We start from the raw sequence: 72,089 nt of genomic DNA on the forward strand, positions 1-72,089 counted from the left end.
ATTATGTCAAAGGTACATACTACACATTAAGACATCACCGTTGAGTTAATGTTTATCATTGTTCTTGAGGTAGGGTTTAGCAGCTTTTGCAACTGTAAAATCACTCTTTCTCCCTCCCTTTTCATATTACACTCTTTGGAAAAAAAGTCATGATGCAAGATCTATACTTAAATGGGGGAAATATGCTTCACTTCCCTTAAGGTAGAGTATTTACATGAATTATCTGGGATTTTTCTACACAGGTAATTTGTCTCTTATATCCACTTATTTATTTATCCAATCACTTATTTACCTTTGGATGGACTCATGGATATTTATTTTATACTTTGGGTTATCAATTTTTAACATTTTAAATTTTATAACAATTTTAATGAGTAACCATGAGGTGAATCTTTTCATAAAACCCTGACTACTTTCTTACTAACAAGACATTTGGGGTCTAGAGGTTACACATTTGTTAAGGCTTTTGATATGTTTTTCCATACTGCCTATCATAAATGGTATAAAAATTTCCACTTTCCATGTAAAATGTTGCCTCTTGATCATTCATGAAGGGCATGAAAAACATCTTCTCCCTCTATATCCACCAAAGAGATATCTCATAACTTTTCACACTTTAGGGACCCTGTTTATGAAATCAGTCCTCTGTCATCTAAGGCATTGTAGATTTCATTTTTATCGTCAGCATTGTACATCTTGCCTTTATTCTCAGCAAATCTACCTGAACTATTTCAAGAATGGCATTTAAGTGTCATCCTTTGCACTGCACTTGATAAAAATGAGGCCCTCCAGGTTGAATTCACCTCTTGCTCTATTTATTTGCTTTCCCACTAAAGATAGGTGAGTTGGATAGGGAAGGTGATGGCCTGGCCACTTTATCAACTGTACATATAGTGGTGGCCAGTGAGGGTACTGGTTGTATTACCTCTAATCATCACAATATTCTGAATGAATGTGATTGCTCCTATTTTGCAGGGAAGGAAACCAGTTCCAAAAGTTTAGGTGGCCCAGACATGCATATTTAGCTCAGTATTAATGCTGTATTAATGCTTTATACTTAGCACCATGTTTAATCTTTCCACAACCCTGCAGAGTGTTATCCTCAATTTACAGACATCAAAACAGGAGTTTAAAAATGCTGAGAAACTTGCCTGAGGTTAGCAAAGCTAAAAAGTAGTAAGTCTGGTTTTCCAGTTTGCATCATTTTTCCTCACGTCCATGCTGCTTCACATGGTGTTGATAATCGTCACAGATAAATATGGATTTGCATGTAAAATTTATGACTTTTATATTTGGCTGCCCCCTTGTGAAATCTTGTTGGGAGGAAAAGATACAGCAGGAAGCATAGAAGAGTATCACAAAATTAATAAGTGGGTAATCCAGAGTTTGATATAGGAATAAATTCTATATTCTATGTCAAATGCCTCTCACACTACTTTAGTTCTAAATACTTTCTTCCTAATCTTATTAAGCATAGGATTTGTCATATCATAAATGCAAATTCAGAAATGCTGGTCCAGCCTACATTATCTTTGAGGCTAGAACTCTACCCTTTGCCTAGACTTACGCCAGAATATTTAGTAAACTCTCTAGTTACATCACATATCAGTTTAAAAGCCCTTGTCCCTTTACTATAGGAGGGAGTTTTATTTTTTTCTAATGAAAAATGGAATATATTCAGAAGGACACATTTTTTGTTGTGCTAACCTCCTTTTCCATGTGCCTTTGGTCAAAATATGTGATTTCATTGAGACTTAGTTTTTCTATTAAAAGTGACATGACTTTAAAGATAGTAGCGTAAACCCCATTATGACTCTAGCCAGTATAATTAAAACAGAGAAAACACAGAGAAAACAAAAATACAGAAACAAAAAATAGAAGAAATTAAAAGAAAATTTTCTAAACCCATGACACACATTGAGTCACACCTGCAAATTCCTGTAATGATGCCCTCAACATGAGGAAGCTTGCAGAGAAATAGCAAATATTTCTCAGGCCTCTAGTTGAATATGGATGTTCATAAAGGTAAGGATCTCAGGAAATTTTTGTCTGATCATCACGTGACTAGAACAAGAATGTCCAGAACTGGGAAAAACAAAATACATACAGAACAGAATACGCCCGAGACAATACATCGCAGGGGGGAAAAGGGAGCTGTGGTTGAAACAACGGTACTCACATTTTCCAAGACCTCCCCTGGCTGCTTGAAGCTGTTATATAAATCAGGGGGGATTGATGCGGTGTATGAGCAAAGTCCAGTCAGGAAAAGACTACTCTGTATTCCAGAGCTTAAGTTCATGTCGAAGAAGCAATGTCGCCCTTGAATCTAGGTTTCAATCAAGCTGCTTCCACTGACTTTATATCTAGACTGGCCAGCCCACCCACAGTAATCAATTCACACTGATCCAAATTCGCTTTCCTGTCCCCTTCCTCAGACACCCTTAGAATATATTCTGATACAGTTCCCTCAGGTTTATAAATACATGAACTGGCAAAATGTTGCTGTCTCTTTTTGTGTGTGAGAACTCTTCTCAAACTTTTTATTTATGCTTCTTGGGATCCTCTTGGATTTGAGTCTAACCTTGGTTTTAAAGCAATGTGAGGTGTGGATTTGGATTTTAAGGAGATTCAACTTCCCTGTGCAAGACAATTGCCTCTGACAAGTTTATTATTAAGATCGTTAGTCAAGGGGAAGAAAATCTACTCAGATGGAGAGAGTAGAATTGCTCATACTTTGTGTGTGTTTCTTTTTGTTTTCTTTTTACCCCCCTGGGATGTGGCAATTTATAATCTCAATCTTAATTCTTAAATTTCCACTTACTCCTAATAATAAAAGACCCAGGGAGGTTATGAATTCCATTTACATTGTAATTCAGCCACTTGTTGGAGAAGACTTTGGGTTTGATTTCCTGAAATATTTGCCCTATGGCAATACAGCAGAGTTGTCATAGAAAATGTCTATTGCCCAGCTATGCCTAGAGATAAAATGGTAAAGTCCCAATCCTACCACTCTTGCTCTCTAATATCCCCAGTGTGTTCCGAAGCACCCTGCCCACCCCACGAATCTGTGGACTTCATTTCTACCAAGATTTTCTCTTGCTAAAACCACACTGTATTGACAAATCTGACATTCTACACACATTCAACTCCAAACAACTTCAAGTGATATGTTGAGAAATACGTACTTTATTGATGATTACTTCTGAGCTATATATATATATATATACACACACACACACATACATACATACATATATATATTGGCTGTGCCTGAGGCATGAGGAAGTTCCCTGGCCAGGAAACAAACAAGACTCATGCCACAGCATTGACAATGACAAATCCTTAACCCACTAGGCCACCAGGGAACTCCTGAGTGCTTTTTTTTTTTTCTTTTTAGGGCTGCACCTGTGGCATATGGAGGTTCCCAGGCTAGGTGTCAAATCAGAGCTACAGCTGTCAGCCTACAACACATCCACAGCAAGGCAGGATCCGAACTGCGTCTGCAACCTACACCACAGCTCACGGCAACGCCGGATCGTTAACCCACTGAGCAAGGGCAGGGACCGAACCCGCAACCTCATGGTTCCTAGTCGGATTCGTTTCCACTGTGCCACGATGGGAACTCCAAGAGTGAATTTTTTTAAGTTGGCGCAATCGATTGATAAAGGCCAATAGTTTACTTTCACTGACCCAGTCACAAGCTCTCCCTCTGTCCCCACCCTTGTCTGCTAAGGAGAGGCCCTGGCACACTTCTCACTTCTGCACTTCACCTCCTCATAGCTGTCTTTTACTAGGCTGCCAGACCAGCTGCCTTAGAATGTCAGGAGAGCGACGGTTCCAGTCTTTTCCTGTCCAATTGCAGGATTCTTTAATGGATTCATTAATGCTTGTTTCATCACATCATACTGTATCACGAGAGGAGGGAGTTCTTTCACTTACAACAGAATTTAAGACTCGTGACTAATAATCACAGAGCTGTCGCTCATCTTAACTTCACCCCATCCCAATAAATGGCATCTGTGTTCCATAGCAATTAAGTGATACCACTTATTCACATGACTGCATCTTTATTTGTGTGCCATCACTCTGGAAAAAATAGTCTCTGTAAAGAAAGGGACCTGATCTGTCTTATTACTATATCTTACTTTTTTAATATTTTTATTTTTTCCATTATATTTGATTTACAATGTTCTGTCAATTTCTGCTGTATAGCAAAATGACCCAGTCACATTCTTTTTCTCGCATTATACTCCATCATGTTCCATCACAAGTGACTAGATATAGTTCCCTGTGCTATAGAGCAGGATCTCATTGCTTATCCACTCCAAATTCAATAGTTTGTAACAGAACCACAAGTCTGTTCTCCAAGTCCATGAGTTTCTATTACTATTTTTTAACATTTATAGAATAGATGGGTAATTCTGCATTATTTATTTAATACAACAAAGGCAAGTTTTTTTATATTTCTTAAACTATTTCCTTGCCATTGGGTAAAATATTTCATTTCTTTATATTGGAACCCTCTTCTGTGTAATGGTAATGTCAATACATGAAACTTAAGGGACAAAACTGATAAGAAAGCGCTGTATCAACACAAGGAAATGTATACATTTTTCTTTGCATCTTCACTTATAATTGGTTTGTTCAGTATAAGCCTTTGGGTCATTTTAGAGTCATTCAAATCTTGTCCAATTTTCTACTGACCCAGTTATATACCAATATTTGTTCATGGCCAGTTATTTCTAGGCTGCCATCTGCTCTACTTTGAACTCTTTAAAAGTTTTAGGCATGCAAATCTCACCATCTGAGAGAGCCAAGAACACACCTATCTATATTTAGGAATTATTAAGTATTTGGCAGACTTATTTTAATATGATCTAGACAGATAGAAAGACAGAGGTATATATTTACGTCATCTTATGTTTTAACATGGTACACATCATGTTCTATTTTAACAGTGCTGGGTGTCCAACAGTAGTGCTTTGCTCACTGTCATTTTATGTTTTTTGCTGGAAGAGCCTCTTTTTCTAGATACACTATTTGTTTAACTTTCTTACAACTGATTACTTTGTATATATGTAAAGTTATATAACATATCTGTTTTTTTAATTTTTATCAATTTAATTTTATTGAAGTATAGTTGCTTTACACTGTTGTGTTAGTTTCAGGTGTACAGAAAATTGAATCAGCCTTACATATAAATGCATCCATTCTTTTTTTCCATATAGGTTATTAAAAAGTGCTGGGTAGATTTTCCTGTGCTCTGCAGTAGGTTCTCATTCATCATCTATTTTATACAGGAGTGTGTATGTGTTATTCTCACCTCCCAAATGAGATGATGTGTCTCTTCAACTCTTTAAAAGGGCTTTTGTAGTTCTGGAACCTCATTCACTGTGTTGTAGATGAGATTGCAAACAAACACAAAGAGCATCGCTCGTCACCTGTTTCTACAATGATTAAGTCCATAGCCATTGCAGTCACTGAAGAATAGTGCACCTTGAGAGAAACTCAGGTTAAAACAAACAAACAACTGTGTGAGGCACTCTGTGCTTTGGAAAAAGAGGGCCCATAGATTTGTACATCTTAGGAAGAACTTTATGGACCCAGATTCTTGCATCCTCCCCTCTACAGAAAAGCACTGCAATAGTGAACCTGAGATGTGACTAGCAGTCATTGTTTCCCAAGAATGTACGGCTGACTGCAGGTACTCTCCAGCGAAAAATCACATAAAAAATGACCTCCCCCCGGGCTCTTCAGAGTAGTTCTCTCAGAGGTATTGAGAGAGACGATGGACCTCTGTAAAACCCTGAACAGAACACTCACGTTTTGTGGTTGTTGTATGTTTTTCTCTAAGTCAATAAGATCCATCAACGCACTGTCTGACGTGGAGTTTTGGGAGCCCCTCCTCATTACCTTCCTGTTACCACTTCCAGGGCGCCACTCACATAATCGCCCCTACATATTTAAGTTGCATATTTAGAAATTTTCCCCAAATCCCACCATCTACAAAGATGCATTTCAATACAATATAATCTTTATAGCTTTCTTTCATCCTGGGTGGGGAGATGTGATTTTCTGGTCTTAGCTTTGGCCTAAAATGCTGAGGGCTTTTTGCTTAATTATAAGTCTTTCTGCAGCTTGGTTTCTCTATGGGAGAAGAGATTTGAGTTATCTGACTCCTGAACTTATCAAATTTGTTTGTATAATTCAGCTCAGTATCCTAGAGACTCCTTCAGGGTGTCAGATTCAACACGACAATTTAATAATAATTAAAATAAGAACAAGTAACGATGTGTCTGTCAGCCAGGCAGGGTAAGTGTAAACTCTCCCTTAAATGGATAAGAAAACTGATGCTAATGCGTAAGTGAGTTTTCAAAGATGCCATTGTTTGCAGAAGCACATCCAGAATACAGATGGTCTGACCCTAAGACCCTTGTTCTGACAATTATATTCTAAGCAGTTTTTCTCTCCTAACTTTCAAATGGAATGCTTTGGACACACAGAGAGCTGTAATACTGATCTCACCTCCTGCTCAAATCAATACGCAGATATTTAACTTTGAAAATTCCTTTAAAAAGAGAGCATACTCTGAATGTCCAAAAAGCAAAACAAACAAATAAATAAAAACATTAAAAAAAACTAAATAAAGAAATTCAACCTAGGGAGTTCCTGTCATGGCTCAGTGATTAACGAACCCGACTAGGAACCATGAGGTTGAGGGTTTGATTCCCGGCCTTGCTCGGTGGATTAAGGATCTGGTGTTGCCATGAACTGTGGTGTAGGTCGCAGACATGGCTCAGATCTGGCATTGCTGTGGCTCTGGTGTAGGCCGGAAGCAACAGCTCCAATTCAACCCCTGGTCTGGGAAATTTCATACGCCGCAGGTGCAGCCCTCAAAAGACAAAATACAAACAAACAAACAAACAAAAACCCAAAAAATTCAACATAACTTACAAAGGTGTGAGTGGAAGTGATACTGTATTGCCAGTAAGAACACAATCAGAGGGCAAAATAATTTGACTCTCTTAAGTGTATAAAATCAAATAATCTATACAATCACAGGAAAAGCATGGCTCAGTTATCGATGTCAAGTAATTCAGTTAATTTTGATGTTAAACACCTGGAGATTAATAAAACTGCCCATATTCCAAGTCTTAGAAACTGATGAAGTTTATTTTATGTGTGAATGTTAACATTTGAAAAAATTAAAGCCAAAGTCAGATGTTGACTAAAGCAAATTATTTTCTATTAAAAAGCATCCCTAAAATCTTATAGTTGTATTTTGCAGACATTTTAAAAAGAATATACTTTGTATTTCCAATTGCAAACCACTCACTTGTAAACAAGCAAGTTTTGGGAAAAAAGGATTTGGTAATACTACATAAAGTTTACATAAAATTTAATATTCTTTGCATATAATCTAATATTTGGTCCTCAGAGCAAATGTACTAGGTAGCTAAGGAGAGTGAGATAGTACTTATCTCCAAAAAAGGAAAGTTTGTATGTCATTCTTTACTGTGACTTTGCATTTAGCTGTGTACATTCCTAGAGCTCTCACTGGCCCACATAGTTCCTAATTACAATTTCAGATCCAAAGTACAGATAATCCATTGTCTGGCCTTCTTTTGGTTTCCTAGACATGTATTATATCTGTAATTTATCATCTATTATCATTTTATGCAGATTCAGTCAGGAATTAACATATCATGCTGTAATTACTCTATCAATATTTTTGTATTTATTGATACCACCCTTGTTCCAGAAAGTTAAAGTTAGCTTATGCAAATGTAACAAAACTTTGAACATTTATAAAATTGAAGTGGCAAATAAAAATGAAAGGGAGAGTGATGAAAAAGAAGCCACACAAATCCAAAAATAAAAACATACCATAATGACCTAATATATTGGCTAAAATTGGGTCACAAATTAGGTACAAGCAATCAATGAGAGGCTATGTTTCACCAAATTCAAAAACACAGAAAAATAATTGCTCAGGAAAAATAAAGATTCTTTGTAGTAAGTGTAGGCAAAAATTCCTCTCAGCTCCCCGGCATCCTCTTTTGGTTTTCATCTCTCTCAGAGCCTATGCAGACTAGACCACTGCACTACGAGGGCTAGGGTGAGTGAGGCCATATTCACCTCCAGAAAGGGAAGATTTGCATCAAAAATATTTTCCACATGGGGTGAGGTAACGACGACCCTATAAAAAGCCCCCAGCTAAACTTTGGCAAGATTGATGGGCTCCCCAGGTGCTCCCCTCTCTGCACCTTTGGTCCTATCTTCTCGTGTTCTGTGTGAGTGTTCCTGGACTGTCGCCTTGATGTGAATTTTCCCTCTTTGCTTAGTCTCATCAGATTGATGCCTTGGCAGGTCTGTCTGCTAGACTTCAGATCTGGTTTCATTCATGTTTCCTCTAGCATGACTCTCATCTTCCTATCTGCTAATGTGTTGCGAGGCACTGTGTTTAAATTTTACTAAATGTACTAAAGGCATCTAGGGCGATAATCATATATTTAGTCTCAATAAGTAGGGCATATTTAGTTAATTTTTTCTATTATATATTACATAATTGAAAAAGACTGTGTTATATTTCATTTTGGATTTTAATCTGTATTTATGCAAACCTGTTCTGTAATTCCTCATGTATTCTTTTAGTCTGTTTTTGTTTCAAGTTTACATCTTACCCATAAAAATTAATTGAGTAAATTACTCTCTTTTTCTAAAACATATGGCAGAAGAGAGGGAATATCTGTTTCTCAAATAATTATTAAACCTCACCTTCAAAAGAGCATTTTAAACAAAATATATTAAAATTAATGCTCAAGGTAGTGTGTTCACAATAAACAAACAAACAAACAGATAAGTAGGTAAGAAGAGTTAGCTCTTTTTTACGGGAGAAAAGAGGTAAATAGACAATCACTGTCAGAACACTACACTGACAATTGTTTCAAGTATGATCATTCATTAGACTCTATAATTCTTGGGTAAAATATTGAAAAGAAACAAGATAGTATCACAGTCTAAAATTATCTCAGACGTGTTAATTATAAGACAAAAATATTAATTCTATAATGGAAAACAATAAATATACACAGCCTTAAATAAATGATCATGGTTAGTATGTGATAAGATACATTATGCACTGAGAAAGGCTTAAGACTTCGTTGGCATTTTAGTCCAAAACACAAATCCAATCCAATCATGAGAAACATCGACACATGAGAATTGTTTAGTAATCTACAAAAGATTTGACCAGAAATCTTTAAAAGTATCAAATCATGAAAAGCAAGGAGAAACTGAGGTCCTCTGACAGGTTAGAAAACAGCAATGAACACAAGTGATAAAGCTAGCCTACTTGGAATAAAATATGTAGTTTGGTAATGAGTGTTTCACAAATGCTAATGTCTTGATTTTGAAGAGTACACCATGGTTATACAAAATGTTAACCTTAGAGAATGTCAGATGAAGAACATACAGAAATTCTGCATTATTTTTCCAAATTTCTGTAAGTTTAAAAGTTTTTTAAAATGGAAATTTTCAGAGAAAAGCAGTTTTATCCTGTGGTCTGTGATGAGGAAGAACTTTGATTACCAGTAAAAGTTATTTTTAAAAATTTCTTCCTCTGTTAGTAGGATTTTGTTTTAAGGTAATTTCAATCTTATAAAAGAAGTGTAAGAATAGCACAAAACCCTCCCACATTTCCTTGGACAGAGAGTAACAACTGTTGGCAAGGATGTAGGGAAGTTGGAACCCTCACTTATTTTGTGTCAGAATCTAAAGTGGTGCAACTGCTTCGGAAAACAATCCATAGGCCCTAAAAAATGTTAAAACATAGGGTTACCATATTATTCAGCACTTCCACTCCTAGGTAAACATCCAAGAAAACAAAAATATGTCTACACAAAAATGTGGACACAATTGATCACAGTAGCTTTATTAATAATAGGTAATAGAAAACATAGCCAATAGCCAAGAGCCAATTGAAAAATATCCAAATGTCAACTGACTGATAAAAAAGTAAGGTATATTCATATAAAGGAACAGTATTGTAAAATTTAAAAAGTACTGACTCAGGCTAAGGCATGAATGAAACTTAAAAACATTGTGCTGAATGGAAGAAACCAGTTAAAAAGATGGCTATTGCGTGTTTTTTCTCCTTATAGGAAATGTTCAGCATAGGCAATAGACAATTGATTCACACTTATCTAGTTCGGGACGGGTAAAGGGGTAATGATGAGTAACTGCTAATGGGTTTGGGATATTCTGGGGTGATAAAAATGCCTAAACTATTGTGTTTGTGGTTGTACAATTCTGTAAATACTAAAAAATTTAACTGTACATTTTAAATGGTTGAATTTTAGGGTGTGTGGATGATATTTTAATTAGTGTTGTCTATGATTAATAGATGAAAGATAAATATGATAGATAGGAAGTTATCGCTATAGAAAGAGTATGTATATAGACAGAAAGGATATAGGAATCTTCCCATTAGGATTGGTATTTGTCCCTTCACAGACATTCTCTTGACATCAACTTTTTACCTATTTTGGGTAAAACGTTTGGCAACTTAACTCAGTGATTCTTCTCCAGCAAACATTGCGAAATCACGGAACATTTCTAATTCTCATTTATGGGGTATGAGAAGATCAGGGAAGAGTCTTGCCTTGAAAATATACATATTTTGGGGTACCTGAGGATTCAATTAAAGGATGTGTTTTAACACAAAAGTTTCAAAGAAAAACATAGTATAGGTAGATAGGGCAAGGCCAAAGACGAGAGAAAAAAATCCATTAAATTGGAGGCATTTTTTTTAAAATCCATATTTAGATGACAAATCAAGAGACGTCAATATCTCAAGAAGCCTACATTGAAGCTGTGGTGCTAGATTTGACACATATGGTGTTTAAAATTCAGTACTGAATTACACAAGAATAACTGTTCAAAGAAATGAAGCAATTGAGAGTGCTAAGGGCTCCAGGATGCAGCTAACCAGAGCACCGAGTCCTTTATTTTAGAGTCAGTATGCTTGGGTTCAACTGCTTGATTTTATGTCAGGGGATTCCTTAAAAATAGTCCATTTATTATCTGCGTGAATCTCTCTTTTATGAAATCAATCAGTAAAAATAAATTATCTCTAACATTTCAGGATATTGATGGTGGAAATAGAGACTTCAGATACAGTCTAAGGAGAATCATTTAGTTGTATGCACTTAACTGTTAATTTCTACTCTTCTGTTGCTGAAAATATTATCTCTGGTACCCTGCACAGATATGAAACTCCTCCAGGATTAGGAAAACATGCACACAAAAAAATCCTACCTGCTATTGTTTCATCTCACTTTAATGCAATTTGATGTCATAAAATGCAATTTAGAAAATGTTGGTTGAGTACCTGAATTTCCACTGTACTAGGCCATGAGGATAACACAACTTAATCTTAAGAGATTTCATATTATATTTATAAAAAGGGCCTCATACACATTACTTGTGATACACATTAGTAAGTTCATGTTAGAAGGGTATCCACAATGCAGGGCACACAGAGGATGGAGTGATATACTGCATTTAGGGAGGTTAGTGATGATATCCTGGAATGGTTTGCTCATGAGATGGTACTTGAAAGGTAAATGGGAGATTTTTAGATACAAGCTGAAGAAGATAGAGAATCCAGGGTATCTGGGTAGAGGGGAAGTGGGTATTGATGTCCAAAAGCATAAATCATCATGGAATACCAATGGAATGCCTAGTGAATAGTTTCATATGAGATGGTTGTATCTGAAGCCGTTTTGTGTTTGTTTTGTTGTTTCTCATCTCCTGCTCTCCCTGCATACACATCACCAGCACTGCCCTGGTACCAGAGGTAAGACACTGACAGAGATGGAGAGAGAAGGAAGAAGTTTGTGCCATGGTCTTCTTTTTCATTATGTTCAACAAATAGACCTATTCAAAAGCCCGGTTGTTAGTGTTTTGGTGTTGAGCACACAATTCAGTGGAACTACATCGCTAAGTTTCACGGATATTTGATGATATCTTTCATCCAGTTCTAAATGATCAAACCAAAGAATAAAATCTTTTCACATAGATGATAACAATGCTATTAAAAACAACAATAATGACTTGCATTTCAAAAGCTCTTGCTATGTGCCAAGCTTTAAGTCCCACAGACTCAAGCCCCACAAAAGCTACCTACTAGAGCTATTTCCATTTCACAGGCTGAAACATTTATGTAATGAATGCCAAGTTGATCTGAACCACAACAGAGCTAAGACTGCAGCCCAAGCACACTGTTCATATCTAGAATCCGAGTTCTGACTCTTCGTTTTGCACCACTCCAGAATGTCAGAGGTTGAAGGACTGGCCAGGATATCAAGCTGATGGGTAGACAGGGGACCACTCACAAAGAGACTTTATATGTCACCATGAACCTGTTCTCCTTTCCTTGGTCTAGAGAACCACTGAACTGTTTATGTAGGGAAAATGCATGATAAAGTCTGCATTTGTTAAGAATCACAGTGTCAGGGTGTTGTCTCGTCTTACTTCCTTACATTTTATTTTTCATTTTCAAACAAAAATAAAGCAGAAAAAAATAATGATTCTGGCAGAAATGTGGAAAATGGAGTGAAGCAGGAAGATGACTAGGTTCAGCGTTGGACCAAGAGTTCAGACAAGAAATCAATGGAAAAAAAATTTCTTAGTCAAGTGGGAAATAATTTACAGAGTATAAACGACAAGAGTAAATCAGGAAGTGGTGGCAAATAGAAAGGCTGTATAATGGTTTAGCAATTTGCTGAAGGTCACACGGTGTTGAGTCTGTAAGCCAGCTCTCCAAAGGGGAGTGTGGAAAACCATTTATAGCCTTTGTCGATTGCCATAGTGTAAATACACCCACCATGGCTAATTTCAAGACAGCTGCCTGACATGGTTAAATGTGGAACTGGGAAGAGGTGCACATAATGGGCACTCAGGAGTGAGCCAGTGGGATTGAGTGCAAGTGCAGCAGGAGCCAGCTGCAGGGAAAGTCAAAGTGAAGGATGCCATGCTCTTCAGCATCGCAACACATGGCTTCATGAGGATCTAGAGTTCAAGGGCATTGTTGTCACATTTAGCATAACTACGAACAAACTCAAATACTCATCCTTTTAACCTTCAACTTCCTCATCTTCAAATGAGGACTAATACCTAATTCAGAGAGTTGTTTTAAAGATTAAATTATATAACAGCAATAGCATGTCTCTGTGCTTGGTACACTGAGTCCTCAGTGAAGACATTGATATTATTATTACTCTTCATGAAGCATGGGAGGAGAAAAACCCTGCAAGTAACAATTTCAGTACCTCCCACAGTGGTGAACCTAGGAAATTAAGAGCGTAGTATCTAAAGGTGAAGTGTTTGGTGAATTTGCATTAGACCCCTTGCTAGTTTTTTTGACTGACAGCTATGTGTTTACCTCTCTGCTTCCAATTCCTCATTTACAAAACCGAGTAATAACAGTACCCACTGCATCAACTACTACTGCTAACAATAGATACTACACTTGATCTTAGCCAAAAGGCTGAGACGTGATTATTAGCAGACACAAATTATTATACATGGAATAGACAGGCAACAAGGACCCACTGTATAGTACAGGTAACTATATTACCTGTACTGTATCCTATGATAAGCAATATCATGTGATAAACCGTAATAGAAATATCCTGTGATAGCCTATGATAAACCATACTAGAAAAGAATATGAAAAAGAATATATAATATGAATACTGAATCACTTTGCTGTAGAGTGGAAATTAACACATTGTAAATCAACTATACTTTAATAAAATAAAAAAAACACATAACAGCTGCTTTCCCAGGTGAGAAGTGGAGCTGAAGAATGAAACATGCTAAAGACAGGAAAAAAAAATTCACATTTTTTAACAATATAAAAATGGAAATGTGAACAAAAGAGCAAATATAATAGATGTGAAATTCCCAAACCAAAATACATTTTAAGAAGTAATTCCTTAACTCCTAGACCTCAAAGACACTTTAAGGACATAAAAAGAATCAGAGGGTGGGGGAAAAAAAAGGACTTTGAATCATGGAAAACTGTCTTTGAGGAGGCTGTGGTCAGACTGTGCATCCCTTCCCCCGTCCACAAGGATGCAGTGGGTGCTGCGTCAGCTCCATAATCCTTGGGTCCAATAATGAAAATGCAGGAGTCTTATTCAAACAGCAAGAAAAAAAAAAAAGATTTTCTTTCTTTCTTCTTCAATCTTCTTAATTCGCCACAGAGATTTTTTTTAACAAGAATTAACATATTTAATATTGACTAGTAATAATGTTTGTGTAATCATTAACTAGTAGGTGATGCTTACTAATTACATTTTCAAATTTAATTGAATTGATGGCAATACTGACAATTTTATTAAGCTTACTGTGTTTATCTCGCGCTGATATTCCTGAAAAGGCCAATATTATTCAATACCATAGAGATTTTTATCTGCTATTTAATGTTACAGTCTTATGGGTATAGAGATATCGCTGTGGGAGGACAGGTGAACACCCAGGACCCAAACTCTGTCCTGAAGCACTGCACATGGGCACTAATGCTTGACTTTGAGCCCTTCAGTGCCCCTGGTCAGGCCCCTGCTGGAGTCAGAGAACCCAAGTTAGGGAGGCAGGGAGGTGGAAACATGGGACCTTATGTGAACCTGGGCTCCATCCTCCCAGTACCTATTGTCCCATAATATCTCTCTCACAAAATACAAATTTAGGCGTTCCCACGTGGCCTAACTGGTTAAGAGTGCAGCATTATCACCACTGTGGCTCAGGCCACTACTGTGGCATGGGTTCCATTCCTGGCCTGGGAACCTCGCATGCTGTCAAAAAAAAAAAAAAAAAGAAAGAAAGACAAAATTATCAAGCATTTCAAAATAGCACTGTCCTATTGCGTACTGACCCTTATGTGTGGAGCTTCCTCCAAGCATGGTGCCCTGGGCAGCTGAACTGGTCACACAACCACAAAGCAGACCTGGAGAGGTGTGTGTATGTGTGTGTGGAAGAGGTCAATCTCCTGCACATTGAGCCCAGTGGAGAGTGTGTGTGTGTGTGTACACGTGTGTGTGCGTGTGTGCGCGCGCGCGCGTGCACTGAGAGATCTATCCCATCCAGTCTCATAAGGAGGCTTTCTTGGGATGACTCGATTTAAATATGTCCCCTGTCTTTGAGAGAAACAAAATAAGCACTAACCCATGACCAAGAATTTGTGAGCAGACTGTGGAGGGCTTCACTGGAAAGGACTAGAGCTTGAGGAGCACAAGATGCACGCAGGCATCTCAGGCACTATCAGCAGGGCACTATCGGTGTAAGAGAAAACTGATGCATGGTCATTCCACCTCAGGAAGGCAGATTGTAAGGAAATTCAACTTCTGCATTCAGACTTCAAAGAGGAATGCCCTGTAGGATAAAAAGGGTTTTCAAGCAGAAATCTGAGGTACAGATGAATGGGATACTTTACGGAAAATGTTCTGGTGATGTCACTTCGAAATTACATAGAAGCAGCTACAAGAGAAAGAGTCAGCTTCTAACATCTTGTAGTACCAGTGAACCCAATCCAGCCCACACAGGTTATAGGTGGTGTGCATTGCGGCACTGACACTGGAGTCAGATTTTCTGGGATCAAATCCTTAAAAACAAGAAAAAGCTGTGGGTCTTCTGCAAGTTGTTTAACCTTTACTTCTTAGTGCCTCAGCCTTCCCTTTAAAAACATGTGTAGAATAAACATTCTAGTGACTGGAACAAGGTGAATGATCAATAATATTATTATCACAATATCCGTTCAAGTCAGAACTTTTCTAACCCCAACTTTCTACCTAATCTATTTCTGAAAGCTTCAAAAACATTCTTACAAGGAATGATCTCTAAGTATTATCATGAAGATACTAATTCTATTAAAAAGCTTGTTATATCCATTAATCCTTCTCTTGTTCTTTTTCTCAATCTGGAGAATGACATCCCAATGCACTGTGTGTGTGTGTGTGTGTGTGTGTGTGTGTGTGAGAGAGAGAGAGAGAGAGAGAGAGAGAGAGAGAGAGAGAGAGAGAGAGAGAGACCAGAATTAGCGGAGTATAATTTACATATAGGAAAATCACCTCTTTTATGTACACAGTTATATGATTTTCTGCCAAATGTATACTTTTGAGTAACCATTATCAAAAGTAGATGAGGTCATTTTGAAAAGGTCATTTTTATCGTCTTCAAAGTGCCTGCCTGCTCCCCTGTGGTAACTCCAAAGTGTCAACGTACTCAGTGTTGGTATTGATCAAATTTCTGGCCCTCCCCTTTCACCTCTTCCAAAAAATCCTGCAAATGAATCATACGGGTAGTGACTTTTTTTTGCACCTGGCTTCTTTCATGCATTTTTGAGTGTGCTACGTTGTCGTAGGTATGTATGCATGGTTTATTCCTCTGTAACACTGAACACTATCCCTTTGGATAGATGGTCTCTGACCAAGCTTCCTGACACTATGGCCAGAGGACTCACTATTATCTAACATTGTGAGGAGAGTCCACAGCACCGACCCATATTTCAACCCAAAGGCAGAGTAAGATGACTCCTGATTAAAGCAGAGGAACCAAAAAATTAAAGACCCTTGTTTTGTTCTGAGCTGTACAGTCATCCAAATGTTTACATGGCATTTTTTTATATTCTATGGCTTCCCAGATTCTTCCTCAAGCTGTATCTCATGGAAGCGATAAACTCTGCAGGGAAAGATAGACATTAGCAACTGAATTTATGCAAATTAAGACTCTGAAACTTCAGGAGGTAAAGCCATTCTGGAAAATACGCAGTTAATAATTAAAAAAACAATCATAAGAATTATTTACATTTATGGATGGTACATTGCATGTTAGGCATTGTGCAGAATATTATCCCTATTTTATAAAATGTGATCTTAATAAAAATATTAATCATGGATTATTTTACTTACTTAATTTGAAAGATGAGAAAATTGGGACTTGGGAGATTAAAATCACATAGTTATGACAGCTTGAATTGAGACCAGAATTTGTTTGGCTCAGTCCATTAACTCTAAGCCCTTTTCAATTCTGCTATTTTCCTTTGAAATGGAAAGACTGGGACTGAATCCTCCCATCACTGTTTTTTCCATGGTGTCCTTTTATTTTATAAGGTACACACTGGGCAACAGAAGAAAGCAAAGGGAGACAGTGGCCATATATATGTATATAAGTATATGTACATGTTATGGAATCAGGATACAGATACTTAGTATATTCAGACTTAGATATAGCAAAATATTTTTAATTCTCAAAGAATCTACAAAAATATTAAGATTGGTCTGTTTTACAACCTGAATGCCCATCAAAAGATGAATGGATAAAGATGTGGTATATATATATATATATATATACACACAATGGAATATTACTCAGCCATAAAAAGTAAAATGTCATTTGCAGCAACATGGATGGACATAGAGATTACCATACTAAGTGAAGTAAGTCATAAAGAAAGAGATAAATACCATGTATCACTTACATGTGGAATCTAAAATATGACACAAATGACCTTATTTATAAAAGAGAAAGAGCCTCATGGGCATACAGAATAGATGTGTGGTTGTCAAGGGAGAAAGTGGTTGGGGAGGGATGGATTGCGAGTTTGGGGTCAGCAGGAGCAAATTATGGAATGGATAAACAATAAGGTCCTACTGTACAACAGGGAACTGTATTCAATATCCTGTTATAAATCATAATAAAAATAATATGAAAAGTATATATATATACACATATATATGGCTAATTGAATCATTTTATTGTACAGTAGAAATTAACTCAATATTTTAAAAATCAACTCTACTTCAATAACATAAATCTTTAAAAAAAGATTGGTCTATTTTACAGCCTTCCCATCACTACCTATTTCAATCTTAATTCTAAAATCCATAGTATGATAAAAAGAATATACCCACATGTATGACTGGGTCTGTATGCTGTTCAGCAGAAATTGGCACTGTAAATAAACTATACTTGAATAAAAATAAAAGTAAATTTAAAAAGAATAAAAAAGAAAGAAAGTGGAGAACTTGATTTGAAAGCTGTTGTAAGCAGACAGATAATCAGTGCTCACCATCTTGTGACCTGAATATTAATTGGTGTGATAGCTTTACTTCACGTCTTATAAAATGCTGAAGACTTCAACTTGAGGGAGGATTTCTGTGTACTTCTAACTCATCCTCACATACAAGATCCATTCTTCCTTGATGCAGTCAACTTTCATTCGTACAAGAACCTAAAATCTTCTTGAAATTGTCATCACTGGTAAGTGGTCTGTGACAATTGGTCATGTTTTGTTTCCATTAGGTTACTCCAACTCAATACTTCCTTCCAAATATTTCTGAGGCCTATAAAACACACAGATGTAAGGAAGTATGTCCTTTTATTAAAGACTTTTTTTGTGATTCCTTTTTTTACTGTTCTGGGGGATAAGTCATAAAATATAAACAAGATGCTCTATGGAATTTATACTACCCTGACTATATTAGTTTACCTGCCATCAGGAAGTGTGCACATTTAAAAATAAAAATAAAATAAAATGAATCTACTGACAGCAAGGTACCTTATTTTTCTTTTTCCTAAGAACTCTTAGAATAGTTTACAATTATGCAGCAATTTGGCCTTTTTGTTCCCCCATCCTGGGCACTCCCAGAGGCTCAAAATTGTTTGTTCTCCATATTTAATTTTTCAACTTTTCATGTTCACCGTGTTAAACATTTTCTAAACTGCAGATGTTGAAAAAAAATGCCTTTTGCTTTCAGAAGCATTAAATCATTTACTATTTAAAATGCTAGGTAAGTTTTAGCAGAAGTTTCTCCTAGAGAGAGAAAACAACCAAGAAAATTAAAAGGATGGAAAAGTTACATTTGAATATATGTTGTATCTTTGAGGGAAATAAACCTTCACCCGCTGGGCAGTGACCGAGACCTGAAGTGGAGGGGAGGGGAAACAAAAAAACAAAAGCAAAAACAAAACCTGACCTAGGAGTTCAAGTTCCTGCCCCAGAGCTTACAGCTGAAGAGTGGAGACAATCTCTAAAGAGCATAAGGTAGTTTGTTCAGCTGAATATGAATATTAGATGTTTCTTTTGTGTAACTTGCAAGGCAGAGTTTATATATATATATGTTTTTTTTTTTTTAATGGTGGCATATGGTTTATAAATCTGTGCCTTAGTACAGGCACTGGGACTTGCCCATGGCACTCTTAATGTACAAAGCCCAGACATTCTGCCAATTTTCTTGAGCAATGACACCAGGAAGTTGACAGCTAAGTGGGTGTTGTACACAGGTCATTATCTGTCATCTTCATGTGGCCAGCAGCCGCTGCCAAACACAGCAACTTCTTCATCTGGAACTTGATCATGGACTTCACTTCGTCTACTTTGGCCATGCTGTTCTTGTTGAGGGTCAGCAAGGGAGGGGATTTGCCAGCCTTATTCTTGCCTGGGTCCTGGATTTGAGGGATCTGCTTGCTTAGAGACTCTGAAGCCAAAAAGGCATCATACTTCTTGGCCAACTTCTTGGCCAGTGTCTTATTCTTGTAAAGTTTCTTCGGTGCCTCAATGTCCACGTGTGGGCTCTCCATAGGATTGGCTTCATCACATTGCTGCTGGTCCCCCAGAACACACACAGAGAACTGAGGCAAGGAGTAGACTTAAGACTGCTGGTACCCAGAAGCGTTTGCCCTTCTGAGGGTCACAGTTCTTCAGGCTGATCTGAAGTTCCCTGTCTTCAAAAACTTCCAGAGTTTGCACTGGTTCCCCTGCAGGACATCCATCCCCCCACCCCCATCAATGCCCCACCTCGCAGAGAGTGTTGTGAGAGACTTTGTTGCTCACGGTGTCTGGTGCATTGATAACCAAAAAGGAAATTTACATTTTAAAAAGTATGATACATATCTGAAATTTAAAATTAAGCTCTATAAGAAAAATGTTAATACTACTGAGCAGAGGATGCTAATATTCCTTTCTTCATTTTACACTGCATTTAAATAAGAAGCACATATCATTATTCCTGTTCAGACTGATCATTTTTAATGTTGTCCAAAAGCGACACTTTTGAACACTGAAACAACGCCCCCAGTCAGGATTGAGGCCAAGCTCTGCACTGGCAGTTCCCTGTCCTTTATACACATCTCTCTGCCTCTCAGAATCTCAGATACTTCCTCCTGTAAAGCAAGGGATTAAATTACACTTTGTCTAAATTTCTGTCATATCTGTGGCTTTGACTCACATCCATGAACGATACCACCATCCCTTCAAATGGGTTGGTATTCAACAGTAGAAAGTCTTTTTTTTTTCTTAACTTTTTTTTTTTTCATTAGAGATGGTTTACAGTGTTCTGTACTACTATGAGGTACCACCTCATACCAGTCAGAATGGCTATCATTAATAGGTCCACAAACAACACATGATGGAGAGGGTGTGGAGAAAGAGGAACCCTCCTACATTGTTGCTGGGAATGTAAATTGGTACAAAAATTATGGAAAATAGTACGGAGGTACCTCAGAAAACTAAATATAGAACTACCATATGACCCAGCAATCCCACTCTTGGGCCTATATCTGGACAAAACTTACCTTGAGTAGAAAGTCTTAATAATGATCTCTTACACTGAATTTAATGGGGAGAGATGATGGAGAAATACATCAGCAGCTAGGATTTATCGTGGTGGAACTCTGTGCTCAGTGCTCCATTCAGATTCCTTTACTCACCTTACCATTCAGGGGCTAGTACTACCATCTCAATTTAAAGAGGATACAACTGGCTCAAGTTGTTGTAGTACCTTGTTCTAGGGCACACACATCAGGGAGCAGCAGAGACGGAATTCAACTCTTTGGTTTTCTTCAGTTCACCTTTATGAATCTTCCCTTTCTGTCATGTTCACTCCAGATGCTCCTTTGCTAACCTCTATTGCAGTTTCTCCTTTTCTTGAGGATTTGTCACAACTTGCAGATAATCATTTGATTTTTCTACTTGAGTCGTCATAAAAAACATTGTTCTCTGTTATCTTAACATTCTTGCAAGACATGTCATATCCCATCTCTGATATGAAGAAAGTAAGATTCTACTAGGTTAAGGAAATCATCCCAAATCTCATAATAGATAAGTGGTGAGTCACAATTTGAACATCGATTCACCTGACTTGATGACTCATGTTATCTTCTGGGCTGCACTATCCTTCCCAAGGCCAGCTTGCTCTGCCCATTGGGCACTTGTCCTAATATTTGCCTCAAACATCCTCAGTGATGTCTTGGAGGGTAGTGAAGAAAATCTGCTTTGGGGCTAGACAGCCTGACTCCACTCTTCATGCCTACTATCAGGACAATAAGAGTACCTGTCAAAGAGTTTAAATGAGTAAAATCCATGCAAATTCTTAAACAGTGCCTTGCATGTATCCATCATTCAATGATAGCTATTGTTATCATTGTTGCAATGATTTTTTTCTTACAGAGCAAGTAGCAGTAGTAATTATATCTATATGTATATCTATAGATGTATCTACAGATATACATATATATATAGATAGATATACACACACATTTGGAGATAGCTTTTTAAAAAATTCTATTCACTAAATAAGATTAGCAATGATTATTTATTATTATAAACATATTAAAGTTTGCTCTATTTAAAATTATGCATTTTCAAGTTGGAGTATGTCTCCAATTTGAACAGTTACCTTCACTGAGGCCATGAAATATTAAATGAATTTTGCAAACAAAAATACACCTCTGTATGATAGTCTTAATCATAAAGGGTTCATTTTGTCAAAAGTGACGCTAAGTATTAATATCTTCAGTAGTCCATATTTAATACCTGTGCATCCTACCTAAAAATGAGATTATTTCCATGAAAAATTTATGACACTTTGTACCTATTCTGTGGGAATGTCATTATAGAGGCAAGGAAGTTAGGGTTGTCTTCTATTTCTACAAGGCTTGTATAGACATAACAATCCTTATTAAGTCACAACCATTCTGCATTCATTTTTATTCAAATTTCACTAATTCAGCTGTAAATATCACTGTTTCTAGGAGTCAGGTTTCTTAGAGTCATCCAAGAAAAACAATCAAATGACCAGTATTTCTGCAATACTCTATGCTTATAATGATTTTAGCACTAGTTGTGATAATTATGTTATATTTGGACAGTTCTAAAATGCCATTTATTTGATTTTCACATTTTCATAACTCTGATCAATGTCATCTTATAGTTGCCATCAATTAGACATCAGGGACGTCCATGTCCTGGTCTTTGCATGCACTAACATCAAAAGCAACATCATCAGAATTTAGAAGAAACTTCCAGAAGCAAAACATGGAATGTTTTTAACCCCTAGCATCAAATTAACAGTAAAAAAGGAAGGAAGGAGTTGACAAGTCAGAAATTTGGGGCACAATTCAAAAGTAGGAGTAAACATTAAAAATCTAGCTGAATGGCTTTTAGTTCTTTACGAATTATTTTAAGAAGTTTGGCTATACCAATCAATACTTATGTTGAGCTGAGAGGATGATATTGTTTGGATAAACACAATATTGACAACTCTGACTTGAGCAGTGATTTAAAAGAATCAAACTTATAATGTGAAGAAGTTTTAAGAATAACTTAAGCAATTAACTTTGAATAAGTTTTAAAAAGTTTTTTTCAACAAGAATACAGGGAGTAAGGAGAAGGGAGTGGGATGGACAGGAGTTTGGGGGTGGTAGATGCAAACTATTACATTTGGATAAGCAATGTGGTCCTACCATAGAGCACAGGGAACTATGTTCAATCTTGGGTTAGAACATGATGGAAGATAGAATGAAAAAAAGAGAACATACGTATGTGTGTGTATGTGTGTGTGTGTGTATATACATACATATATATATATATATATATATATATATATATATATATGAAAAACATACACACACATATATATATGAATGACTGGGCCGCTTTGCTATGCAGCAGAAATTGAGGAATATTGTAAATTGACTATACTTTAATAAAGTTTTTTTTTAAAATAAATGATTATTACAGCTAAAAAGTTTTTATTTTTACTTATTTATTTTTTGGTCTTTTTGTCTTTTTAGGGCCGCACCCACGGCATATGGAGGTTCCCAGGCTAGGGGTCTAATGAGAGCTCCAGCTGCCAGCCTACACCATAGCCAGAGCAATGCCAGATCTGAGCCACGTCTGCATCCTACACCACAGCTCATGGCAATGCCAGATCCTTAACCCACTGAGCGAGGCCAGAGATCAGACCTGCAACTTCATAGTTCCTAGTTGGATTTGCTCCGCTGTGCCACAACGGGAACACTAAGTTAAAAAAATTTTAAAGGTACTACCAAAAAATAAAAAACTTTCCAGAAAGAATAGAGTAAGAACTGTATATAATAAGTACACTGTGTCAGAGTTGCATTGGCAGTATTTCATATTTCTTAGTAGCATGAAACACATGCTTAGTAGCATGTAACATAACAGCACATGGCATGATCAGCAGCATCTTAGCATCACTGAAATAAAGAATTCACCTCTCTGCTTCTCCATAAGAAAGTGAGCTCCTCCAGCTCAACCACCATGTGTTACTCATCCTTTTATTCTTCTTGCCAAGTACAACACTTGGCACAGGGAGAAAGGCACTAAATAAATATATGAATAAACAAGTGAAAGATTAGTTTTTGTGTGTACAGCTTGTCTCCTTCAAAGGAGGCATAGACCCCTTGATAGATTTTTTTTATTTATGCATTAGGAACAATTGGTTTCCTCGAGTGTCAGGTGTTAAAAAATGTAGGAAAAAAAAAATACAGTTTCTGTCCTCAAAGAGTTCCTCGGGTGGAGAATAGTCACAGGTACAGAAAGATACACAATCCTGTAGTATAACAGAAGTCTGCTCAAGATTCAGTGGCAGCATATAACAGGGTGAAATAAAGTCAGCAGAATATGTTAGGAAAGTTTTTCTAGAAGTAGAGCTTAAGCTGAGACTTGAGTGAGGAGAATGAATTTTTAAGATGAGTGAAACAGTGTGGCCCTTCTAGGTATGTAGAGCAATATCCACAGAGCGAAGGGAACAGGGAATCACCAGGAGTCTGGTATGACAAAGAACCAAATACACGTGTACAAGAAGTTAGAAGCTTTGAGGCATGAGGCTAGGGAAAAAAGAGGAGCTAGTCTGTGGAGACTTTTATGCCATGATAGAGCTGGTAAAATTTATATGATTCATAAAAATATTCTGCAAATGATAGAAAGCAAAATCTTGCACAAAGGTGACTCCCTATTCAACATGGAAAGATGCTATGGGCTAATGCATGACATGGGGATATGAGTGGACAGGGTGGAGAAAGGAGCTAGAGACGTTCTCCTGGGGGAGCTGATGGAACGGATGAGAAAGTTATGTGAACAAACTACTGACTGACTGTCTAATAGACAGTAGTGCAGCATGCATGTCCCCAGAAATCATTTCAGTTATTTGTTTACCACTCGTTATTTTCAGTAACTTAATGTCACTGTTCATCTCCAAGATATGGGAGTTTGACCCTGGAGAGGACAGGTAATTTATTTTTGAATTTGAATAGAAGATGAAGAAAGGAGGTTAGTGACGCTGACATTTGCATGCCGATAGAAGTGTCAGCAAATGGAGGAGAGGTTCATTACAGGAACGTGACCCTTGAAAGTGTCATATTGACAATGCCAGAGAAAATCACCACTGCATGGACCAGGAGTCAGGCAATCAAAATAGGTTAGCTAGATCCCAGCAGAAGTCAAAGATCCTTCCACATCTATTTTAATTCATTCCCTCAACCTTATTTCCTCTGGTCTTCATAATAGATTCTGTTACTTACATACTGATCTCCCCACTAGAAAACCAGCCCTCTGACCTATGCCTCAGTTGTTAATCATTTCTGTGTTCCTCAATGTCATGCATAAAGTTGGTATTAGGATAGTAACTTTGGAAGTTATTTGGATTTGTTCAAGTTCCTTGTAGTTTTACCATTTAAAATTTCCTGACTATAAATCTCAGACATGATACATGATTTTTGTACCTGGTGTGTTTATTTTACCTGGCTCTTATTCTAAAGACATTTTCGAGCTACTTTAAGTGTCTGTTATCATTTAAGTATAATTTAAAGTGTATACTATGGAGTTTCCTGGTGGCTCAGTGGATTAAGGATCTGGCATTATCACTGCTAGGGCTCAGGTTCAGTCCCTGGCCAGGAAACTTCTGTATGCCATGGGCATGGCCAAAAATATTGTAAAACATAATTTAGAAAAATAAGGTACATGCTAAGGTTTTAAAGGCTTTTGGTGAGGCACACCACGTTACCGTGTTCTGTATACTTTCTTGAGCACCACACAGAGGTTGCTTGCCCATCAATGGTCCTTGTTTATTCTTTTATTTTTTATTTTTTCTGGCCACAAGGGGGTCTATTTTTCTAGCTTTTCTAAGAGTTAGGTGTTTTGTAAACAAAGGGATAGAGGTGTTCACAACTTTCAGGCTTGACCCACTAATGTCTCCTTTCTGCACTTTGATGCAAAGAGCAGAGTGACCTTAGAAGCCAGGTGCTGAAGAGACGGCCTGGGTGCCTCAGTGTGTCGAGTGGAACAGAGCACTGGTGAACATGTCTGCTGATCAGAGGTACTCATGCTGGACTGTTATGGGAATGAAAGTCAAGCTTATGTTACCTTAAACCACTGAGATGATGGCTGGTTTGCTAGAGTGGCAGAGGTCCTCTTAACCCCACCCATTTAAAAGCATGATAGATGATCCTAACTGAAATTTAAAAACCAAAGATATCCAGAAGAATGGTAACAAAAATTTGCTAGGAAGGAAGACAAGCCAGTCAATGGAGAAGTCAAGAGTAGAAACCACAAATCCATGAGTTGGAGGCAAGCCTGGTGCTTATGTTCACGTGTGTGCAGAGCTGAGTAGGAGGAAGAAGACATGTGGTTCTGAGGCTCTTGAAAGCAAATTCTCCTCTGCATGGGTAGCTGACTCTGAGCTCAAGGACAGAAATGTGGGACAAGGTGAGCTACAGCAAAAAATCCAGGTTGAGTCCAGAGAAAAGGAGTTGTTTAAAACTAATTTAGAGAGTGAAGCTCCCAGTTTACCTGGCTGGAGCTTACAATGGTATCCAGATCCAATGGAACGAGAATAAAATCTGGAATTCCAGCAGAGACCTGATCAGGCCATGTTGGCTGTAGTGAAGGAGAGAGAGGTCCGGATGGTGCACATGGAGGCCCTTAGGGCTCTTAGCTTTTGGTGCACTGGCCTTGGGAAGACAGGAGACCATGGGAAGACAGAAGACACGAACAGGAGACCATGTCCAGATCACACCCTTCACATCCTGACCATGGAGTTCTTACTGGCTACAGAATAGGAAGAGGAGAGCCGACAAACGTTGGCCTTTAGAACCTTAGATGCCCCAGTCTAGACATGCGGGGACTGACATTGTCAGAGCACACAAGGGGGGATTTTATCCACTGAAGTGTGAACTATCCACTACTTTGCTACTAATGGACCTTATAGTATTTGTGAGGTACCAGTAAGTCAATCCTATGAAGATGGCTTCTTTTGTAAGATATATTCGAAGATATTCAAAACCCATCACATAGTAAGGTTACTAGTGGGCCATTTTATTAATCACAGATTACAAGGTAATTATTTTTAGAACATAGAAATAATTAGAGCCTCAGTAGAGAAACAGGTGATAAAGTGAAAATTGAAGCCAAATTAAAAGTTTAGAAATGTAATGTTATGTATGTTAAATGAAGCTTAGACAAAAATAGATTAGCAACAAAACAGGTTTCCTTTGTGTTAGAAATGAAGGGGCAACATAGGTAAGTCATAAATCATCTGAGGGATGAAGGAAACAGGCAACCTCTTCTGAACATGCATACGTTATCTCGTTGACATTCTGAACTGAATACTGCAGCATGATACAAGCATCCCTGAATAGCCTTGACTTCTAAAAAACAAATAAGAGAGCTATGGGAAAAACATAATTTTGAACAAACTACTCAAACCAATACATCTTTATGGAAAAGTGTGGTATGATACCAGTACAATATCAATACTATCATGGTAAAAAAAAAAATTGTACAAAATGAAAAAATGCTAGCAAATACCTTTGAATTTACCATTAAAATAAAGGTTAATGGTATCATTGCCAGAGGGGCGTAAACAAGTTTGAAACTGTTAAATTTAGAGACAAGGATAAAACACACAGATTAAGGAGGAGTATGTGGAAAGAACTTGAAATATGGAACAGGACTGTGTCCAAACTGAGCCAAGACAAAGAAAAAAGTGAGCTGAATGAACATCAAATACAATAATTCAGTTCTCCATGGATTGCGTTCACCCGTCTTTGTGTATATTGCACTTAGCTGCTTTAACTTGGAACATCATAATACTAATGGAAAAATGTGAATAATTCAACTTGATTCCTAGATTATATTGACATCAAACCTCTATATACTAATCGGGTATGAGCCAGTCTGCATTACAGACACATGTATTGAAGTAGAAACAGACTTTAAGTCCATTAATAAGTGCTTTCCTGTTGTAAGTATCCAACTTTTTACATAATTAGATATTTACTAGCTTATATGCACATGCACGCACATACACACACACACACATTTTAATAAGTTGAAATTTCCATGATACAGTTAAATGTAAAAGTAGTCTTATGTAAGAGTAGGCTTACAGAATAGCATATGTGATCATGAGACCTGGAAAATCACAGCATAGTTGACTCTCCTGAGATTGTAAATTGCAACAGGGGATAGAACAGAATGTAAGATGGAACAGGTAGGGTTCATCCCAGGTTCACAAGGATGGTTGAATATATGCAAATCAATCAACGTCATACACCACATTAACAAAAGAAAAGTCAAAAACCACATGATCATCTCAATAGATTCAAAAAAAGCATTTGACAAAGTCCAACATCCATTCATGATCAAGACTCTTGCCAAAGTGGGTATAAGGGGAACATTCTTGAACATAATCAAAGCCATTTATGACAAACCCACAGCAAATATAATACTCAATGGGGAAAAACTAAAAGCCTTCTCACTCCAATCTGGAACAAGACAGGGATGCCCACTCTTACCACTGCTATTCAACATGGTTTTGGAAGTCCTAGCCACAGCAATTAGACAAAAAAAATAAATAAAAGGCATCCAAACAGGAAGAGAAGAGATAAAACTGTCACTGTATGCAGATGACATGATACTATACAGAGAAAACCCTAAGGACTCAACCCAAAAACTACTTGAACTGATGAATAAATTCAGCAAAGTAGCAGGATATAAGATTAACATTCAGAAGTCAGTTGCATTTCTATATACCAACAATGAAATAATAGAAAAGGAATACAAAAATACGATACCTTTTAAAATTGCACCTCACAAAATCAAATACCTCGGAATACACCTGACCAAGGAGGTAAAGGACCTATATGCCGAGAACTATAAAACTTTAATCAAAGAAATCAACGAAGATGTAAAGAAATGGAAAGCTATTCCATGTTCCTGGATTGGAAAAATCAATATTGTAAAAATGGCCATGCTACCTAAAGCAATCTACAGATTCAATGCAATCCCTGTCAAATTACCCATGACAAGAACAAACAATCCAAAAATTTATATGGAACCACAAAAGACCCAGAATTGCCAAAGCAATCCTGAGGAACAAAAACCAAGCAGGGGACATAACTCTCCAAGACTTCAAACAATATTACAAAGCCACAGTCATCAAAACAGTGTGGTACTGGTATCAAAACAGACAGACAGATCAATGGAATGGAAGAGAGAACCCAGAAATAAACCCTGACACCTATGGTCAATTCATCTTTGACAAGGGAGGCAAGAACATAAAATGGGGAAAAGGAAGACTATTCAGCAAGCATTGCTGGGAAACCTGGACAGCTGCATGCAAAGCAATGAAACTAGAACACACCCTCACACCATGCACAAAAAATAAACTCCAAATGGCTGAAAGACTTAAACATAAGACAGGACACCATCAAACTCCTAGAAGAAAACATAGGCAAAACACTCTCTGACATCAACTGTATGAATATTTTCTCAGGTCAGTCTCCCAAAACAACAGAAATAAGAGCAAAAATAAACCAATGGGACCTAATCAAACTGACAAGCTTTTGCACAGCAAAGGAAACCCAAAAGAAAACAAAAAGACAACTTACAGAATGGGAGAAAATAGTTTCAAACATGTAACAGACAAGGGCTTAACCTCTAGAATATATAAGCAACTTATACAACCCAGCAGCAAAAAAGCCAATCAACCAATGGAAAAATGGGCAAAAGACCTGAATAGACATTTTTTCCAAGGAAGATATACAGATGGCCAAAAAACACACGAAAAAATGCTCAACATCCCTGATTATTAGAGAAATGCAAATCAAAACTATCATGAGATACCACCTCACACCAGTCAGAATGGCCATCATTAATAAGTCCACCAATTATAATTGCTGGAGAGGGTGTGGAGAAAAGGGAACCCTCCTGCACTGCTGGTGGGAATGTAAACTGGTACAGCCACTATGGAGAACAGTTTGGAGATACCTTAGAAATCTATTCATAGAACTACCATATGACCCAGCAATCCCACTCTTGGGCATATATCCGGACAAAACTTTCCTTAAAAAAGACACATGCACCCGCATGTTCATTGCAGCACTATTCACAATAGCCAAGACATAGAAACAACCCAAATGTCCATCAACAGATGATTGGATTAGGAAGATGTGGTATACATACACAATGGAATACTGCTCAGCCATAAAAAAGAATGACATAATGCCATTTATGGCAACATGGATGGAACTAGAGAATCTCATACTGAATGAAATAATTCAGAAAGACAAAGACAGATACCATATGATATCACTTATAACTGGAATCTAATATCCAGCACAAATGAACATCTCCTCAGAAAAGAAAATCATAGACTTGGAGAATAGACTTGTGGTTGCCTGATGGGAGAGGGAGGGAGTGGGAGGGATCAGGAGCTAGGGGCTATTGGATACAACTTGGAATAGATTTACAAGGAGATCCTGCTGAGTAGCATTGAGAGCTATGTCTAGATACTTATATTGCAACAGAACAAAGTGTGGAAAAAAATGTATACATGTAAGTGTAACTTGGCCCCCATGCTGTATAGTGGAAAAAAAATTAATTAAAAAAAAGAATATAAGATGGAAAAAATTATGTCCAGGTGAAGTTAATATAGGTGCATTCTATGGACAAAATCTTGAGAAATTTCTGCAAAATGAAGTAATGCAATAGCCGCTGTGATTTAGAAAGCCAATTCTGGTGGCTGAGTTGATTAAAAAAAGTCAGGTGGCTACTGCCATTGTTCAATGATGAAGTTGTGGTGATTGTGAACCAGACCAGTCTCAGTAGGGACTGAAATTTAATAGTAGATAAAAGAGATAATGTAGAAAACTAGAAATTATAATTAGGTTGTGATCCTTTGGGTTTTCCTGATCTATTCATGAAGACATAAAAATTCTATGTTTAAAAGCAGAAGCCAGGTTGAAGGAAGGAAGAAAAAACAGGTCAACAGTACTGACGTATGTATATATTGTTTTAAATTTATTTTTTATTGAAGTATAGTTGATTTACAATGTAGTGTTAATATCTGATACACAGTAAAGTGACTCAGTCATACATATATATATATATATATATACACACACACATACATATATATGCACACCTTCTTTTATATATTCTTTTCCATCTTGGTTTAGGACAGGATATTGAACATAGTTCACTCTGTTATACCTGTGCTGATATATTTAAGTAGGAACAAGAGACGGCTAGGAAGTGCTCTCCATTCATGACTTAGGTGCAATTTCATCCATTATTAATACCATAAACCTAGCATGTAAATTATTGATACATGGAAAGGTTTTAAGGCTCTCCAAAATGATTTGTGAAGTTTGTAGCCATTGATGGTTATTGCCTAGATCCATTATCCTGTTGTAGATTGAAAACTGGTGATATGTTATCATTTCTTCTTCACTATCATCTATAATACTTCTACAAACAGTAAACTTCCTGTAATCAGTTATTTGGATACTCTTCTGGGAAAGAAGAGTATTTTTGTTTTATGCTTTTTAAAATAACAAGATACTTGTCTAGCATTAGCATGTTTCTAGCCTGCTCAAAGGGTGACCAACATTTTTTTATTATTATTATGGAGTCATCTATATTAAAATACCATTTTCTATGTCATTTTGTTTCTCACTTTTTAAATCATTTTATTTTATTTAATTATTACTATTATTATTTTTTACAGCTGCACCTGTGCATATGGAAGTTCCTGGGCTAGAGGTCAAGTTGGAATTGCAGCTGCCAGCCACAGCCACAGCCATGGCAACACCGGATCTAAGCTGCATCTGTGACTTACATCGCAGCTTGGAGCAACATCAGATCCTTAATACACTAAGCGAGGCCAGGGATTGAATCTGCATATTCACAGACACTATGTTGGGTTCCTAACCTGCTGATCCACAATGGAAGCTCCTCGCTGTTCTCTTTTTTTAAATATTTTGGTCAACAAGATGTTTCCTTGAACTGTCCCTAAGTCCTTTTGACCTGACTTTCCTACTCTGATAGCTTTTGGAATGACAGGATGTTTTAGGTCTGTCTTGTCTCAAACAAGAGTCCTGGTTCCATTCATAAGGAAATAGTATTTTAGAGTCCGAAATCTAGGAAACAGTAGATCAATTTCCATTTAAATTATAAATAACTGAAAACTTCATTTGAGTTGATATTCTAGCTCTGTTGCTGAGTTTCCTAAGACAAATTTATTTTCAAGATCTTTCATTTGATTAAGATGTAAGAGTAATTTGTAAGACATTACTTCTTGGATGAGAAGGGAATTGAATTATGGAATTATGCTGGGTTCTTTTTTATTATATAAATCAAAAACTCATCTCATTATTGAAAAATGATGAGTTACAATTTCCACTGCCACCATTTTCACTGGTACTTTGGATCCAACTTTTTTTATGACAACTAACTTAATATTAAATATCTAGAAGATAAGAAAGCCTCAGTTTTTTTTTTAAATTTCAAAATAAGTATTATTTGGTTGGTGAGTGGCCAAGATGGCAGAATAGGATGACGCTGAGCTCACCTCCCAAAAGTACACCAAAATTACAATGATTTACAGAACAACTATTGATGAGAAATTCCAGAAGACTAGAAAAAATGATTTCTAAAATTAATGCTATAAAGAAGGAACAAAAAGGAGATGGGAGGAAGGAGGGGGATGCAGTGTAGGCAAGACCATGCCGCTGGGTGGATGACTCATGCACGGGAGGGAATTACAATTACAGAGATTCTCCCCAAGGACTGAGAGCGCTGAGCTCTACACTGGGTTCCCCAGTGCAGGGGTCCTGCACAAGGACGACAAGCCCCCAGAACAGAGGGCTTTGAAGACTGTGGGGATAGCTTTCAGGAGAGGTAAGAGCTGTGGGAGATGAAGAGTCCACTCTTAAAGGTGCACATACAAATCTTACATGCTCTAGGACCCAGGGCTGAAGCAATAATTTGAAGAAAATGGGGGTCAGCGACACCTGCCAATCTTGGAGAGCCTCTCAGAGAGGCAGGAGGCAAGTGGAACTCACCCTGTGGATGGAGACACTGGTGGTAGCCATTTTCAGGCTCATTCCACCACAAGGGTACCGATGCTGGCAAGTGCTATTTTGCAACCCTCCCAGAAGCTTATTAATACCAGGATTCAGACCTTCCCATCGGCCTTTCACAGCACTAGGATGCCTCAGGGCCAGCAGCTAGCTGGATGGGAACACAGCCCTACCCAAAGCAGGCCAACTACCTTAAGACCCCCTGGGCCCACAGTCATTCTGGGATCCAACTCTATCCACCGGAAGGGCCAGGAGCTGGCCCCACAAACCAGTGGGCCAGCAGTGGTCCTGGGACCAGCCTTAGCCTATGGGAAGGCATCAGCCCCAGGACCACCAGAGCCCCACAACCTGATACGTCAGAATCCAGCCCACCACCAAGTCAGCACCAGTCATGGCGCCTGTGATAAGAAACCTTAGGATTGACTCTCTTAACTTTTAAATATAACTTACAGCCGTTTTAATTATATTTATGATGGTGTACATTATATCCCTAGAACTTACGTACAACTGGGAGTGTATACATTTTGAATTTCACTCAGTTACCCAACCTTCTACCTCTGGTTACCAAAAATCTGACATTTTCTTCTGTTTATTTGTTTTGTTAAGTATAATTGATCTAGAACACTATCTGGTTTCTGGTACACAACATAGTGATTTGATACTTCCATATATTTTAAATGAACACCACAATGTCTAGTTACAATATGTCTCTATACAAAGATATTGCATAGTTACTACGTTCCCTTCTCTGTACATTTCACACGTGTAACTAATTTATTTTACAACTGGAAGTATGCACCTCTTAATCTCCCTCACCTATTTAATTCCCCCCTTAATCTCCCCCACCCCCAGCAATCCCCTCTTTTTATCCGTATCTGTAACTGTTTCTATTTTGTTATCTTTGTTTATTTTTTGTTTTATTTTTAAGATTCCACACATAAGTGATAATATCCAGTAGTTGTCTGTCTCTATTTGACTTATTTCACTTACCATAATATCCTCCAGGTCCATCTATGTTGTTGTAAATGGGAAGATTTTATTATTTTTATGGCTATATATAAATATATGATATTATTACAATATATATTTTGTATGGTTATATATGTAGTATATTTAATATTCTATTATATATTATTAATGTTAAAGTAGATGACAATAAAAGACTGATATAGCCATAGTTCAAAATTCACTGAAGTAAGAAATAATCAAATTTTTTTTAAACCCCTGATAATTGTACAAATTCAATGCATAGAGATTTTTGTGAGATTGCATTTGGATTCTATTATGAAACCAAATTATAAATGTGGACATGTGAAGAAATAATTATACTCTCTTGTTATGGAGAAGAATACTTTATCATGGAACTGATTATTCCTCCAGGTATTTTCAGAGTAATTTCTAGCTAATAAAAATAGTGTCATAATATACAAAAGTGAAAATTAGCCTCAAATAAAGCCTTCCCAGAAAAGCAGTGGAAGGTCTTTCCTAACTCAAGTGCATGGCCAGGGGTCATCAGTACATAAATAATGGACTATAACTAGTTAGATTTTTCCAAAGCAAATATTTTTCTGAGCTGGCACAGTAGACAGGCATGTTTTATGCTTGAGGCACAGATAGAATATGTTTAAAATCAAGCTGATGGATTGTTACATTGAGACAATGCAGATGGCCACAGGATATTAATGTGAAACTTGAAGATAAGGAAAGGAAAATTTGGAAATGTTTAAAATTCTATTATCATGAACTCAATCTCAATGCTTGCCCCCTTTCTGAAATGGTATAATATGATTTTTAACACCATCATATTTACATGTGACTCAGAACTAAAAGAGAAAACTTACACAGGAGTGTCAGACTATCAGGAGTGTGCTTTCTATCAGGTAGAAATTTTTATTTTCTTGCAACCCCTAAACATATACCAAAAGGAACAACCGTATGCTAGCTTCATTCCTTGGAAGCTGGCAGTGTTCCCCCAAAGACTCCTAGAGCAAAATTCTTTAGCTACACTGGTCAAAAGACAAAAGTCTTCCCCCAAACTTAACTCATTGTAACAGTCTTTTAAGACTGAATTGAAGCAAACATGTTCCCCCTTTCTCCTCCGTGACCAGGTGTAATGAGTGCACATCAGAACAATTCAAGGCACTTTTCTTTTCTTCTTTTTTTGGCCTCACCTATGGCATGTAGAAGTTCCAGTGTCAGGGATCGGACTCACGTCACAGTTGCCACCTAAGCCACAAGAGTGACAATGCTAATCTGTTGGGCCACGAGGGAACTAACTCCAAGGCATTTTAGAAGAGTGGGCAGAGAAAAACTCATCTTCTGCTTTTGCAGATGCACTGACTCAGCAGTCTTAGCAACTCACATCTTATTACAAGTAGGTAACTGGCAGAGAGTAGGCTTCCCTATATGGAGTGTTGGGCTGCACCCCACAGGTCTGCAAGCCCTGTACTTGTCCAGCTTTGAGAGCAAAGAAAGACCCTGAAGTCAGCAACAGACATCAGTGATTTAATAGATGAGGGATCTTACATGTCTGAGACAGGGCCCTGGAGTGACACTCCAGGGGGCAAGCAGAGTTTGCAAGTTACAGGAGAATTTGGTATCGGTATCAGGTTGACTCGTCAGGTACCAGGGAAGCAAACAGAGGGGCATGCCTCTCACCACCCCTTTCATAAGCACAGTGGAGCGTTCTGATCTAAGCTAGAATAACCACTAGCTGGGGCCTGGGGTAAATATGCAGGCAGGTCCATCATGTGATCAGGGTGCAGATGAAGCAGGCTCTGGTTGATCAGGGGACATACAAGAGCATAAGTATAGCCATCTTGAGTGACCTGGCCACACATAAAGTAATAGATGTAGGATGTGTAATATTTGATTTCCATCTTTGCCTCTTACTGGACAGTACTTCCGAGAAAGTTTCTTAACCTCTTTGGGCCTATTTCCTCATCTGTGAAAATGTGCATCAAAATAGCCACCATGTAGACTTTTGGTGGTTTTTGATATTAGGCTGAGCCCAACAGTTAGCAAGGTAATCTATAAAATTATTCCCCGAGATCATCTTTCTTCATCCTTCTAAGGAACAGGAGGCATGTGTCTCCTTAAAAAATTTTTCCTGTTCATTAATAACAATAATAATAATAGCTATTATTGTTTGAGCACTTACCCTGTGATTGTTTTTTTTGTTGTTGTTGTTTTTGTTTTTGCATGGATCGTCTTACTCTACTTGGAAGGTTCTGTTATACTCCTCATTTTACAGATCAAAAAGTTAAGAGTCATGGACTGTAAGTATCAATTTCAAGCTTCCACAGAGGTGCATGGGATAATGGGGCTCAGACCCACCAGTCTGAGAGGAAGTCCTTCATCTCCATAATTCAGCGCTCTGGCCACACTGTGTGATGCTCACTGTGTCCTGCTCCCCTTTCACAGTATTTACTGAACTGTTGCTGCACTTGTCTGCCTGTCTCTACCTCTAGATCACCAGATCCTGGAGGTAATGGACCATTTCCATATTCAACTGCAGGAGGTAGCATAGAGAAGGCACACAATGCATGATAAAAAAGTGCAGATCAAGGAGTTCCACGCAGTGGAAGCGAATCCGCCCATGAAGTTGTGGGTCCAATCCCTAGCATCACTCAGTGGGTTAAGAATCCGGCGTAGCCATGAGCTGTGGTGTAGCTTACAGATGTGGCTCAGATCTGGCACTGCTGTGGCTTAGGCCAGCAGCTGTAGCTCCAATTTGACCCCTAGCCTGGAAACCTCCATATGCATGGGTGCAGCCCTAAAAAGCAAAAAAAAAAAAAAAAAAAAAAAAAGAAGGTGCATATCTAAGGTAGTAAAAATATACTTCAATAAGAAAGAGGTGAACAAAAAAACCCAATAGACTGTCTCAGGAGTGGGAGGAATGGCCATGATACACACTGCAAAGAAAGTAGAAAACACTACCCAGGAACCACAGAAAATGCAACCAATCTTTCACGTTTCTGTACCCTCTTCATTAGACTAAATTCTTCAGAAGGCAGGGATGTTTTCTTATTTAATTATTTTCTTTAGCCCTCATATCTAACAGAATGTCAATATAAAGTAATAGTTTAGAGAATATTTATCAAATAGCTTTGATGTATTTTCTTTATTCTAAAAGTGGGAGCAGTTTATTTTGCTCTCTATTGTACAAAATAATTCTAATATGTATAGATTTCAAAAAGCTGATATGAAATTCATAAGGAACCATGAATGTGCAAGAATAGTCTAGGTAGTTTAAGAAAGAAGACTAATGAGAGAGGGTTTGCCTTACTACATATTACATATTAAAAATGCTCTTAATTAGGTGAGTATAAGGTACAGATTTGAACAAGTCAAGGAAATAAAAGATTAGAAAACTGAGCATATGCATATGTAGGACCCAGATGTAATATGTATATATATAATAGTAACATAACATATATGAAATAGTAATATTTCAACTGCATAGTTGAAACTGAGCAGAACCCTATGGGCCCTTCCCAGAATATACCTGCCTCCCATGTCCTCCATCTGCCTTTGGTCTGTAGAAAAAACTTTAGTCAAAGAATAAATTTAATCAGAGAAGTGAGAAAATGCTGCAAGAAACAAAAATTGTCATGCAAGACAAAATAATATTTTAGCCATTAGACAAATACTTTAGACAAAATCAAGGATCTTTAGTTCTTCCTCAAAGACTGTAGATAATATCCAATCCATGTCCTTTGAGCTGTTTTGCAGTTACTGAAACTCCCACCAGGTGGAAGAAGTTTACTGTGTGCTGCCCACCAGCATGTAGACCCCCAGACCAGTCGAGCCAGAAGGCTGATGGTGCTGATTCCCAATTAGCTCAATATCGACCAGACAGGAAACTGTCCACACGCCCATCATGCTGACTCCTTAAACACTAGAAGGTCCTTGTTACGCCCTGCAGGGTAATAAGGCTCCTCTTCTCTACCGCACCCAAAACTTCTGCATCTCTATTCAGCACCGGGGAACACAGGCTGAGTTTTGGCAACACAGTGAAGCATAAGTTACTGGATAAATGGCTTTGGGCTGTGGGGGACCACGTCATATCTTAGCAGATAGCCTAACATGTTTATAACTAGATTTCAGTTGAAAGCCATCTCCTTAGAGGAGTCTTCCTGGTCACTCAATCCAAAGTGCCACCTGTTCATTCGCTATTGCTTCACCCTATTCCCTAAGGGCATTCTATATATTGTTTATTTCTTAGTTGCTTTTTTGGCCTTCCTTCTCACATGTGTATGAAGTTGCCCAAGATCAGACCCTTGCTTGTCTTGTTTTCCTTATATTTCCATTGGTTAGAAAGACATCTAGCATATAGCAGTTGACCAACAGATATTATTTATAAGAATAAATAAATTAATGTTACTATTCACTTGTTATCTCTTCCACTAAATTTTAATATCTTTGAGATTGGTGACTTTTATGCTGACACTTTGTATCATCTGTAACATCTGTGTAGCAATATTTTGGTGAATTTTTGAATAAATGTAAAAATCACTGTCGCTTCCACCATCAGATTTCTCAGTAGTTTTGTACAGTGAAGTCCAATCCAAAAATAATCTAGTTTTACAGTATATGATTCAAAGAAATTGGGCAGTACAGAACTCAGAAGAAAGGTGAGCAGTGTTTATAGACAAGGGATTTCTGAAATAACCAAGATCTAAATGAATATAGTGAAAATACAGTCCACAGATGTGAAGAAGAAAAGATATAGTGGAAACATATTTGGGGCTGGGACGATGATGCATACATCTAGATTATGGCAGAATGTATTTCCCAGGTGGCTACAGGAATATTTTCCATCCCACAGGCTTGTCTTACATTTTTTCCCATCAAATAATGGGGTCTGAAAAATTAATGCCGTCCCCTACGCTTGAAACCTGGCAGACACCTGTGATTGTCTTGACCAAGAGAGAACAATAGAAACAATGCTGATACATGACTTCTGAGTTTGGATCATAAGAGTGGCATATATTTCTACCTCCTTCTGTTGGATCACTCACCATTGAGGTCCAGGTATCACGCTGTAAGCAAGTCCGAGTGGCTAAGAGGAGAGACCTCAGTTCTAGCCAACCAACTCAGCTGAAGCCACCATCAGTCATCAGACCTATAAGAGGGTGAAACTTTAGATAAGTCAGGCTCTCTGACCTTGCCCTAGCCTTCCTAGGATGCTATGAAGCAGGGACTAGCCATCGTATCTATGCCCTTTCCAAACTGCTGACCCACAGAATCTGTGAGCATAATAAAGTGATTGCTTTTTTAATATGCCACTAAGTTTGACATGGTTGCCATGCAGCAATAAGAACCCAGATCGATGTGACCCAGGGCCAACGCATTTTCTGCTGTGTCCCTTTGCCCATTTCCAAAGAACACTTTCACTCACCGGAACTAGACCATTCTTGGTAGAGTGTTGTTTCATTATTGGTCTTCAGGAAAGGACACAGGCCCGTGTTTTAAATCTTAAACCCATCTTAACTGCCTTTTATATCCCCTAGCGTTCATTTGCCACCTTGGGTTCTAGATTTCCCCTAATGTGAAGTAGTCATAACTCAAGCCATTTTATCTAACCTCAATGGCTCATGCAGATGTGAAAGAGCTTCACTAACATTGAATTAGGTTATGCAAATAGGAGGAACTATTACAGTTGTCAATAACAACGATTTAGCAATTTTCATAGACAGATACCTTTGATTATATTGGCTTCAAGTTTGCAATTTTCTTCCATTATCCCTGCTTCTATCTGATTCTAATTTTACACTACTACATAGACTTGTAGAGATAAGACTCAATGTAAAAATAAAATTGAGAGGGATCTAGACAGCTACATAATCTACATGTCTCCTCCGTAGCCAACCAGAATTCTAAGACTGCCCTGGCTAAGACCTAAGAGTATAAAACAAAACAAAAACAATAAAGAAATATTGACTTACACTTTGGGGGAATTCAAAATTTTCTTATGGGAGCACAGGAACAATTTGAGAATGTATCAGATACACTTTTAAATCATACTATCTGGGTGATCTTTGGAAGATATTTTATATTAAAGGATATTTTATGATTTGAATTAACTAAATACATACTTGATGATTGTTTGATGTGCATCGTTTGGTTAAAAACACTGATTGGATAATGCCAAGATAAGAAATGGGAAATGAGAGGGTCCCTATCTCAATGTATGAATTGGCTGTGGGGAAAATGTAACTGGAGTAACATTCCTACATGTTGAGGTGACCACTGAAGACAACACTAAACAGACACTTACAAGCAACTCATGAGCTTTAGTATGTCATTTGTCCTAGGAGGTTACAAAGGGTCAATTGCAAGGTTAAAAAATGGACTTTAAAACATAAATTATTCTGATTCTTTTCTGAGTTCTTCCTTCTAGAGTGTTATTAAGAGTTCTCATTAACACCTGAACTGACTCTTGAACTCTTTGATTTTAAAAAATATTTTATTGGAGTATAGTTGCTTTACAATGTTGTGTTAGTTTCAGGTGTACAGCAAAATGATTCAGATATACATATGCATATGTTCATTCTTTTTCAGAATCCTTTACCATATAGGTTATTACAGAATATTAAGTATAATGTGTTGTACTATACAGTAGGTCCGTGTTAGTTATCTAATTTATATATAGTAGGGTGTATATGTTAATCCCAAACTCCTAATCTATCCTTCTCCCCCGGGTTTCTCCCTTGGTAACAACAGGTTTTTGATTTTGTTTTTCCAAAATCTGTGAATTTGTTCCTGCTTTGTAAATAAGTTCCTTCATATCATTTTTTAAAATGAGATTCCACATATAAGTGATATCATACGGTATTTGTCTTTCTCTTCCTTACTTCAACTTAGTATGATAACCTCTAGGTCCACCCATGTTGCTGCAGGTGGCATTATTTCCTTTTTTATGACTGAGTAATATTACTGTGTGTGTGTCTGTGTGTATACCACATTTTCTTTATGCATGTCTCTGTTGATGAACATTTAGGCTGCTTCCATGTCTCAGCTAATGTCAATATCACTTTAATGAATTTTGGAATGGATATTTCTTTGATTTTTTTTTCCCCTAGGGTCGCACCTGCAGCATATGGAGTTCCCATGCTAGGGGTCGAATCTGAGCTGTAGCCACAGGCCTACGCCAGAGCCATAGAAACACAGGCTCAGAGCCATGTCTGTGACCTACACCACAGTTCATGGCAATGCTGGATCCTTAATCCACTGAGCAAGGCCATGGATCAAACCCATGTCCCCATGGGTGCTAGCTGGATTTGTTAACCACTGACCCACAAAGGGAACTCCACATATATCTTTTCAAATTACGATTTTCTCCAGATATATGCCCAGGAGTAGGATTGCTGAATCATTTAGTAGTTCTATTTTTATATTTTAAGGAATCTCCATACTGTTCTCTATAATGGGTAAAACAATTTACATTCCCACCAACAGTTGAGGAGGGTTCTTTAACTCTTTAGCTCAACAAAATGAGTGGGACTACCACTGAAAATTACCTATAAGGAAGATAAAGGAATTCCTCTCCAACAGTCCATATCCTCCCAAAGAGGCTGTTATTTGGGTCAAGGACTAACTTAAATCTTAATGGCTAGAGATTGGAACTTTCAGAAGAGTGAGTGAAAGTTCAGGAGTTCCATAGGTCTTGAAATAGTCTCTACTGCATTTTGGTCTTTTGAATGATATCACATTGTTCTTCCTTTATATTTCCAACTGTGAGACTTGTGAATTAAAAAGGGACCAGGGCTCTACTTAAAAAGCAGAGTGAAATTAAAGTAGCAAAAATGGGAAGGTCTCTGGTTACGTAGCTTTAAGAGTCTGGGGCCCATATTTCATCAGTCAAGAGCACATTCCATTATCTCTTTTTATGCTCTTAAAACTATGGGATTTGTGAAGTCAAGTATGGGGAATGGTACAGCCATATTAAACTGCTGACATAGGATTGATGCCCTTGGCCTTCTCATTTCTGAAAAGAGGGACATGCACACATACATAATGAATGATGAATACAAAATATTTTCTCATTTATAGAATTCTTTCACATTTGTTTTTAGAGCTGATGTTAGCCAAGTCTATAAGTCATGTTACTCTCATCTTACAGTTGAGAAGAATGTATTGAGAAAGGTTAAGGATGTGTCCACAGCCACTACATTGGGCACAAATCACAAATCTGGTTCTTCTGTTCCCTTATTTTACATCTTTTTCACACTGGAGAAGTAAAAAGCCAAGACGGTAAATATAAAAAAAGTCAAATTGTAATATTATACTTGTAATAGAAAAGTGATTCAAATATATAGTTGCTGGCACATTGAAAACTAATACATAGGAAGAAGACAATACTGTATTTTAACCTAACAAATCATTAGAATTTCTAAAGCAGAAACGAGTCTTTACATATGCAGTGTGCTCGTAAATGTTGATAGTGTTTTATTAATGAGGTTTTCTATATTAAGCTAATCATATTTATGTATTACAGCATTCAAAATTCTCAAATTGCCCACAAGTAATTTAATACTTCTGACCCAAATGGCTGCAAGCACTGCCAAAATTCATTTGTGAATTTGCATTATCATCTAGAATATAATGTTACATAGAGATAATTCAAATGTTAACTTTTTCAATATAAACTTCCTTATGAATGTCAAACAGAGTCTTATTTAGGTATCAATAAAGGCCTTTATATTGAGTTAACAATACTGTAAAAGACTTATCATACTGCCGCTCCAAAGCATAGACCATAGTTTTTAAAAATCAGTGTTATTTAAAAAGAGGCCATAGAGAAAACAAATAATAAAAGAGAAATTTTCATGATTTCAGATTCACTGTGCAGTTTATCACTTAGAAATTTATAATTCTAAAAAAAGAACTCTCCCCTCCAAAGTTTAGTTGTGTCATTGACGTATATACCTTCCTCAACCTGCTGAGCCAAGAGCAGGTATCCACAGTCCATGGTTCTCACTAGCCAGGATCCAGAAACCTCACTGGATACTAGAGCCCCAGCCCTAGGAAGGTCTGCATTAGAAGGAAGAATACAGTACTCCAGAGTAAGACTGCTCAAGACTTGCATCGAAAGCTTTAAAAGGCGCCTCAAGGACTACTAGGACACAGACCAGTGCTCTTTAGAGTAACAAATCCAAGTGCAGCACTCAAAAATACAAAAAAAAAATTAATAATCTAGTATTCATTTAAAACGTAGGAGAAAAACTAGTCAGTTGAAACAGACAGAAATAACAAAATGATGGAATCATAGGCAAAGACTTTGAAACAGATGTTATAAATACATTCAAGGACTTAAAGAAAATATTAAGCTTTTTGAGAAGGAAAACTGTACATATGAAAAGAATAAATGACATTTTATAGATGTGAAAAAATATAGTTTCTAATATGAAAAATTTACTGGACAAGCGTAATAGACTATTAATCACTAGAGAAGAAAACAAGGATGAACTTCAAGATAAAACAATACAAGCTAATAAACTGAAACCAAATAGGGAAAAAAAAATGAATAGAGATTCAGGGACCTGGGAGACAATGCAAAATGATTTAATAGATGAACACGTTGTGTCACAAAAGGAAAATGTAGATGTAGAAAAAAAATTCAAAGAATAATGGCCACCAAACTTAAAAATTATAAAAGTATAAATGCACATATTCATCAGGTTAAATGAAACACATCTGGAATAAATTTCCCAAAGACCACAAAACAACACACATCATATTAAAAATATTTTTAAAAAAGAGTGATGAAAAAAGTTCTAAGTCTGAGTTTAAAAAAAATGGCATATTATGTAGAGAGGTATAAGGATATAAATTTCTCAAGATTTGGCAGAAATTCTTTAAATCATAAGAAAAAGACATAAAATGCTGGTAGTGTACAGGCACATGTGGGGTTTTATTAAGCAGGGAAATAATACTAAATTGGGAGACGAGGATGCTAGTAAAAATTTGCTAAAAATTAATGCTGTATTCTTAGGAAGTAATTTTATCATTGAGTTTCTCAGGAAGTAAAATTTCTTAGCTATGTAATTTCTGGTGCTGATGGTAAGCCATTCTAATTATTTTAAAACATTAATATGATCATTTGAAGTTATTAGAATTGCTTAATGATTGCTAAGCCCTTTGCAAAAGATCACATATTTTATTTTCATACATATAGACAAACATTTTGAAAAGTAATATGCATATCTAGTTGAAATTAATAATTTAGAAAATGTTAAGAAAAAGCCTTTGACAAATTCCAACACCCATTTCTGATAACAACCCATTAGAAAGTGGGCATAGAGGGAACCTATCTCAACATACTAAAGACCATATATGACAAACCCACAGCTAACATCATTCTCAATAGTGAAAAGCTGAAAGAATTCCCCCTGAGATCAGCAACAAGACAAGGATGTCTGGTCTCGCCACTACCATTCAACATAGATTTGGAAGTCCTAGCCACAGCATTCAGAGAAGTAAAAGAGATAAAAGGAATCCAAATTGGAAAGGAAGAAGTAAAAACTATCACTATTTGCAGATGACATGATACTATACCTAGAGAATCCTAAAGACTCTACCAGAAAACTGTTAGAGATCATTAATGAATTTGGCAAAGTTGCAGGATACAAAATCAATACACAGAAATTGATGGCATTTCTATACACTAACAATGAAAGAGCAGAAAGAGAAATTAGAGAAGCAATCCCATTTACCATCACATCCAAAAGAATAAAATACCTAGGAGTAAGCCTACCTAAAGAGACAAAAGACCTGTACTTTGAAAAGTATAAGACACTGATGAAGGAAATCAAAGATGACACAAATAGATGGAAAGACATACCATGCTCGTGGACTGGAAGAGTTAATATTATCAAAATGACTATACTACCCAAGGCAATCTACAGATTCAATGCAATCCCTATCAAATTACCAAGGACATTTTTCACAGCACTCAAACGAAATATTTTAAAGTTTGTTTGGAAGCACAGAAGACCCAGAATAGCCAAAGACATCCTGAAAAAGAAAAATGGAGCTGGAGGAATAAGGCTCCTGGACTTCACACTATATATAGTACAAAGCAACAATCATCAAAACCATACAGTACTGGCACAAAGACAGAAATAGATCAGTGGAGCAGGATAGAAAGCCCAGAATTAAACCCAAGCACCTACATCCAACTATTCTATGACAAAGGAGGCAAGAATATACAATGGAGAAAATACAGCCTGTTCAATAAGTGGTGCTAGGAAAATGGAAAAGCCACATGGAAAAGAATGAAATTAGATCACTCCCTAACACCATACACAAAAATCAACTCAAAATGGATTAAAGACCAAGATCTAAGACCAGACACTATCAAGCTCCTAGAGGAAAACATAGACCAAACACTCTCTGACATAAACCACAGCAACATCTTCTCAGATCCACCCCTTAGAGTAATGACAGTAAAAACGAAAATGAACAAATGGGACCTAGTTGAACAACAAAGTTTCTGCACAGCAAAGGAAACCCTAAACAACACAAAAAGACGACCCACAGAATGGGAGAAAATCTTTGCAAGTGAATCAATTGACAAGGGATTAATCTCCAAAATTTATAAATACTTTCTGCAGCTCCATACCAAGAAAACAAACAACCCCATCAATAAATGGGCAGAAGATCTAAACAGACAATTCTCCAAAGAAGACATACAGATGGCCAAAACACACAAGAAAAGATGTTCAACATCACTCATTATTAGAGAAATGCACATTAAAACCACTATGAGGTGCCACCTTACACCAGCCAGAATGGATATCATCAAAAAGTCTACAAATAGTAAGCGCTGGAGAAGGTGTGGAGAAAAAGGAACCCTAATACACTGTTAGTGGGATTGTAAATTGGTGCAACCACTGTGGAAAACAGTACGTAGATTCCTCAGAAAACTAAACACAGAACTACCATTTGATCCAGCAATCCCACTCCTGGGCATCTATCAATGCCCAGAGAAAACCATGACTTGAAAAGACACATGTACTCCAGTGTTCACTGCAGCACTATCTGCAATAGCCAAGACATGGAAACAATCTAAATGTCCATCGACAGAGGAGTGGATCCAGAAGTTGTGGTACATATACACATGGAATATTACTCAGCCATTAAAAGGAATGAAATACTGGCATTTTTAGCAACATGGATGGACCTAGAAATTATCATGCTAAGTGAAGTCAGTCAAACAATGAGACACCAACATCAAATGCTTTCACTGACATGTGGAATCTGAAAAAAGGACAGAATGAACTTCTTTGCAGAACAGATACTGACTCAGACTGAAAAACTTATGGTTTCCAAAGGAGACAGTTTGGGGGGTGGGGGGATGCGCTGGGGGTGTGGGATAGAAATCCTATAAAATTGGATTGTGATGATCATTGTACAACTATAAATGTAATAAATTGAGTAATAATAAAAAAAACAAAAGAAAAAAAGAAAATTTATATATATGTATGTGTGACATGATTTTATGTATGTATAGATTTATATAATGTATGCATGTGTATATATATGTGTGAAGAGAGACATAAGAATAAGAAATAATAATCTGGAAGATATTGATCTTCAAATCATTTTCCTCCTCTGTATAATATTGCATAAGTTAATTTTCCATCCTGAACACTTATTTCCTTGTTAATGGCATTGACCTCACAGATTTATCAGAATAAGACATATAACACGACTGTGTTTTTTAAACTATAACATTCTAGGTATGTGCAGATTATTACAGTTTGAACACACAAGGATTGTGTATTCAGAGATGCATTATCAGTTTATCCTCAAATCTGTCTTTCCTTGCTCTCCTCTGCTCTGAAGGGGGCTGCTGGGCCCTAAAAATTTTATCTCTAGGTTCCTTTGCCAACTGAACTGTCAGGGGGTTAGAGAGTAACAGAAAAGGAGAAGCCAGGGATGTCTTCACCTTTTTCCCTGCTCCTGTTCATCTTCCTTCCCTTCATATGACTTCTCCAGAGTGGCTGCATCTTCCCTGTGCATAAGTAGTGGTCCACAGGCTCATAGATACAGGCTGGCCTTGACCAATGCAGCAGGAGAAATATTTTGCTATGAAGAAATGTGAAATCCAGATGAGAGAATTTGCTTGTCCAAAATCAGGTAAATGGAATCCAGCTTTTTTTTTTTTTTTTGTCTTTTTGTCTTTGTTGTTGTTGTTGTTGTTGCTATTCCTTGGGCCGCTCCCGCAGCATATGGAGGTTCCCAGGCTAGGGGTTGAATCGGAGCTGTAGCCACCGGCCTACGCCAGAGCCACAGCAACGCGGGATCCGAGCCACGTCTGCAACCTACACCACAGCTCACGGCAACGCCGGATCGTTAACCCACTGAGCAAGGGCAGGGACCGAACCCGCAACCTCATGGTTCCCAGTCGGATTTGTTAACCACTGCGCCACGACAGGAACTCCCGGAATCCAGCTTTTTAATTACAAATGCATTGTTGTTTCTTTTTACCTAACACTTTTAAATGAGATTTTAATGTCTGAGACCTTCAAAGAAAAATAAAAATATAGTAAGAGTTTTGGTATTATCCCCACCATTAACATGTAAAATTAAGAAGTCTTCTTCTTCTTCTTCTTTTTTTTTTTCTTTCAGGGTGGCACATAGAAGTTGCCAGGCTAGGGGTCACATTGGAGCTGTAGTTGCCAATCTACGCAGCCACAGCAATGGGGGATCCAGGCCACATCTGTGACCTACACCATAGCTCACAGCAATGCTGGAGCCTTAACCCACTGAACAAGGCCAGAGATCAAACCCACATCTTCATGATACTCGTCAGGTTCATAACGCGCTAAGCTACAATGGGAACTCCCGAAAAGTTTTCCTTTTCAAGTATGTTTTATTAAAAAATGTCATTACACATAAAAATTATTGCTACTCCAAGTAATCCCCAATGGGCATCTCATTTAAGTGCTGAGTTTATAGTTTATCTTAATTTTATCAACATCTTTAATGTTACTACCATTCCTTTTGTTATCTGAAGCACGTCATGAAGTTTCACATTGTCATGTTTGGTTGTCACTTTTTCTTCTGCAAGTCATACTTTCAGAGTTTTAAAAAATATTCTTAGACCTAAAGAGCATTTAGGTAAGTGTTTTTTTCTATAAAAGAAAAAAAAATGCTAGCATGGCTCCTCTAAGTATAGGCATTTAATTTTTAAAATTTTTCCATGTGCAGTTAATTTAAAAATCCAAGACACACTGGAATTTTGCAAAAATTATGAGATGAAATATGAAACTAAGAATAATTTCTGTATCAAGCAAAATCAAACATAAAAGAACAGCATCCAATCCCAGTCTCCTCAATTCACAGCTAGATGACTTTGGGTAGGATTTTAGTTTCTCCTTTCCCTCGCTATTTGCTCGGTTCTTCAAGATGACCAATTATGTTTCCTTTCTAGCCCTGGGTAATTACTTATGGGAAAGATGGTACCTACTTCAATGCCACGCTCCTTCAGGGCACAGAATCTGTCCCTTAAGTGTGTTTTTTATACTCTAGAACAAATTTGAAATTATTGAGTTCAAGGACATTACACTGTTAGCCCTTTGTGTCCACAGGTTCCTAATCTGCATTTAATCAGATTTAATCAACCATGAAAAAAATATTGAAGAAATTCCAGAAAATTTCGTAAAGTAAACTTGAATTTGCCTTGTTCTGGCAACAATTCACAATGTGTTAAGTATTAAATGTAATTTAGTGATGATTTAAAGGTTAAGGCTGTGCATAAGTTAGGAACAAATACTATGCCGTTTTATATAAGGGACTTGAGCAGGGATCCTGGAACAAATTCTCCATCTCCCCCCATCACAATTGTACATGTTTTACTACTGCGGACCTTATCTAGCATTTTATGTGCTAATGTGCATATATGAGGATACTTTGTGGGGGGGGTCCCACCTTTCCCCAAATTACTTGACCATGGTAAACCTATATTTTGTAATTCAGGCTGGAAAAAATGTCTTCGCCACAATAGCCATATTGTCTCATTAATATAGTAGACACTGAAAAGAGCCTCCAAGTATATTTTGAAACAATGATACTATTTCATAGGAAATGAAAATGAGACACAGAGGAGGGAAGAACCCGTTTAATGAATAAATTGGTTACCTCATGAATTAGTTAATTTGTTCGCTTATTCTACACATAGTGATTGAGCACTGGTTTTGTGCCAAGCACAGTGTTAATCTATATGGAAAAAATAATAATAATGAATGACATAGGCACCGAGTGCTCTAGAACAGGGGACAATTTGTCCAGAGAAGTCTTTGGAAAGGATGTGGCACTTGAGTTTGATCTGTGAAGTTTGAAGAGTCTTGAAGAAATGTATCTTGGGAACAGGAAGAAGGCAGAGAACCATGGAATTAGATTAAGTATTTTGAGAATGGCAAGTTCTATGGATGGTGAACCAAGGAATCTGAACTATTCCCTAATCTCCAGGGTACCACTGAAGTGATTTTAGTAAGTGAATCTGGTAGACAGTTTATGGGAAGAACGTGTTGATCACCAAGTAGAAGATACATTTAAAGCAAGATCCACTGGAAATGACTTTGTCTGTGGAAGACAGATTATGCATATTTTAACAAATACACCTAAGGTAAAAATAGGCATGGCAGGACCACACCGGCCAAACGTAAATTCTTCTGGAATTCTAGGGACCTATTAAGCATTTGAATCAGAATCTATTTAAATGGTATATATTTTGCCACAATTCTGAATTATGTGCTTCTCTCTGGTCCAACAATCGGAGGATAGCTATTGAGTTCCTTTTCTTTGTCAAATGTTTGGAAATACCGCATACCCCAAGGGTTCATTATCTAGGTGGAAGAGAGCACACATACAAAACATAATCAAAGCTAGGAAACAATATTTAGATAAAGACTAAATCTTTTTTTCTATTGTATTTTCAGAGACCCAAGATAGCACTGTGGGATTTCCCACCTTGGCACAGTGAGTTAAGACCCCACTGCAACAACTCAGGTCACTGTGGAGGACCAGGCTTGATCCCTGGCTGGTGCAGTGGGTAAAAAGGATCTAACTTTGCCACAGCTGTGGTGTAGGTCACACCTGCGGCTTAGATTCAGTGCCTGGCTCGAGAACTTCCAAATGTCATGGGTGTTGTGGCCATGAAAGCCAGCCAGCCAGCCAGCAAGCAAGCAAGCATTGTGAACCAGGGCTGTAGTGGTGAGCATCCTGAAGAATTCTAGATAGAATAGAACCTTGAAAATAAAGTAGAACATAGCAGAATAAAATTTATTACACTCTTTGAGATCTCTATTCTCTTAATATAGAGGAGATAACATTTATCTTTCCTATAATACTTACCTCATAGCATTCCTCCACCGTTGAAGATTAAATATGCTTATTCATATACAGAGTGTTTTAAAAACATACACTTAAACAGATGCTATTTTTGGATATCTCTGATATGACAAGAAGATTGGAAAGGCAGCATTTTGGGGAATACAACAGATGATGACTTGAGACAATTAAGCTAAATTATCTCCTTCCTAAATTTCTTTCTTCTCTTACCCTTGTCTCCTTCTTTTCTCTTTTGCTTTATTATTGCTCTCCCTCTCCATTCTTTCTTCTGTCCGCATTCATTGTGTACTATTCCATGCCAGGCCCAGAATCAAATTGGTCCCCACCTTTCAGAAGACCATGAAATATGTGCCAGGGAAGAAAACCAGGTGAATACATGAAAGCACTAGAACTATAGGTTGGGGAAGATCTACTTTCCTAGGGAAATGAGTTTGCTATTGTCTATCTTATCTTCAGTAGCACATCCCACTACCAAGCAGGTGTCTGTGGCTCTGTGGCTCTCTTTGTCTACTTGCATCTTGAGGATGGGAGAACAGGCCAAGGAGAGAGAGAATCCTGCTAGTGGGGGATGCACTGAAACCGGTGGGGATTTAGCACAGAGTTTTAAAACTATAGATACTACAGACTTCAGAATTAACACAATCTCCTCTTCCTACCTACTACCTCTGAGGTCCAAACTCCCCCAGGATAACAAACCAGTGACAGCACCAGGGCTACCTCTTTTGATCTGACCATAGGAAGAATACTAAATTTAGTGTGATCTGGCTCACTCATTTATAGGGTCATTGACAGAGTCATGAGGTCACAGGTGATTCACCCCTTCACCCACTCCTCTCTTGGTCTACATCCCTTTCAGCCAAGACTTCTAACTCACAAGTGGCCTTACACAACCTTCTTTCTCATATGAACATTCCGTTTTCAGACAAGATTGTGGTACAGGTTTCAAAATACATTTTCTGTTTATAGCTCAGGTATAAACTGGGAACTCTGGTTGTTAATTAAGTCTCACAGAGTGTATTTTCAGTACCAATTATTTTTACATGTGTTTTTGGTACCAATTCATCACACTTCTATCAGTAGCATCTGACTCAAACACTGGAGATCACTGCATCTTGAATGAAAGCAGGTTTTGTGTGGTAGCACCTCTAAAATTATCAGGGAGAAAAAAATTCAGCAATATTCATACGCAATTTTTCTCCTCACATGACACTTTACATTTTTAGAAGGTACACGTTTCCTCTTTCACACGAACCAGAGATTTTTGTCTCTTCATGATTCACATCACATTATGAATGAATTAATTGTTCTTAAAAAGATAAAGCAGTGCTCTTTTTTTTGGATAAGAACACTTATTCACATTATCCTATTTTTGGGTGCAGGAGAAGACAGGTCTCAGGATCCATTTCTAATCACAACGGTAGGAACTCACATCCAGCTTTAACCTCCCAAGAAACATTTTACTATCTCAATGTCTGACCTCCAGAGGATTTTTTAGTTTCTAGTTTTTTAATATAAAAATAACGTAATTCCAATGATAGCCTCTGAGAAAAGGAAATGATCTCCTGGAGAAGGATATTGAAGTTCAGAAAACTTAAATAAGAGCTCAAGGTCATACCATTAGTGTCTGAAATGAACATCACTCAATACACAGACTTTCCTGTAAATACCACAGGAACAATTTCACAATGTCTATCAAAAAATCCTCAGGTAATACCTTGGAAGTATCAAGTCCCTAAATGTTTCACCATCCGCAAAACAAAACATTCCTCTAGAGATGCAAGATTACCAGAGGTCACTAGGTCCAGATCTTCACAGGCCACCAAGGCTCAGAGCATGGGTGTTCAGTGGCCTACCTTACTTAAGATCCTTATTTGGAGTAACTTTGGGATGCGGCATTTGTAATTCTGTATTTGGTGTATTTTATTCATACACGCAGACACATGCACACACACACACCACAGTGATCCTTCATTTCTGCAGTTTTCACTAAGACCACTGTCCAGCAACAATGCTTGAAGATGGTCAGCATCAGCTGCCCAGAATGGCAGTAATGCTGTCTGTCCCTTTTTATCCATTTGCTCTTTTTATTGGGTTAGACCTAGATTTGTCTTAAGCCAAATGTGATTCCTGCAAGTCTCAATCTCTGGTCCATGTGCTAATTCACAGCAATGGTTGTAAGATCTCTAAATGATGGAGCAGTTCTTTAGAGAAAAGAGTACGGCCTCCACTAGCAAATAATGAGGCTGCAGGGATTTTCTCACCAAGTCAAATTGTTTTTCATTCTGTGATTTTTATAGTTTGCCATATAGAAAACCCTAGATGACAATCCTTAGAGGAAAAAGTAGTTAATAATAGAGCACAGATTTACTCAGGTTCAAGTTCAGTTGGGAACATACTACTTTAAATAAATGAGAAAAACTCTTAAACTTTTACATAAATGCTTCAATTACCTTCCCCATTTGTATTTGTAGCTGCAGTGTCAAGCGCACAGATTCACTCTGGATAAGCATTCAAGGAAGTTTTCTAATCCTTTTTGCTCTCATTTTTCATTATTACATGTATCCTTTCTTTTATTTACCATATATGGAGTGTTTACTGTATATCAGAGCCCTTGCAAATCTGAGAAACAGAGGAATAAAGAAACCCTTGTCTTTCTAGTACTCAGATATATTGAATGAAATAGATACTTAACCCAGACACATCCCAGCATAATTTGTCAAATTCCATAGCTAGATTATCCACAAGATGCTTTTAAAGTGCAAGCCTAGAGGATTCTAAAACTGGGAGCCATGGAAGACTTAAAAGAGGAGGCCACCTAGATGAATCTTTGAAGAATGAGAGAGTTTATTTGATTAGGATTTGGAGAACTAATGACTGAGGAATTCTATTCAGGCCAAATGCTAGTCAAAGAGGGATGACAAAACTAGTGCAAGAGGATAAAAAGCAAAATAAGAAGCTGAAAAGAAAGGTATGTTTATATTCAAGAAAGGATATCCATGCTAAGCTAAGGAGAGTGACTCTGTGTGTGTGTGTGTGTGTGTGTGTGCATGCATACATGTGTTTAATTTGCAGAGGTGAGTAAAAATCAAACTTTTTATGAGAAAGGCAAATCTGGTAGATATCTTTGAAGTGACAGTTCTGGCAGCTGGGAGGCCCATTTGAAACCACTTGAAGATTTTTGGTGATATTGTAAATTCACCATGAATTTCAGCACTAACTAGTTCTTGGTGAAATTCACTAGGCACTGTGAATTTCAGCCTATGTATGTATGTATGTATGCCTGGGTCACTCTGCTGTACAGTACGAATTGACACAACAGTGTAAAGCAACCACACTTGATTTTTTTTTAATTTAAAATTTCTATATGAAATATTAAAAAAAGTATCTGCCTGAGAAAGCTCAAGGCTGCCAAAATAATTTACTGTATGCTCTAGCCAACCTCTGACCAAAGACTCCTAAATTTTCTTAAAATTTTTACTAGAAAGGGCTTAAAATTGTGAATCTTTCCTCTGTTTTTTTGATCTGTAAGGTATCCCCTATAACAGAGGAGTTCATCAGGAAGGATAGGGCCTCTGTCTCAACATCTCCTTGGGAGAATTGGATCCTAAATTCCATAATCTGCAGTGGACTGACACAGTTGGTTTGCCAAATCACATTTACACTGATTAACTATCTGTTGGACTTGACTTAATGAGATCCCCTGGCCCCTCCTATGTATTGTTTCTTCTTTTAAAATGCCCAGTCATCTCACTGCAGATCCCAATTCAATTCAATTCATGCAGTACTTCAGCAATGTTGAATTACTGATTAAAATCTGTCCTTATCACTTAACTAGCTTTGTTTGTCTTTGACACAGGTGTGGTGACAGGCGTCTACAATCATTTTCACTTTAGCTCCTCATATCCACACCCTACAAAATAGTTGCTGGCTTCATTTTCTATTATTACTACCTTCTGTATGTGAGCCTAGCTCTCTAGGAAATTAAAGCACATAGAAAAACTTTTAGGCAGCAAAGAGCTAAAATATTTCAAGTCTCAATCCAATTTATTCTGGCAACTGGAAGAATATACTTCTATGAATTCCTAGTTCAAGACAGCAGTTCCCAAGTGTACAAAAAGCAAAGTCATGTAGATATGTGACTTCCTTACTCATCTGCCAGCTTCAGTGAGAGAAAGAGCATCTGGTGTGTACAGAGTCACTTTGTGGAACACAGGCTCAAGTTAACCTGTAGGTACATAATTCAAATTCTTTTATTTATAACTTGATGTTTTTGTCTGTTACACAAATTGCTCCGAAATACCTTCTCATTTCTCCCACCAGGAAAGAGGTAATAAAAGTGCAGTTCTTCCTCCATTCACTAACTTCTCTGATGTTCTCATTGTTATTATAATACTACTAGAATAGGGTTGGTGCCCTTTGCTAAGCAGCTAGGAGTTGAGTGAGTGAAGTTCAGGTTCTGGTGAATCCTCTGCTCCACTGGGTCAGATTTCAACTCCCCTCTTGGCTCAACTCACTTTTTGGATCACCAAACCAAAATCTCTGTATAGATTCACGCCATTATTGTGTCTATTGCTTCACAATTTTTATGACCTATTTACTTTTCTCTAAACTTACTATCTTAGTCTATTTTGTTTCTACTAATTTTGTTATTTAACTGTGCTTTTCTAACACATGAGTTGTCTCTACTGTTAAATACAGCTCTGTTATCCCTAATTACTAATATGAGTTTATCGGTCAGAAAACCAAGGCTGCAGCTGCAGCTCCGATTCAACCCCTAGCTTGGGAACTTCCATATGCCACAAGTGTGGCCATAAAAAATAGCAAAACAAAACAAAACAAAAACAGAGATCTTTATGAAGATCTGCTGATTTTGGTTATTACTGATGACTTGCAGTATTAAAAAATACACACTTCAAACTGGTTTTTAAAGTTACATACAGCCAGGAAATTTTGTCACCATACCTTACTTCTGAGAGAAGCACTGGGTCCAAGAGTTATTCATAATGGCAGTGGTAGCATCAACCTGACATCCAGATTTTATACATTTCAAACACACCCAATGCAGGAAATTTTGCTATTTTGGACCACTTTTTGCTCTTGCATATTTCCTCTTGGAATTCTTTTAAAGGCCCTCTATTTCTTAATACCATAAAGATCATCTGAAATAACTGAGAGTTTTAAAACTGGGCTGTCCACATAACAGTCTTATTTGCCTGGCTCATTGGAAGTGGCTGGATAAGTGAACTGTCAAAAAAATCAATCTGACCCTTAAAGGAAGAGTATGACATGTAAATCATACATCATACCATTTCTAGTGCAAAAGACCTAGGTTGCTGGCACAATAGCTACAAATTAAAGTAATCTCTTATGAGTACTTGGCAATTACAGTATTTCATTGGTAACATCTATTTGGAGTTGCCCCTTTTTTAAAAAAATATTAAAAGTCAGCTCAATAGCCTCCCATATAAAATTTGTAGCGCTAATTCCCAATGGATTTTCAATGACCTAGAAAGTCTAAGGAAAATCAATGTAGGCAGAAAATGAAGAGTGAAACATACAGACACATTGATCAAAATACTCAATCTTGAAAAATTCAAGCAAGGTCTTTAAAAATATTTCCATAGAGTAAAGGTGATCCAGAAGCTTCTAAATTGAACAATGAGAAACATCAAGGAAATCCATCTCTTAAAACATAAAATAAATATGGATATGGATTAGGTGTCTTTGAGTCCTTAGTACAGAATACAGTTATGTTGGACGCTGACAGGGAAATGATTATCAACACCAGAACAAGGATAAAAGCTCCATTTTTAAACATAAATACGCTGTGATGTAAAAATAGGTGCAAGAAGTTGGCTATCTTAGTTATACCCATTTACAAGTATGTATCTGTGTGTGTACTAAAATTTCACATCCAGAGACAAAGAGACAGTGAGTGCAACCTTGAGCACCTGAGCAAGTCTAATTTCCTTGGAGTGTCAGGCTCTTCAGCAGTGACTGAGAAATTCCTGGCAGAGTTATTCCATTTGTGATGGAGAGCAAGAGATGCAAATTGTAGAAAAGGGGTACAAGATGAAGAAGATAGTACAAGAGGATGTGGTGAGGAAAAAAGAGTAGAAAATAGGATGAGAAGTGAAAAAGTTAATTCCCACAGCAGGTGACGAAATGTCACAGGAGCATGGAATGTCAGCAGATGCTACATGTTGGGCTCCTCTGGCAGTGTCACCTGAAAGGGACATGCCACTTAACCACTCTGAGTCTCAGTGATTCCCATCTGTGGTGGGACAACGGCTTTACATTTTAAACCTACCATAATGTTCAGAAGCAGTAAGCACATACATTTCTGCACTGTGTGCTGTTTCAGGTCAGTTTTGATTTCATCTAAAACTTGCATTTGTGCTCTCACATATTATGCTTAGAATCCAAGTAGGTAAAGGGCTGGTTGGTCTCAGACTGCTGTCTGCACCATCTTCTCTCAATTCCATGTGGTTAAATCAAGTGTGAAAACAAAAGCATTTTTGGGGGGAAGACACTTAATTAAGGGTCAGGATCTAGCAAGAAAGTCATTTCCTTCTTCTACCTCCCCCAAGAAAGAGGTCTTGACTTCCCAGTGCCAGGACCTCCCCCTTTCTAGAACAAGACTCTTTCTACCAACATGTGCTATAATTTAACAGTTGCCTAATTAAAAAATATATATACAAGTAATTATAAACAAACAAAAAAACATTTCCAGCAATGAACGTCCATCTTTTTTTTGGCCACACCCATGACATGCAGAGGTTCCTGGGCCGTGGATCAAACCCATGCCACAGCTGCAACTTGAGCCACAAAAGTGGTAAGCCCAGATTTTAACTTGCTGAGCCATCAGGGAACTCCAATAAACTTCCATCTTAATATGTTCAGGAGCTTTACAACATTCAGAGCAATGAAAACCTGGAAATGGTTTGCTTAGACATTCATGGCTGCTACATAATTAAAGGTATTTACGAAAAAAGCCAGAAAGACTTATTGGTAAGAATTGATATTTAATTCTTCGTTTGTTAAATCCCACTATCCTTCTAAGTTATTCTAACAACAGAGTCAATGATAATTCTCACAGAAACATTCTTTCAACAGTTTGAGCTCTGAAGCCTTAATGACTTTTATGACCTCCCTATTTCACTCAAGCAGTCTTGGGAGCCCTTCACCCTATATGCTTACAGGCAAACACAGACTAAGATCTGGACTTGTCATCTTCTGATGCTCCGAACAAATGAATTTAGATGACAATATCCTGTTTCTCTTTGAGAACATAAGCCTAATCTCATTCCAATAATTGCATATCTTTCCCCAACTTTAGCCTGGACTCCACGCTCATCCCGTCTCCGACGTGGTTTCTGAACCTCTGTCCAACTTCTTCGCCCTCGTCACTTTTCATCATCCCTCTCAGTTACACCATGCTCCCTTCTCTAGCTCTGGATATTTTTTCCGCTCTTAAATTCAGGAAACCGAACACGACTTAAAGGTAGCAAAAACAGAACCTTGAAGTATATTATCAATTAAAATCCCAAGGGAGATTCCTTTCAAATGAAGGAATTATTTAGCTAATGCCGTGTGCTTAGCCCTCCTGAGTATTACTCTGACTTCCCAAGTGTCATCAGGGCATCTGTCCTCCTCCTGAAGTTAGAATTTTGTCTTCATCTTGGTGAGCTAGGAACTGAAATGTGAATCTCCAAACTCTTCCATCTTTTCTCCCAGTAGAGTTGTAGGCCAACAGGAGATCTGATGGCCTGCCAGATGGTCCTTAACTCTCCACGTGAAAATATACATTGAGGTGTTCCCATGACATCTCTGTAACTTCCACTTGTGCAAGCTCATTATTGTTTAATTTCCTGCCCTTTGCCCAGTAGCTAGTGTCTCAGAATAGCCATCCTTCAGTAATTCATGCTAATTTGTCAGTCTTCAAACCATGCTTTTAGGATAACATATTTCCATATTGAATATTCAGAAAAAAATCAAATTGCATCAGTCTGTCAGAAAGAAAATGAAACACTGAATGGTTATGCCTGTTAACTCTGTGCTGGAAATGGGTCCCTGAAAATGATACTGACTGTTCGAGGCCACTTTACATTGTCTTCCATTACAAAAAATTTTTGGTGTAGGTGAATTCACGTGAGAGCATATTTAAATTATATAAGAATACATTTCTTATTTCACTATGGTTCTCGTGTTTTAAAGGTCTGTGGTTTTATCCATGAACAGATTTTTTTTTTCTAAAGTCTTCAAATTTCATGAGAGAGGCTAGAAGAGGAAGCCAAAGCTCATTTTTAAATTTTATCAACAATATCAATCTGGCTTTCATGGGCATGATTTATGAGAGCTTCCTTAAAACTGCAAGTCTAAGAATCTAGGAAACATAGGTATAGAATACATCATAAAAGAAGGGAGAATCTTATGCATTCCAAACATACAGCATTGTAGGAAAAAAGGCATGTTATTTCAAAGACACATTTATTTGAAGAAAATAATGAGTATTATATCTTCAACCATACTATGTTAAACTTATAAAGGCTATCATGTAGGCTTAGGTGACATTCTGCTGGGCCTAGATCTTATTTAACATATATTCGCTGACGTATCATTACATGGTCTTACAGAGAGTAAACTCTAAAATATGAGATTCATAAGAGATTAATCAAAATAAATTGTATATTATGATTAGACATCTGAGGAAAGTATTTTGGTTAGTAAGTACCCTGCTGACTTTTATCTAAACATACAATTAAATACAATAAATTAGAAAATATTCTTAAAACTAAAAAACTAATTTTAGGAGGTAGACATGCACTAGGGAGAAATATTATGACATTATTCCATTCAGAATACTTATGAAAAGATTGGAACTTGTAGTACAAAAAGGCTTATATTTCAATATATTTAATATGAATGAAGCATACATATGCTATTTTACCAGAAAATAAGGAAAGTTATCCTTTATTTTAAGTAAGGCAGACATATTAACCGTGTAATGTCCCTACTTTTATATATAAATAAGAGTCATGAATTAGATTATTAGAAATACAGTATATACACATTCTCAAGGGGACTGGAGTAATTCAAGTCTATGTGGGATTAGCTTTTTAAGAATGCACCATAAGGTCCCTAAGGGTCTTGAACCTCACTAAATTCAAACTTCTAACGCTCTCATTTCAATTTTGTCAGACGTAATAACAGACCCTAAGCTGAGAATATACTATTTAGAGAAAAATATAAATATAAAAGCATATCATTGTGTTGTAAATTATATATGTATTGTATGGGGAGAAAGTGGTTTAAGCTTTAATATGAATATAATTTTTTTTTTAGTCTTTCTGCCATTTCTTGGGCCGCTTCCCGCGGCATATGGGGGTTCCCAGGCTAGGGGTCGAATTGGAGCTGTAGCCGCCGCTTACGCTACAGCCACAGCAACAGGGCATCCAAGCTGCGTCTGCAACCTACACTACAGCTCATGGCAATGCCAGATTCTTAACCCACTGAGTGAGGCCAGGGACTGAACCTGCAACCTCTTGGTTCCTAGTTGTATTCGTTAACCACCGAACCACGACAGGAACTCCCTAATATGAATGTAATTTAAAGGCAGTTATCCAAAGAAGAAGAAGTTACTTTATGAAAAGGAACAGTGTCATTTAAAAAAAAAAAAGGTCAAATATGACTTTATTCTTCTTTGCCTAGACAATCAACATATGTTACTCCTTTGCCTTTGAAAAGTAGTTCTATGTCTAGGTCAATTTTAGGCATGTTAATCTCATTCTCCTATCTTAGCTGGCAGACTTTTTATGAAAGCGAGTCCAGATTTGGAACTGATGTCTTTTTATTACCAACAAATCCCTTTATTATTATTTCCTTTCATTCTGCTTGCCTGGCTCTATTCCATATTTGGCAAAGTGTCTTGTGCTGTAATCATCTGTAAAGAAGTAACAGCATGCTTTTATGGAAGTAGTTTGGCTCTTCTAGGGTGTTAGAATTGAACTTATCTTCAGCCCCAACCGCTCCCTGCTTCACAAGAGTGGCTGTGAGAAACCAATGTAGCATGGATATTGGTGGTCTCAGGGTTAGAGTCAAGATGGTGGTAATGGTAGCTGCAAGCTTTTATTATTTGTTTTTCTCTTTTAAATTCATACCTTTGTGCAAAACTAAAATTGCAATAAACACTGACCCTGTTTTTGTTTTTGTTTTTCATTCCACAAACAGCAGAGCCATTATACCTATTATTTACCTCTGGTGGGCTTACCTAAAAATCTCCCTGTTTCAGTTATTTATAAAATATTATTATAAATAATCTGAATCATTTTTTACTGAAAATGTTGGTATATGCTCACAATTTCATATGCCTATAAAATCTTAACAATTAGAGCAGGGCCAGAGTAAAAGCATTTAAGAAATGCACAATCCTTTCATCTCCACCTTCCAATACCTTAGTGAAATTCCAACTGGGGACCCACATTCTAGACCAAAGACTTATTCCAGTGCCTCCCCTGGGGCTTGAGGAGCATTGAGCTGTGTTCCTCTGGAGCCACTTTCCCTGGTTTCATGAGATAAGTATTTCCCACAGAATGTAAGTACAAGAGGACTTCTGATCACCTCCACTGTCACTCTGCTTTCTTGAGCAAAGAAGTAAAAGAGAAGAAAAAAAGAAAAAAAAAACTGTGACAACTCTCTTTTTGAACACCGAGAAACTCAGAAAGTAGAAGAATAAACAGAACTGCTCTCAAGACTGAAAGCATATTTTAAATGCTACTTTCAGCTCTGAAAGAGACACTGGCTTCTGCTTTAAAATATACTTATTTCAGGAGTTCCCGTTGTGGCACAGTGGAAAAGAATCTGACTAGGAACCATGCGATTTCAGGTTTGATCCCTGGCCTCGCTCAGTGGGTTAAGGATATGGCATTGGTGTAGGTCGCAGATGCAGCTTGGATCCCATGTTGATGTGGCTGTGGCGAAGGCCGGCAGCTGCAGCTCTGATTCAACCCCTAGTCTGTGAACATCCATATGCCATGGGTGTAGCCCTAAAAATCAAAAATAAATAAATAAATAATAAAATAAAATATACTTATTTCAGCCATAGGTATTACTGACACAAAAATCATACGCAAATGTTATTGAAACTTATCAAATTCTATATAAAATCCTAATAAATTATATTGCTATAATAATAAAAATACTACATTGTCTACTGTAACTTAATACTCATCCCTGCATAATGCTGAAGTAGTCATACTACTACATATCATAAGATTCTTGCTACATGGATAACTATTCTTTAGTTTGAATTATTAAATATCATATTTGAATTAGAAATCAATATTTATTTCACACATTCAAAAACATATACTAAAGTAAAACCTCACATTATAAGTATAGAACCTGTATTCTGAAAACTACAAAACATTAATGCAAGAAATCAAAGAAGACTTAAGTAAATGAAAAGATATACCGTGCTTATGGATTGTAAAGTTCAACATAGGAAAAGTGTAATTTCTCCCCCAATTGATCTATAAATACAGTGCAAAAACAATCAACAAATTTTGGAAAATAGGTGAACTGATTCTAAAATGCATAAGTGAGGAAGGCTGCGAAGTAAGTATCCCCAAAATGTCCACATTGTAACTTCTGAAACCCAATAATGACACTTTATATGGTGGGAGGAGATCCTCCAGATGTGATTAAGAATCTTGAGTGGGAGAGATTATCCTGGATTATTCAGGTGGTCCCAAGTGCGGTCAATCACAAGTGTCCTTACAAGTGGGAACAGATGGAGATTTGACACAGACACATAGAGATCAAGGCAATACAAAGACAGATCAGAGGTATTTGGCAATGCTGGCCTCAAAGACGGAAATGATGCATCGTCCATCCATGAACCAAAGGAACCACTAGAAGCTGGAAGAAGTAAGGAATAGATTCTCTCTGTGAATGCCTTGATTTTGGCCAGTGATACTGATTTCAGATTTCTGGTCTCCCGAACTGTAAGGGAATACATTTCTCTTGTTTTAATCCACCAAGTTTGTGGTCTATTGTCATAGCAGGTCCAGGAAACTAACAGAATAAGAAGTAAAAAATAACTGGAACAGGCAACATAATTTTTAAAAATTAGAAACAAGGTTGCATGTTTTATATCTTCTCTTCTTTAAAAAAGTGTTAAAAAAGAAAAACTATATACTGAAAAAGACTTACAAAATATATTGTATTTGACAAAGCAATTGTATACAAAATACATAACTGTCAGGGAAAGGTTAATTTAACCATGGGTGAAAGAAGAACTCAGCTACAGAACAGAAAAAATGCTGACAATACTATGTGTTGACAAAGATGTAGAACAACTGGAACTCTCATACATCACTGTTTACAATACCAAGTAACACAATCACTTGGAAATATATTGAACATTTTCTTGTTAGGTTAAATATATACCCTGAGACTCAGTACTCCCACTCACCGATATTAACCCGAAGGTAATAAAGGTAATGTTTGTACAAAGATGTGTACTCAAATATTGGGAGTAGCTTTATTCATAAACACACACACACTCGCACATGAAACAATCCCCCATATCTAATGTCATTTTAATGGATTAACACAGTGTCCATACAATGAAATACTACTCAGTGATGAAAAGGGATTAACTAGTGAGCTATGTACAACATTAATTCTAAAAACATAGATGCTAAGCGAAAGAAGACAAACAAAGGCACATGAACTGTATGGTTGAATGTTATGAAATTCTGGTAAAAGGCATAACTATTGGGACCAAAATCTGTTTAGTTATGCTCACAGGTTGTGGGTTGATGGAACAGTAGACTGTAAAGGGACATAAAACTTTTAGGGAGGTAGTGATGAAAATATTGTTTGTCATGGAATTTTCATAACAATATACATCTGCCACAGTTTAAAGAACTAAACATAAAAAACTGCATTGCATGTATGAAAAAAATAAATTCAAACAAACATTTACAGCATAAGTGGCAAGATTAGGTTTTAAAGAATATATATACACACACACACACACACACATGCTTATTTATGTGTTTCTATTTAACTGACAGAAATTAATTTTTTATTTGCTAACTAACAAGGTAGAGAAAAAGTGCATTATTTTAGGCAATATGCTAAGCTGGTATTTATTTTGCTGCCGTACTACACAAAGTTGGCCTGCTTTTGCCTAGGAATTGCACAGCATCAATATTCAGTGCATTTGATGTTCCTGAGATCCACTTCGTGTCTAAATTATTTCATGGCACATCTGACTGCAACTTTGTGTGAAGAATTCACCCGGTAAGACTCCCAGCTTGCCTACAAATCCCAATTCATTAGGATTCATTAAGGTTTAGTTATTTGGGCAGTGCCAACTGTTGGTACAAGGAATCTTAAACTCTTCTGCTATCAAGGCTGGAGCATTTATCATCATGTCAGGACTTCCACTCACCTAATTTTATGGTCTGGTGAGGGAAAATATCCAGAAGAGAGTGTCATATTTAGGGTGCTAATACTGACATTCTTCAGGGTTCTGACACAGGTAGTTTTAATTTATGTTAAGGGTTGATTCCAATTTATGAGAATTTCCTTGTTGCTTTTCTTTATATTGCATAGTAATGCTTGTTCAATGAAGAATAACTGGAAGTTGTAACGAGGCTCAAAGGAAGATACCACCCACTTTCCACTCTAAAATATCACTGATAAATATGTTGGCGTTTATGATTTCATGCTCTTCCAAATGTATATGTTTATAATTTTTATAAAAATGAAATATTATTAAAATATAATTTTAATTAAACATATATCATGACCTGATTTTTATAGCAATAAATACAGGTCTTTGATGATAGCTAACAGCCAAATATAGTGACGGTCTATTATTGAATGACTGTGAATAAAGAAGTGTAAAATCCAAGAAATATTTTCAGAAGGCAAATAGCTTTTCCCATGAGATCAACAAGGTAATTAATAATGTTTTTTTGAAATAATTTTAAAATATCACTTATAATAGAACCAAAAATAAGGAAAAGGTGGGTGTAGAATCTAGCTGTGAACAAAATAACTCATATGGAAAAATCGAAGAAGATAGAGTAAATGGATAGCTACTCAATGCTCATAGATTAGAAGGCTAAATTCTATTTAGACTAGATTTTTTTCCCCAGCTCCATCTATTTACGGAATACAATCCCAACTGAAGTCAAACTTTTTTCGTAGTTATCAACAACCTGAATCTAAGGTGTACACAGAAGGTCAAATACCTAAAACATTCCACACAGTATGGAAGAAGAAAAATAAAGTTGGGAGAATCACAGTACTCCATTCAAGGCCTGCTGTTAAACTGCAGTAACCTTGTTTTCTAAAGCTCTTTTCCAATAAAAGAATCACAGTTCTTTGGAGAAATGACTAATCTATGACTCGGACAAGACATTAAGAAAGATGGTCCTGGTGTATTTGGCAGTGCCTCAAAACTGTTGAGGTTATCAAAAACAAGGAAGTACACAAGAAAAGCCTAGGGAGGTGATGACTAAATATAAAGTGGTATTTTGGATGGAATTTTATAAGAGAAAAGGACATTAAGCAAAAACTAAGGAAATCAGAATAAAGTATGGATTCTAGTTAATGATAATGATAATATGTCAACATTAGTTCCTTAATTGAGACAAATATATCAAACTAATGCAAGATGTTTGATAATAGGGGAAATGCATGCGAGGGATGTTGGAACATGATACAATTTTCACAATGTTTCTGTAAATTTCATTCTATCCTAAAGTGAAAATAATTAATACAAAACAAGGCAGAGCTAAGAGTAAAGGAACATATGGTATAAACAAAGAAAATGTCAAGATGGTAGTCTTAAAACCAACTCGATCATTAATTGCATTTAATTTAAATTACATCTGACTTTATCCATATCATTCTCCTTAAATTGTTTCTGTCAAGGTCAACTAACACTCCATACTAACAGAATCCATTAGGAAATTCTCTTTTTTCATATTACTGAATTTGGTACAACAAAACTTGAATAAGTTGACCATGTTTTTCCTGAAAAATATATCTTTATTGGTATTTGTGATGCTATTTTTTAACTTAGGGACTGTTTTATTTCTTATCACTCCTCCACCTACCTTGTAATTATTGATGAGCCACAGAGCTCAGCATAAGCCTTCTCTTCTGAAATAACATTCATTCCTATAATTTTCAATAACCTACTGTATACACTTGAATTTTGTCACAAATCAGATTTCCAAGCCTGTGTGAGTTTCCCAGAGCAAGGGGAGACTGTTAAACAGAAGGCTCTACTTTTGTTTATATCTGATTTTAAATTTGTCTAGAAAGAATATTTCCTTTGCAATGAAAATGGAAGAGATGAAAAAAATAGAAGACACTATGTAGAGAGTCACATACTCCTTCTTAGAATACTCCCTCACTGTAGGCGCAATCTTTTATCTCCAGTCCAAGACTGTTTTGCTTTCAATATTTTCATATTAATGGGAATCTTCCTATACCATTTCATTCAGTGAAAATCAGCAGTCTCTTTGCTTACCTTAAGACCAGATTTTTTGGGGGACGTGGGTATCTTATCCTTTAAGGTTATTACTCATTTTCACTAAATTAACACCTAGTAAACTCGTAGGGACTGCATGCTCTAAAATTAGACATTAAAGTAGAGAATATGTAAACAGAGCCTAAGAGTTTACAAAGTTGTCTCAAGATAATCTGCATATGTTTGGAGATAATGGAAATCCAAGTAAATATCTACCACTTTTAGTTCATGGAAGTATAACTCTTTGATCTAGAGGCTTTGTGTCTATCCACTAAGTTTGTGATACAGGATATATGGTACTAATGTTTCTAATCATTATGCTTATTTTCAATCCTCAAAAAAGTCAATAGGGTTGAAATATCTGAGATGTTTCATATTCAATGATTATTATTGATTGCTTTGCATTTTATCAGATTTCCCACATTAACCTATAAGTAGTTTAAATTTAAAAAGGTGCCTCTGATGATCACATGGTCCCACCCGTTTACATATTAAGTTTCCTCTTGGGAACATAAAATATAAAACAAATTTATTATACATTTAAAATGAAGATGGAGTGGAGACAGGTGGGAAAGAAACTAAGGGATTAGGAGAAATATAAATTGGGTGACTACCAATTCATGCAAGTAGGCACCTTGCATGAATCATAAATATTCTCAAAATTAGATGTGATTGCTTTCATTTCCAAAGATACATATCAATTAACAGAATAGATATGCAATGTATTCAAGATTACATACCTAATAAGTGAATGAACTCACATTTTACTACACAGACGTTCCATTTAAGTCCTATCTCCTTGCCAAGTCTGTTTTCCCAGTATCTTTGATAGGAGGCATAAAAATAAATAATTATTTGAGGTTTGACATTAACATAAGAATGATCAGATTAGATATGGAAGAAAGAACTGATATAAAAAGGAGTTTGCTTTTTGTTATTGCTTTATTTTTTCTTTCTCAACATTGCAATCCTGTTTAGGTTATCCATACATTATTTTTTTTTCAAGTGAAAATCAATTCTCCTCTTATAAAATGTTTCTTCTCCGGTGGAGAAAGCACTGGTCTGTTTCACAGAAATCCAATATTCTAATACTGTATAAATTTAAGTGTGATATTTTATCTTCTTGGTGAGCAATTACCTTTTTTTAATAGGTTAAATAATTACTGTTGGGTCTACCTCACTGGTTTGTTAAGAGGGGCACATGAGCTAATGCATGTGAAAGCACTGTAAAGAATCTGAAGTGTTGAATGCTTGCGAGAGATATTTAATGCTATTTAATGAATCATTAGACCATGAGTCCCTTCAAAGAAAAGGGTATAGTATTTTAGTTTATTAATTTATTTCAAGGATCCTTCAGCAGAAAAAAAAATGACTAGTACAGTGAAGGTACTTCGGAGGAATTTACTGAATGAAATCTGAGCTACACTTTATATACATACTATATCAATTTAGGCAAAATGTTAGATACAAACTTGTATCTATCTATAATCCCCACAACTACCTTGTAAAGTGGTTAATATTCATTCATTAAAATATAAAGGGAAAGAATGGCTGAAAACATCCAGCATCAATACCATTATCTAAACATCAACCCAGAATCAAGAAGACAGCAATTTGCTCACAAAAAAAGGGAAGAATCAACACTTCTGTAAACAATAAAACATCACAGAAAATAATATCAACTCTCTAGCCAACAACATGAGACCTGCCAGGATGTCTTCTTGCATCTGGTCTCCTGGCTGGAACAGGAGAGCCCAGGTGCAGAGCAGTGCTTGGCAAAATCAGAGATTAAGTTCTGGGAGTTGCAAGAGCCAATATAGTATAACAGACAGGATTCTAAGCCAAGTTTAGGAAATGTCATTTTCGATGGTATTGGAATGATATTAAAACTGAGACCCATTGAAGTGAAGGGATTTAGAGGGAAGTGTCCTTAGGCAATTTTCGTTTCAAACACTTTTGCTTAGCATTTTATATAGTATGATGTATTTACAGTGTTGTACCACAGCGGAAAAAAAAGGTGAGTGAGGCATATTCAGAGTCTTTTATCTGTTTACATTCTAACTGGTTTAGAGCACTAATCAAAAATAGGACAGTGTGGTTAGGCAAATCTGGAGCCTGTCAGGAGAGACACTTACACTAAAATTAAAATTTGGAGGTCAACAGTCGGTTGCTGTTATTTACAGATATGAAACTGGGTGAGCTTATACAGAGAAAGGATGTATATTCGACTCAAGGACATCTCATGTGGAGTGAATGGTCAAATAATTTTGATTTGTAACTTACAGTTTGAGGAGGTTTTAATGTGAAATAAACGCCATTGACTCAGAAAACCAGAGGTCATGACAAAATTATAATTTAAATCAATAAAACTTTCCATGTCCTATAAGTATATCCTTTCATCATTGTATAGGAAGTTTCTGTATACTTAGTCATTGTGATTTCAAAAATAGGAGTTCCTGTCATGGCGCAGTGGTTAACGAATCTGACTAGGAACCATGAGGTTGCGGGTTCGGTCCCTGCCCTTGCTCAGTGGGTTAACGATCCAGCGTTGCCGTGAGCTGTGGTGTAGGTTGCAGACGTGGCTCGGATCCCGCGTTGCTGTGGCTCTGGCGTAGGCCGGTGGCTACAGCTCCAATTCAACCCCTAGCCTAGGAACCTCCATATGCCGCAGGAGCAGCCCAAGAAATAGCAACAACAACAACAACAAAAGACAAAAGATAAAAAATAAAATAAAATAAAATAAAGTTATGTCCTCAGGAAGAAAAGTAAAATATTGGAAACGTCACAGAAATCAAGGAAAGACATACTTTCTCTTCCAAATTCCTCAATTAAAAATAACTTCTCACACTTATCAATAGCTCTTCTTCAGAAATACTAAGGAAGTATGCAAAGATTTTTCATTTGAAGCTACTATTCACTGTGATTATACTTGGAAGTGCCTAGCTCCCTGTATTTTCTTAATAAATATTGTTAAATCATAGGCATATTGAAATGTATGACTGGTAAAATACATTGACAATATTAATATATATTTAGTTATTCTCACATGAAAAACACTTTGCATTCATTTTCACTAATATTCAAAAGAGCTTTGTTGGTAATTGCAAAGAAGTGGCCACAAGCTCTTGGAAGCTGTTTCTGTGAAGAAGGGAAGTTTATTTCTCCAGCTTATTTGCATTGGGCCATGGGTTTTAATTGGCCAATGGAAGAGCAACACCTGCCTCACAAGTGTATTGCTAAAAGTGCTTGCACAGGGAGTTCCCTGATGTGCAGCGGGGTAAAAGAACTGGCACTGTCACTCCTGTGGCTTGGGTCACTGATGTGGTGTGGGTTAGATCCCTGTCCGGAGAACTTGTGCATGCTACAAGCAAGGTGAACAAGAAAATAAATAAATAAATATAAATGAATAAATAAATAATGCTTGCACATTAGAGCTGGCCTTTTCTTGCTTCCAGGGACTTTTCCATCACCATGTATGTAAACCCGAACTAACCTTCTGGAAGGTGAAAACCCATGAGAAGGGAGGCCCCAGCCGCACCAGACAGTCCATGAGGGCAGACATGTGTGAGACCCGTCTAGATGAGATCATCCACATCCAGAAGAGCCATCTAGGCTTTTCCACAGAAGAGCTAATTAAACGATGTTTTAAGCCATTAACTTTTGGGTAATTTCCTTGCAGCCATATTAGTTGATAAGAGCCCTATATTTAAATAAAGAACTATTGTAGGTTATCAGATGAAACAGCTAAATTTCATGCTGAGGTGATTGCTCAATGTGTAAACACTGAGGTTTAAAACTATACCTGTTTCAATGCACACATTTTGATTTGTGCTTTGCACATCATCGAGTGCAGCTGGGCCTGGCCAGTGGTCCACACCATGGCATGGACGTTTCAGACTTTGTGACATTTTCCCCCCGTCACTCATATCTGGACCTCTCCCATTCTACTTGAAGGCCCACACAACGAAGGAGAATGAACAGCGTTGAGGGGGAAAACTACTGTCATTAATGATGTATAATCATACAAGTGGTATAACTGAAATCACACACAACATGCTATAACTAAGATCTGGTGAATTTCAACAACTACTTTTAATGCTTACTAGAATTTATATTTAGTTTAAAATACTTTTTCTAAACACTCAAAATTGATCCTGGAATGATGCATTGTGGCAAATGAAAAATAAAACTGACTTCGAGAGATTTTTAAAAGCAGAATAAAAACAAAGTGCTTTATCATTCTTAAATATTGATGTAAACAGTCAGTGGCTATATTCCCCCTGCGTCCTGCTGGGCAGTAAGTAGAACTCAAACTTAGAACTGACAGACATTTGTGGTTCTTATTGACTGAAGTCTAATGCTACATTTATTAATTCACAAGTTCATATTACAGCAGAGATCCAAACTTAAGTAATTCTGGTAACAATATATGGCTACGGGTAAACACACTACCAACCTCCTAAACGTTTTTGTCACTAACTCATACCATTTCTGTGCTCTTGGATTGTCATTTAGATGCTCTGGATCTCAGGTTTATTATCTGGACTTAATCTAGGTATCATGGATCTTTAAAAACTCTAAGTACTAAGACATTTGTACTTTATTTTATTAAAAATATAAACTTTATATCAAGTCCACCCATCGTGAAATAATCCAGAATCAGTTGACTCACGATGTTCCCTCCCTTAGATTTATCAGAGATTTTTCAAGCTAATGGATTATCTAGCCACTATGTTTTGCACCTGTTCCATCACCAGTATCATTTTTTTTTTTTTTTGGTCTTTTTGCCATTTCTTGGGCCCCTCCCGTGGCATATGGAGGTTCCCAGGCTAGGGGTTGAATCAGAGCTGTAGCTGCTGGCCTACACCACAGCCATAGAAACTCAGGATCCAAGCCACGTCTGCAACCTATACCACAGCTCACGGCAACACTAGATCCCCAACCCACTGAGCAAGACCAGAGATCGAACCCGCAATCTCATGGTTCTTAGTCGGATTTGTTAACCACTGAGCCACGACAGGAACTCCACCAGTATCATTTTGTGTCCACAGTTCTGCATCCTACAGATGCCTTTTATCAGAGGGTCACTGCTAACATGTCCACACCAAACTCAGAGAGGGGAAACTAATTTCTCTAGCAGTCAATAGCATGGCTGAAAATGTGATATAGACATGCAAATCAAAGACCTGCTGACAGATATTCCCAGACACAATCACTCTCAAGACCTAATTTGGGTTTAAGGATCACAATATTTCTTGCCTTTTCTTTATATTTTGACCCAAGTTAATGTGAATAATTCGAAAAGGCCCACAATCCAGGAATAGTCCTAGCATGGCTAGGAAGGACTCTAAACCCTATAGATATACAGGTCACAGGAAGACAGACATCATCTTTCTGTTCCTAAGTCCTGCTTCAGTATCAACATCTTTATAGAGTGACTGACAATTGGAATCCTGTGGCTTAGAAAAACCCCATTATGCTTCAGGAGCACATGCCAGAACCCCGTATAGAAAGGCAATTTCCCTGCGGCAGTACATTTTCCTCAGTTGAGTCTTCCTCAATCTGAGGCACTACTATGGGTGCAACAGCAAAGTCTGGTTCATAGAGTGCTGTACCAGGTATAGTGCATTTCCTTTTTATAGACTGTCCTTCAATGCATATAAAGAAAGGCCTTCCTATCAAATCTGATCTGATCTCTGCAGAGCAACTGTTTGGGCAAGAACATACACGCATACACACGTGCACATGCACACACCATGGTAATGTAACCTGCACATGAAGTTTCCCAGTGCAAACAATCATCTTTAATGTCAGGAATATCACTGAAATTTTTTTTTTTTTTGGTTACACCCATGGCATGTGGAAGTTACCAGTCCAAGGATCTAACCCACATCACAGCAGTGGCCTGAGCAGCAGCAGTGATAATGCCAGGTCTTTAACCCACTGATCCACCAGGGAACTCATAATTTTTTTAACAGCGGTATCTGTCTCTTTACAGTACTACACGTTTTATATTTCTTTTATGTAAAGGGAGTATGTAAAATTTAATTCCACATTGCATGGGCTCTAATCTTGACTTTATGGTATTAATTGTATGAACTATGTGTTACCTAAATTTTCAGTGCCTCAGCATATAACTCATAGATTTGTTGTGGGGACTAAATGAAATACTGTGTGCAAAACACTATGTTTAAATGCCTTGCATAGAACAATCATTAACTTTTGTATAAATTAAGTAAAACAATGACCAAATCACATTAAAAATAATTATAATCATATAAAACAGTATTAATTAAATTAATTAGTAATTCATTTATGAATATTATTCAACACTTACTATTGGCTATATAAACAGAATTGTTTTTATTATTTTTGATGACAATTGCAATTTGACCATGGGAATGTACATTTTCCTCTCATTTTCGTATTTCATCAACAT

General features: G+C 37.1%; 2 pseudogenes; both read right to left on the reverse strand.

Annotated features, from left to right (window-relative positions):
• Nucleotides 1–13,437: 13,437 nt before the first annotated feature.
• Nucleotides 13,438–13,564, reverse strand: LOC125128566 (uncharacterized; annotated as a pseudogene).
• Nucleotides 13,565–19,229: 5,665 nt separating this feature from the next.
• Nucleotides 19,230–19,836, reverse strand: LOC125128503 (60S ribosomal protein L10a-like; annotated as a pseudogene).
• Nucleotides 19,837–72,089: the final 52,253 nt, after the last annotated feature.

Source organism: Phacochoerus africanus, chromosome 5 (genome assembly GCF_016906955.1).
Source record: "Phacochoerus africanus isolate WHEZ1 chromosome 5, ROS_Pafr_v1, whole genome shotgun sequence".
NCBI classification, from domain to species: Eukaryota; Metazoa; Chordata; class Mammalia; order Artiodactyla; family Suidae; genus Phacochoerus; species Phacochoerus africanus.